Source organism: Panicum virgatum, chromosome 5N (genome assembly GCF_016808335.1).
Source record: "Panicum virgatum strain AP13 chromosome 5N, P.virgatum_v5, whole genome shotgun sequence".
Classification (NCBI taxonomy): domain Eukaryota; kingdom Viridiplantae; phylum Streptophyta; class Magnoliopsida; order Poales; family Poaceae; genus Panicum; species Panicum virgatum.
Genome location: NC_053149.1, coordinates 21,100,735 through 21,172,823, shown reverse-complemented (window position 1 = coordinate 21,172,823; position 72,089 = coordinate 21,100,735). Strand labels below are relative to the sequence as shown.

Genomic DNA, 72,089 nt, shown 5'->3' with positions numbered 1-72,089 from the left:
CGTAGCCAAGAGGAAAAAGTAGAGAAGAGGCAAGAGTGAGTACACAACTTGTACTCAACAAGTATAACACAAACTATGAGGCTCTAGGCTGGCTGACTCAACTGCATTAGCTTTTAAGCGTTGGCAAAATTTTATTGAAGCTATTTACTACGAGTTGATGAATTACCATTAACCCAGTTACATAGTAATTAGTCAAGTTTAATCATGTATCTACTGAGAAACCAAACCAAAACCAAGCCACCGAGGTAACCCCGAGAAGCACCTCCCTCGTCGGAAGGAGATAACTTCACTAATCAAAAGGAGGATCTGGGCCGCTCATAACCGTGAGCACGGCTAGTATACCAGTTTTACACTCTGCAGAGGTTGCACATCTTTACCCACAAGTCGTGAGCTACGCCAGTTGTTCATCACACTTCCTTAGGTGAGATGGCCAGCGACTCACTACGAGGCCTTTAAAAAGAATCTCGTTGGTAAGGCGTAACCGCGAGAGTTAGGTCGGCGACGATGGGGCCCACCTCCGGGGGTACAAGCACAGGAGCGCAATCCAAGCACAGACCAAGCCGGAGGAGCAGGGACCATTGAAGCTTACTACTCTTGCCCCGCAGGTAAGTTACTCCAAACCAAAAAGATCTAATTATTACGCCAAGTCTATCCCATTCTAGCCTTGTGGTAGCGCTGTTGTCCCAGGTTGTCGCTCTATGAACCGGTCCTTATGGAGAGTGGCCAACCAAGCACTAAGCACCGTGCTAGCCCCCTAAACCATGTTTCTAACAAAAGCCAATTTTAACGAGACGTGAGCCACTCAAGCCACACAGAGTGCCACTCTCAGAATTAAATTCAAGTAAACCATTAATCAATTTAATTAAAAAGGACCAAAAATGTGTTATAGCGCAGCAACCTAGCACAACTAACCAAAATGCAACCCAAAGGCATATATAAAGGATATAAAGTGGCTAGGAAATCCTTAAAGGCATACAATATTAAAATGCAGTATGAAAATGTATTTAAAAGTGATGGGTTGTTCATGTTACACTTGCCTTCCTCGTACTGCTCCTGCTGCTGCTCAAAGTGATCGGAAGACGGCTGCTCCTGGTACTGGTACTGAGGCTCCTCAGATGGATCAACGTCTACTCACGAACACATGGCCAAAACAATGCACGAAAAAATAAGCATACAAGCAAACACTAACAAAAAGCTAAGAAACAGTACATCAATACATAAAAACAGCGCACTAAACTACTCTGATATTGTTCTACGCGTTACAACGATCGCGTGGATATAAAGAACGCTAAAATCGGAGCTAAAACGCATAAACTAGGCCAAAAACAAGTTCTAGGGGCTTATTTGTAAGGAAAACAGGGTTCCAGGGCTTTTCTGCTAAAACCGAGGACTAAAACGTAATTAAAGGATAAACCTAGGGTCTAACGCGTAAAAACAGCAGCTATGGACGGCGGGTCCTATTCCTAGAAAAACCAGGGGGTTTCGTGTAAAATTCTGGGCTTGACTGCAATTATTTCTAAACAGAAGTGGATCGCGGGTTGAATACCAGGTAACGCAGGGTCTCTTTTGCAAAAGTGCCGGCCGAAGGGGTATGTTTAGATCTGATCCGCCGGATCTGGATCTGAGGGCTAGGATCTAACGGGCCTGAGTTCTAATCTCGAGCGCCCGTTCCTGATCGGACGGCGCAGGGCAGTTGGTGCGTGGGGCGGCGGCGGGACGCGCCGGCGGCGTGCTCCCGCGGCGGGGGATCGCCGGCGTGTGACGTTTCTGGGGTTCCCGAGCTCAGATCGGCCTGGGATTTGGTCGTGGATGTTTCCCGTGGCATGCGTAAGGCACTGGAGGCCGCAGGGAGGTGGGTCAGGGATTGGGTGAGGCCTGCGGCGGAGCAGGGCCGCCCTGGCGGCCGGAGGCTCGCCGGCGTCGCGTATTTTCGCGATTCCGAGATGGGTTTTGGGCGCTACTGGGTCAGGGCGCCTGCGTGAGACACGGCAAGGCCACCGGGGTCCCTGCACGGGGCTACGGGGCAGCGGAACAGGGCGCGCCACGGCAAGGCGGCTCGGCGGCGCTCCGGTGAGAGTGTTCGCGAGGGACAGAGGGGAGCTACGGCCTAGGCTTGCCTAGAGCTAGCGCAAAAAGGGAGAGGGGAACAGGGCGGAGCTCACCAGAGGTTTGGAATGGCCGGCGGCGCGGCACAGCGAGGTCGACGGCGAGCTCGGGCGGCGGAGCAGAGCGGGGGCGGCTAGGGTTGGGTAGGGTTTCCAGGGGGGTGCGGCTTGGGCGTTTAAAGAGGCCGGGCGGAGATTGCGGCGGGGCGCAGCGGGATAAGGATCCCGGCGTCCTCGCCGGTGATCTCGGGGGCGCTGTTTCGCGGTGGGGAGGAAGGAAAGGGAGAAAGGGAGCCGCTGACGGGTGGGGTCCAGGCGTCGGTGAGAGGGGGCAACGGGCGTGCGGGCCGGGCGTGAGAGGAGGTCTGACGAGCGGGGCCCGGCTGCAGGCGGTGAGAGCGGGCGAGCGCTGGGCTTGCGTGGGCGCCGGGCGCTGGCAGGCCGAGGGGGTGTGGGCCGCGCGTGGGAGCAGGGAGGAGTGGGGCGGCGAGCTGGGCCGTGTGGTGCGGGTGGAAGCGGGCCCAAGCGGGGAAGAGGCTGGATCGGCCCGAGGGGGAAACAAACTGGGCCTGGGTTTGCTTTGGGCCGGGATCTGGGGTTGGCTGGGTTGGGTTCCTTTTCCATTTCTATTTTTTTTTCTATTCCTAATTCAAACAAATACGACTAATTGAATTCAAACAAATTGGAATTCAAAACCTAACCACACAACAAAAGAAAAGATGCTCCAGCATGAATGCAACATCAAAATTTAAACTTATGATAAATTTTAATTACTTAAGGAACAAAAATTAGATTAAATGCCAACTAAACACAATAAACCTTAGGAAAATAAATAAAGCCATTTAAATTTATTTATAAATGCTGAAATTTAAATTAGGGTGTTACAGACCCTACCCCCTTAAAGAAATCTCGTCCCCGAGATTTAGCTGGGCTGGTTAGCAAAGAGATCTGGATATGTCTCCTTTAGCTCATCCTCTCGCTCCCAAGTAGCCTCAGCTTCACTGTGGTGGCTCCACTGAACTCTGCACATCTTGATGCGCTTGTTCCGAGTAACCCTTTCTGATGTTTCCAGAATCTTCACCGGATGCTCAGTATAAGTCAGATCCTCCTGCACATCGACTCCATCCAGGGGTGCCTGCTCCTCGGGTACTCGCAAACACCTCTTCAGCTGAGATATATGGAAGACATCATGGACTCCTGAGAGGCTGAGAGGTAACTCCAGGCGATAGGCAACTTCGCCTTTCCGCTCTAGCACCTTGAATGGCCCCACATAACGAGGTGCTAACTTCCCTTTGACATTGAATCTGCGGATTCCTCGCATCGGAGACACCTTCAGATACACATAATCACCGACACTGAAAGTCAGGTCTCTCCGTTTGCCATCAGCATAGCTCTTCTGTCTGCTCTGTGCAATCCTCAAATTTTCTCGCACAGCCTGAACCATCTGCTCTGCATCATCTATGATCTCAGGGCCAAAGAGCTGCCTCTCACCAATCTGATCCCAATAGAGAGGAGTCCTGCACTTTCTGCCATACAATGCCTCAAATGGGGACTTCTTTAGACTGGCCTGATAGCTGTTGTTATATGAGAAGCAAATGACAGGCACTTATCCCAACTAGTACCATACTGAATAGCACAAGCTCTCAGCATATCCTCCAACACTTGGTTGGTTCTCTCTGTCTGCCCGTCTGTCTGAGGGTGATAAGCCGTACTGAAACGCAGCTTCGTATCCAACGAATCATGGAGCTGCTCCCAGAACCGAGAAGTGAACTGAGACCCTCTGTCAGATATGATCTTCTTGGGCACACCATGCAAGCAGACAATCCGAGAGATGTACAACTCTGCAAGTCTAGCACCGGAGTAAGTAGTGTTCACTGGAATGAAGTGAGCAACTTTCGTCAGACGATCCACTACTACCCATATGGAGTTGTACCCTTTCTGAGTACGAGGCAAACCAACAATGAAGTCCATCGTGATTTCCTCCCATTTCCACTCTGGAATCTTCAAAGGCTGTAACAGACCTGCCGGCCTCTGATGCTCAGCCTTGACACGCTGACAAGTGTCACAAATAGCCACGTACTCAGCCACTGAACGCTTCATACCATACCACTAGAAACGTTCCTTCAGATCATAATACATCTTCGTGCTGCCCGGATGAATAGAGTAAGCTGTATCATGGGCCTCACTCAGAATCAACTTCCGGAGATCATGCACATCAGGCACGCAGATCCGGTTCTTGTACCACAAAGTACCCTGATCATCCTCTCTGAAATGAGGAGCCTTGCCCTTCTTGAGCAACTCACGGATCTCCTGCAGCTTCTCATCATCTTTCTGATGCTGCCTGATCTCTGACTCTAGAGTCGGTACTGCCTCGAATGCTGCACTGGAAGTATGATGCAAGAAGCCCAGACTCAACTGCTCGAACTCCTCGCATAACTCTGGAGACATCTGGAAAGCCACAGCCATGTTGACATAACTTCTTCTGCTCAGAGCATCTGCTACAACATTGGCCTTGCCCGGATGATAGTGAATCTCCAGATCATAGTCCTTGACCAACTCTAACCATCTTCTCTGCCGCATGTTCAGCTCATTCTGCGTGAAAATATACTTGAGGCTCTTGTGATCAGTGTAGATATCACACCGCTGCCCATACAAGTAATGCCTCCAAATCTTCAGAGCATGCACAACTGCGGCTAACTCAAGATCATGAGTAGGATAGTTCAGCTCATGCCGACGTAACTGCCGTGAAGCATAAGCAATCACTCTGCCCTCCTGCATCAGAACACACCCAAGACCATCCTTCGAAGCATCACAATATACCGTGAACCTCTTCGTCTGGTCTGGCAGAGTCAGGACTGGCGCCGTAGTCAACCTCTTCTTCAGCTCATCAAAGGCCATCTGACGCTCATCAGTCCATACAAAAGCCACATTCTTCTCTAGCAAAGAAGTCAAAGGCTTCGCGATCTTGGAGAAATTCTCGATGAACCTCCGATAATATCCGGCTAAGCCCAAGAAAGATCTGACTTCCTTCACTGTCTGCGGTGTCTCCCACTCGAGCACATCCTTCACCTTGCTTGGATCAACAGCAATGCCTCCCTGAGAGATAACATGACCGAGGAATGGAACCTCGTCAATCCAGAACTCGCACTTGCTGAACTTGGCATACAACTGATGCTCTCTCAGTCTCTGCAACACGAGTCTCAGATGCTCCTCATGCTCTTCTTCTGTCTTGGAGAAGATCAGAATATCATCAATGAAAATCACCACGAAGACATCCAGATAATCCATGAAGACCATGTTCATCAGATGCATGAAGAAAGCCGGGGCATTAGTCAAGCCGAAGGACATGACTGTATACTCATATAGCCCGTACTTGCAGGTGAATGCCGTCTTCGGAATATCCCCAGGACGGATCCTCAGCTGAAAATAGCCCGAACGAAGATCAATCTTCGAGAATATACGAGCACCTCGAAGCAGATCGAAGAGATCCTCAATACGGGGCAGCGGATGCTTGTTCTTGATAGTGACTGCATTCAGCTCCCGATAATCGACACACATCCTCTTCGAGCCATCCTTCTTATCTACCAGCAATAATGGAAAAGCCCAAGGAGAGAAGCTGCGACGGATATAGCCCTTGGCTAGCAACTCATCAATAGTCTTCTTAACTTCTTCATGCTCTATAGGTGCCATACGGTAGGGCCGCTTTGCAATAGGAGCTGTGCCAGGCAAGAGATCAATACAAAACTCAATGGCGCGTTCAGGCGGCATACCTGGCAGATCATCCGGAAAGACATCCGGGAATTCAGACACCACGCGAATACCGTCCGTGGGTCTAGCCTCCATCTGATGAAGAAATCCAGAAGGCTCTACTGCACTGATAACAACCTCTTGGCCACTGGAAGCTGATAGCAAGACTGTCCTCTGAGCACAATCTATCCGAACTCCCCACTTGGCCAGAGTCTCCATTCCCAGAATGACATCAATGCCCTTGGTGTCTAGCACCATCAGATCAGTACAGAACTCTACTCCCCTCAAAGAAACACTGACTCTCGGGCAGTAAGTGTGAGACCTCAACTGTCCTCCCGGTGAAGATACTAACAGGCACCTTTTTAATGTGCTAGTATGAATACCATGATGCTCGACAAAAGACTGAGTAATGAAGGAATGCGTAGCACCAGTATCAAAAAGCACTGTAGCTGGATAGGAATTAACCATGAACGTACCAATAACCACGTTGGGAGCCTCGGCCGCTGACTCGGCCGTCACGTGGTTCACCCTGCCCTGTGCTGGCGCCCTGGGCTGAGCTGGGCGCCCCTGCTGTCCCGCCTGCGCCTTCCGGGGGCAAGCGTTGGCGTAGTGCCCCGGCTGGCCGCAGTGAAAACAGGTGCGAGGAGGTCCCTGAGCCTGCTGTCCGGTAGGAGCTGCCGGACGTGGAGCCTGCGGTGCCGGTGGAGCTGGTAGAGCAGTACGAGCCGGAGGTGCCGGTAACCTCTGGCCCTGACCTGCCTGCTGCTGTCGAGGCGGGTACTGCTGCGGTGGCCTCTGCTGGTACTGCTGAGGAGGCCGGTACTGCTGCTGGTACTGCTGGGGCTGCTGGAGTCGAGGACGAGTGTTGCTGCCGGAAGCAACGGGGACAACCTTCCTCTTCTTGTCCTCCATCTCCAGGTGCTTGCGCTCAGTGTTGAGCGCACTGTCAACCAGATGGTTGAAGTCGTCGAAGCGGAGGTTGAGCAGCGCGTACTGGAGGTAGTCCTCAAGACCCTCCATGAAGTGCTCCTGCTTCTTGCGGTCATCCGCAACCTCGGCAGGGGCGTAGCGTGCCAGCTGAAGAAAGCGATCACGATACTCCGTGACCGACATAGTCCCCTGAATTCACAAAGACAGATAGATATCGGAAGATTAACTCAAGATTCATAAGGATAGAACAAGGGGGCATTAGCTCAAAAGAAAACGCTGAATGATTATACTTAAGATTACCTGCTTCAGTGCAAGGAACTCCTTCTGCTTCGTCTTCATAACGCCCGCGGGGACGTTGTGGCTACGGAAACGCTCCCTGAACTGGAGCCAGGTAAGAGACTCGCGGTCATGAACTGGGTGGGACTCCCACCAGTCCAAAGCTGCCCCTCGCAGCTGTCCTGCTGCGTACAAGACGCGCTCACGATCATCGCACTGGGCGATGTCCAGCTGACGCTCCACTGCACGGAGCCAGTCGTCGGCCTGAAGAGGGTCGGACGTGTGAGAGAACGTCGGCGGGTGACCCCTCAGGAACTCAGCACGCCTGTCGCGAGGCTGCGGCGGTGGAGGAGGCGGAGGCTGAGTGTGAGCGTGCTGAAGAGCCTGAACAGTGTTGTTCAGGGTAGCCATCATCTGCATCTGGAGCTGGAAGTACTGCTCCGGAGTCAAAGGCGGCGGCATCGGGATCCCAGTACCCTGGTTGTTCTGACCCTGCTGCTGGCCAGAACCGGAACCGGTGCTCCTGGTGTTCACCATCTGATTTGAACAAAAGATTTCACGAGTAAAGATATTGCAAGAATAAACTCAGATGGATATGATAATTCTTTGCGGAAAAAGACTCAGCCATGATAAAGTAGACAGGATAGAGTTGACTGTTTTACCCCCAACGATCTAACTCATTTTATTAATTAGTTAACTTTACATCAGGGTGATTTTCTTTAAACAAATTTAAACTACTAAGCTATGCAATCATTCAAAAATCCAAATCAACCATGTAGCATAATAACAAGCAGACACTTTTCACAACCTAGCCGAGTTTAGCAAAAAGACTCGACTAACACCACGCGTCGCAGAGCGGGCTATCGTATTATTATAAAAGGGTCACCTAGCCTATACTCATGGTGGTCAGATGACTGATTCAGGCCAAATCTACGAGAACTATGCGTCAGAGAGAGAAATCAAGGCAAGAAGGATAAAAGTCATAGAAGTCAAGGGGTATAATAGTAAAATAGTTTCAGCAGGCAAGGATTGGTGAGAAGAAGTCCTAAAACTCGACCAGTTCTATCTAGGCTTCGTCCTACAGTCGATATGGCTCTGATACCACTCTGTAACACCCGGTTTATAAAAGAACATAAACCGAGCAATCATATACGTGCCAGGATCAAGTCACACGTATATACAACAGAATGAACAGTATATCATAGCACATATCACGTAAAAAGATATAATAAAGCGAATACGAATGTTATTTATTACAATAATGACAAAAATGTCTGATACAGCGGAAGCGAAGTACAAAATACGAATAAAGCTCTCCGAAGCTGAAGCAGGGCGCCACAGGGACGTCGACTGGGAGACGAAGCACCTAGAAGTCCTCGTAGTCCTGGTAGCGCTGGACGAACTCCCTCGAGTCGGCAGGAACTGAGCAGCAGTAGCGTAGCCAAGAGGAAAAAGTAGAGAAGAGGCAAGAGTGAGTACACAACTTGTACTCAACAAGTATAACACAAACTATGAGGCTCTAGGCTGGCTGACTCAACTGCATTAGCTTTTAAGCGTTGGCAAAATTTTATTGAAGCTATTTACTACGAGTTGATGAATTACCATTAACCCAGTTACATAGTAATTAGTCAAGTTTAATCATGTATCTACTGAGAAACCAAACCAAAACCAAGCCACCAAGGTAACCCCGAGAAGCACCTCCCTCGTCGGAAGGAGATAACTTCACTAATCAAAAGGAGGATCTGGGCCGCTCATAACCGTGAGCACGGCTAGTATACCAGTTTTACACTCTGCAGAGGTTGCACATCTTTACCCACAAGTCGTGAGCTACGCCAGTTGTTCATCACACTTCCTTAGGTGAGATGGCCAGCGACTCACTACGAGGCCTTTAAAAAGAATCTCGTTGGTAAGGCGTAACCGCGAGAGTTAGGTCGGCGACGATGGGGCCCACCTCCGGGGGTACAAGCACAGGAGCGCAATCCAAGCACAGACCAAGCCGGAGGAGCAGGGACCATTGAAGCTTACTACTCTTGCCCCGCAGGTAAGTTACTCCAAACCAAAAAGATCTAATTATTACGCCAAGTCTATCCCATTCTAGCCTTGTGGTAGCGCTGTTGTCCCAGGTTGTCGCTCTATGAACCGGTCCTTATGGAGAGTGGCCAACCAAGCACTAAGCACCATGCTGGCCCCCTAAACCATGTTTCTAACAAAAGCCAATTTTAACGAGACGTGAGCCACTCAAGCCACACAGAGTGCCACTCTCAGAATTAAATTCAAGTAAACCATTAATCAATTTAATTAAAAAGGACCAAAAATGTGTTATAGCGCAACAACCTAGCACAACTAACCAAAATGCAACCCAAAGGCATATATAAAGGATATAAAGTGGCTAGGAAATCCTTAAAGGCATACAATATTAAAATGCAGTATGAAAATGTATTTAAAAGTGATGGGTTGTTCATGTTACACTTGCCTTCCTCATACTGCTCCTGCTGCTGCTCAAAGTGATCGGAAGACGGCTGCTCCTGGTACTGGTACTGAGGCTCCTCAGATGGATCAACGTCTACTCACGAACACATGGCCAAAACAATGCACGAAAAAATAAGCATACAAGCAAACACTAACAAAAAGCTAAGAAACAGTACATCAATACATAAAAACAGCGCACTAAACTACTCTGATATTGTTCTACGCGTTACAACGATCGCGTGGATATAAAGAACGCTAAAATCGGAGCTAAAACGCATAAACTAGGCCAAAAACAAGTTCTAGGGGCTTATTTGTAAGGAAAACAGGGTTCCAGGGCTTTTCTGCTAAAACCGAGGACTAAAACGTAATTAAAGGATAAACCTAGGGTCTAACGCGTAAAAACAGCAGCTATGGACGGCGGGTCCTATTCCTAGAAAAACCAGGGGGTTTCGTGTAAAATTCTGGGCTTGACTGCAATTATTTCTAAACAGAAGTGGATCGCGGGTTGAATACCAGGTAACGCAGGGTCTCTTTTGCAAAAGTGCCGGCCGAAGGGGTATGTTTAGATCTGATCCGCCGGATCTGGATCTGAGGGCTAGGATCTAACGGGCCTGAGTTCTAATCTCGAGCGCCCGTTCCTGATCGGACGGCGCAGGGCAGTTGGTGCGTGGGGCGGCGGCGGGACGCGCCGGCGGCGTGCTCCCGCGGCGGGGGATCGCCGGCGTGTGACGTTTCTGGGGTTCCCGAGCTCAGATCGGCCTGGGATTTGGTCGTGGATGTTTCCCGTGGCATGCGTAAGGCACTGGAGGCCGCAGGGAGGTGGGTCAGGGATTGGGTGAGGCCTGCGGCGGAGCAGGGCCGCCCTGGCGGCCGGAGGCTCGCCGGCGTCGCGTATTTTCGCGATTCCGAGATGGGTTTTGGGCGCTACTGGGTCAGGGCGCCCGCGTGAGACACGGCAAGGCCACCGGGGTCCCTGCACGGGGCTACGGGGCAGCGGAACAGGGCGCGCCACGGCAAGGCGGCTCGGCGGCGCTCCGGTGAGAGTGTTCGCGAGGGACAGAGGGGAGCTACGGCCTAGGCTTGCCTAGAGCTAGCGCAAAAAGGGAGAGGGGAACAGGGCGGAGCTCACCAGAGGTTTGGAATGGCCGGCGGCGCGGCACAGCGAGGTCGACGGCGAGCTCGGGCGGCGGAGCAGAGCGGGGGCGGCTAGGGTTGGGTAGGGTTTCCAGGGGGGTGCGGCTTGGGCGTTTAAAGAGGCCGGGCGGAGATTGCGGCGGGGCGCAGCGGGATAAGGATCCCGGCGTCCTCGCCGGTGATCTCGGGGGCGCTGTTTCGCGGCGGGGAGGAAGGAAAGGGAGAAAGGGAGCCGCTGACGGGTGGGGTCCAGGCGTCGGTGAGAGGGGGCAACGGGCGTGCGGGCCGGGCGTGAGAGGAGGTCTGACGAGCGGGGCCCGGCTGCAGGCGGTGAGAGCGGGCGAGCGCTGGGCTTGCGTGGGCGCCGGGCGCTGGCAGGCCGAGGGGGTGTGGGCCGCGCGAGGGAGTAGGGAGGAGTGGGGCGGCGAGCTGGGCCGTGTGGTGCGGGTGGAAGCGGGCCCAAGCGGGGAAGAGGCTGGATCGGCCCGAGGGGGAAACAAACTGGGCCTGGGTTTGCTTTGGGCCGGGATCTGGGGTTGGCTGGGTTGGGTTCCTTTTCCATTTCTATTTTTTTTTCTATTCCTAATTCAAACAAATACGACTAATTGAATTCAAACAAATTGGAATTCAAAACCTAACCACACAACAAAAGAAAAGATGCTCCAGCATGAATGCAACATCAAAATTTAAACTTATGATAAATTTTAATTACTTAAGGAACAAAAATTAGATTAAATGCCAACTAAACACAATAAACCTTAGGAAAATAAATAAAGCCATTTAAATTTATTTATAAATGCTGAAATTTAAATTAGGGTGTTACAGAATCTTCCTACCACACCATACTGGGAAGACCTGTGCTGGCTAAGTTCATGGCAGTACCACACTATGTGTACCTACTCGTCAAGATGCCAGGCAACACAGGAGTACTCTCCCTGCGAGGAGACTGTAACACCCTAATTTAAATTTCAGCATTTAATAATAAATTTAATTGGCTTTATTTAATTTTCTAAGTTTTATTATGTTTAGTCTGGCATTTAATCTAATTTTTGTTCCACAAGTAATTTAAATTTGTCTAAGTTTAAAATTTTGTTGTTGCATTCATGCTGGTGCATTTTTCTTTTTTTGTTTGATTGCTAGGGTTGAATTCAAATTTGAATTTGAATTCAATTAGTTTGAGTGATGTTTGAAAAAGAAAAGAAGAGAAAACCCAGAAAAATAGAAAACCCAAAGTAGCCCAACCCAGCTTGAGGCCCAGCCCGCAGCACCCCTCCCTTTCCCCACGCTCAGCCCAACCCGGCTTCCCTCTCCCTCTCTCCACGGCCCACCCACTCTCCCCTGCGGCCCACTCTCTCCTCTCTCCCAGGCTTGCTCCCACCCGCACAGTGCAGCGGCCCAGCACGCCAGACTCCCCCGCAAACCGCGCGCCCGTCGCCCGCATTCCCCCTGACGGCCCGGTCCCGCAGCCCAGCGAGCGCCCCGCTCCCCATCTCGATCCACGCTCAGCGCCAGCACCGCGCACGGCCCGCTCACCCGCACCCCGCCGCTCTGCGACTGACACCCCGGGCCCAGCTGTCGGTTTCGTCTCCCCCGCGCCGCACACTCGCAACTGAACGCCGTGATCCCCGCGCCGAGATGCTCGCCGGCCTTCCTTATCGGGCGCGCACGCCGAGATCCCGGCGCCCCCCCTCTTTAAACCACCTGGCAGCCCCCCTGGAAACCTACCTCACCACAACATCAAGCCCCAAAACCCTAGCTAGCCGCGCCATGCCTCTGCTCCACCATCGAGCTCCCTGCGCCGTCGCCATGCCACTCCGGCGCACCCCAACCCCACCGGAGCTGCACAGAAGCACCGTCTCGACGCTTGGAATCTTTCCGCGGCTACCATCTTCGACCACGGCACCTGCAGCGGCCGGAATCATGCCGGACATTGCCGCGGGTGAGTCGGTTCGCCGTCCCAAATTCCTCGCCTCCGGTGACCCCGAGCATCCCTGATCCCCGTGGAACCTCCGCAGGACCTCTGTGAGTTGATCCGTGGAGCCCTGAAGCCCGGAGGAGCTCTGCAACGGCCGGACCCCGACGCCGGTGACTCTGCACTGCAACCCCGACCGTCCCGCATCCTCGGTGAGCCACACCCGGTTCGCTCTACCTTTTACGTTAGATGCCTTAGCCCGTAGCGCACCGCGGCACGCACACGCCCTCGCCGGCGATCCCCCGCCGCGCAGGGCCGCCACCGTCCCGGCACGCGCTGCTGCGGACCACCCCGAGGCCCGCAAAGACCCCAGGAGGACTACGCATGGCGTGTAGTCCATCCTAGACCCAGAGCCGGGTCGGATTGACCCCTGGGACGCCGGGATGGCTTTCTCCGGTGATCCCCCGCCGCGGAGCAGAGCTCCGGCGACGGCGCCGCCGCATCCCGTGCTTCCAACTGCCCTGCACCGCCCCGATCCTTGTTGGACGGCCAGGATTAGATCGTCGTGATGGTTAGATCTGAGCCGCGGGATCGTGATCCAATGGATCAGATCCGCGCGTACCCCTTCGCGCTGCCACTTTTGTTAAAGAGCCCCTAAGTTTTCTCTGAATAAACCCGCAGTCCAGGTGCATTCAAAACTATTTCCAGTTAGGCCCAGAACTTTGCATGGACCCCCCTGAACTTCTTAGAAATCGAACCCGCCGTCCAGCCCTTGCCTTTAGGCCCCTGGATCTTGTTTTAGGCCTAGTTTTCGCGTTCTAGCTCCGTTTTAGGCGTTCTTTATGTCCACGCTATCGTTGTAACGCGTAGAATAGTTCTAGCTTAGTTTTGTTCACTGTTTTTATGTATTGTTGTACTGTTTCTTAGTGTTTGCCTTTATTTGCATGTATGTGTATGTGCTGGACTTGTTTTGGCGTTGCGATCGTGAGTAGACGTTGAGCTACCGGAGAAGCCCCAGTACCAGTACCCGGAGCAGCCACCATCTTCTGAGCAGTTTGAGCAGCAGGAAGAATTTGAGGAAGGCAAGTATAACATGAACAACACCTATCACTTTAAATACATTTTCATACTGCATTTTAATATTGTATGTCTATAAGGACTTTCCTAGCCACTTTATATCCTTTATATATATCCTTTGGGTTGCATTTTGGTTAGTTGTGCTAGGTGCCGCGCTATAACACACTTGGTCATTTTTAATTAATTTGATTAATGGTATATGCAACTTAATTCTGAGAGTGGCCCGTTTGAGTGGCTCACGTCTCGTTAAAATATGTTTTGTTAGAAACATGGTTTAGGGGGCCAGCACGGTGCTTACTGCTGGGTTGGCCACTCTCCATAAGGACCGGTTCATAGAGCGACAACCTGGGACAACAGCGCTACCACAAGACTGGAATGGGACGGTCTTGGCTTACTAATTAGGTCATTTTGGTTCGGGAGTAACTTACCGACGGGGCAACAGGGGGGTCGAGCTTCAATGGTCACTACGCTACGAGGCTGGTCTGTGTTATCTTGTACCCCCTCGAGGTGGGCACCATCGTTGCATTGCCTGAATCCTTAGCGGTTACACCTTACCAATGTGGTCCTTTGTAACGGCCTCGTAGTGAGTTTGCTAGTCATCTCACCTAAGGAAGTGTGATGAACAACTAGCGTAGCTCACGACTTGTGGGTAAAGATGTGCAACCTCTGCATAGTGTAAAACTGGTATACTAGCCGTGCTCACGGTCATGAGCGGCTCAGATCCTCCTTTTGATCAGTGGGGTTATCTTCCTTTGGTTAGGAGGGTTTCCCCAGGTGGCTTGGTTTGGTTTGGTTCGCAGTAGCATCATAATTTAATTTTGATTAATTACTATGTAACTCGGTTTGTGGTAAATCATCAACTTGTAGTAATTAGTTTTAATAAAATTTTGCCAAGACTTAAAAGCTAATGCAGTTGAGTCAGCCAACCTTAGAGCCTCATAGTTTGTGTTATACTTGTTGAGTACAAGTTGTGTACTCACACTTTCCTTCTCTACTCTTTTTCCTCTTGTCCTTTTTGGGGATACTCTACTGCTGCTCAGTTCCTGCCGACGCGAGGTAGTTCACCCGGAGCTACCAGGAGTACGAGGACTTCTAGGCGTTCGTCTCCCAGTCGACGTCCCTGTGGCGCCCTGCTTCCGAGAGTTTCTCGTATATGTTTTTACGCTTCTGATGTATCAGACATTTTGTCATTAATGTAATAAATAACATTCGTACTCGCTTTATTATATCTTTTTACGAGATATGTGCTGTGATATATTGTTCATTCTGTTGTATATACGTGTGACTTGATCCTGGCACGTATATGATTACTCGGTTTATTTCTTTTTATAAACCGGGTGTTACAGAGTGGTATCAGAGCTATATCGACTGTAGGACGAAAGTCTAGATAAAACTGGCCGCGTTTTAGGTCTTCTTCTCTCTAGCCTTGTCTGCTGAAACTATTTTGCTATTATACCCCTTGAATTCTATGATTTTTTACTCGTCTTGCCTTGATTTCTCTCTATAGAATAGTTTTCGTAGATTCTGGCCTGAAGTAAGTCGACTGACCATCATAAGTGTAAGCTAAATGACCCCTTTATAATAGCACGATAGAACATTCTGCGACGTGTTGTGTTGGTCGAGTTGTGTGTTAAACTCGACTAAAGTATGAACTTTTGAATGCTTGTTATTATGCTACATGTTTGATTTGGATCTTTGGTTGATTGCATAGCTTAGTAGTTAAAATTTGTCTAATGAAAATCTGTTTTAAGTTAAAGATTAATTAATTAATAAAACGAGTTAGAACGTTGTGGGTAAAACCGTCCACTCCATCCTGTCTACTTTATCATGCCTAAGTCTTCCTTGCCGAAAGATATCATATCCGTCTAAAATTATTTCTGCAATATCTTTGCTCATACATCTTTTGTTCAAATCAGATGGTGAACACCAGGAGCACCGGTTCCGGTTCTGGCCAGCAGCAGGGGCAGAACAACCAGGGTACCGGGATGCCGATGCCCCCACCCTTGACTCCGGAGCAGTTCTTCCAGCTCCAGATGCAGATGATGGCTACCCTGAACAACACTGTTCAGGCACTTCAGCAGGCTCACACGCAACCTCCACCTCCTCCACCGATATAGACCCGTGACAGGCGTGCTGAGTTCCTGAGGGGTCACCCGCCGGTGTTCTCTCACACGTCTGACCCACTTCAGGCAGACGACTGGCTCCGTGCAGTGGAGCGCCAGCTGGACATCGCCCAATGCGATGATAGGGAGCGAGTCTTGTATGCAGCAGGACAGCTGCGAGGGGCAGCATTGGACTGGTGGGAGTCCCACCCATTTCAGGACCGCGAGGCTTTCACCTGGATCCAGTTCCGAGAGCGGTTCCGCAGCCACAACGTCCCCGCGGGCGTTATGAAGACAAAGAAGAAGGAGTTCCTTGCGCTTAAGTAGGTAAAACTCAGATATGTCATTCAGCATTTCCTTTTGAACTAGTATTCCCCCTTGTTCTATCTTTCTGAAGCATGAGTTAATCATTCGATGTACATTGGTCTTTTTCACTTCAGGGGACTATAACGGTCACGGAGTATCGTGATCGTTTCTTTCAGCTCGCTCGTTACGCCCCTGCCGAGGTCGCGGATGACCGCGAGAAGCAGGAGCATTTCATGGAGGGACTAGAAGACTACATCCAGTACGTGCTGCTCAACCTCCGCTTCGATGACTTCAACCATCTGGTTGACAGTGCGCTCAACACGGAGCGCAAGCACTGTGAGATGGAGGACAAGAAGAAGAAGATTGTTCCCGTTGCTTCCGGCAGGAACACCCGTCCTCGCCTCCAACCGCCCCAGCAGTACCAACAGCAGCAATACCGGCCACCTCAGCAATACTAGCAGCGGCCGCAGCAGTACCCGCCTCGACAGCAGTAGTAGGCGGGGCAGGGCCCGATGTTACCAGCACCTCCGGCTCGTGCCGCTCCACCAGCTCCGCCAGCACCTCAGGCTCCACGGTAGGCAGCTCCTCCTGTCAGACAGCAGGCTCCAGCACCTCCTCGCGTGTGCTATCACTGCGGCCAGCTGGGGCACTACACCAACTCTTGCCCCCGGAAGGCGTAGGCAGGACAGCAGGGGCGCCCAGCTTAGCCCAGGACGCCAGCATAGGGCAGAGTGAACCACGTGACGGCCGAGTCAGCGGCCGAGGCTCCTAACGTGGTTATTGGTACGTTCATGGTCAACTCCTATCCAGCTACAGTGCTTTTCGATACTGGTGCTACTCATTCATTCATCACCAAGTCATATGTTGAGGAGCATAGTTTCTTTACCACTGCATTAAGGAAGTGTCTGCTAGTCTCTTCACCGGGAGGGGAGTTGAGATCCCATATCGTTTGCCCCCGAGTCAGTATAGTCATCAGGGGGGCAACGTTCAGTGCTGATCTAAGGGTGCTAGACACCAAGGGTATTGATGTGATTCTGGGAATGGATACTCTTGCCAAGTGGGGAGTCAGAATTGATTGTGCTCAGCGGGCAATTCACTTGTCAGCATCTGATGGCCAAGAGGTGACAGTCAGTGCTTCAGAGCCCTCGGGGTTTCTTCATCAGATGGAGGCTAGACCCACGGACGGTATTCGCGTGGTGTCTGAATTCCCGGATGTCTTCCCGGATGATTTGCCAGGTATGCCGCCTGAACGCGACATTGAGTTTTCTATTGATCTCTTGCCTGGCACAGCTCCTATTGCAAAGCGGCCCTACTGCATGGCACCTATAGAGCATGAGGAAGTCAAGAAGACTATTGATGAGTTGCTAGCCAAGGGCTATATCCGTCGCAGCTTCTCTCCTTGGGCTTTTCCATTGTTGCTAGTAGATAAGAAGGATGGCTCGAAGAGAATGTGTGTCGATTATCGGGAGCTGAACGCAGTTACCATTAAGAACAAGCATCCACTGCCCCGTATTGAGGATCTCTTTGATCTGCTTCGAGGTGCTCGTGTATTCTCGAAGATTGATCTGCGTTCGGGTTATTTTCAGCTGAGGATCCGTCCTAAGGATATTCCGAAGACGGCATTCACCTGCAAGTACGGGCTGCATGAGTACACGGTCATGTCCTTCGGCTTGACTAATGCCCCGGCTTTCTTCATGCATCTTATGAACATGGTTTTCATGGATTATCTGGATGTCTTCGTGGTGATCTTCATTGATGATATTCTGATCTTCTCTAAGACAGAGGCAGAGCATGAAGAGCATCTGAGGCTCGTGTTGCAGAGATTGAGGGAGCATCAGCTGTATGCTAAGTTCAGCAAGTGCGAGTTCTGGATTGACGAGGTTCCATTCCTCGGTCATATCATCTCCAAGGGAGGCATTGCAGTTGATCCGAGCAAGGTGAAGGATGTGCTCGAGTGGGAGACACCGCAGACGGTGAAGGAAGTCCGGTCATTCTTGGGCTTAGCAGGATATTATCTGAGGTTCATTGAGAATTTCTCCAAGATCGCGAAGCCCTTGACTTCCTTGCTAGAGAAGAATGAGGCATTCATATGGACAGATGAGCGTCAGATGGCCTTTGATGAGTTGAAGAAGAGGCTTACTACGGCGCCAGTCCTTACTCTGCCAGACCAGAGCAAGAGGTTCACGGTGTACTGTGATGCTTCGAAGGATGGTCTTGGTTGTGTTCTGATGCAGGAGGGCAGAGTGATTGCTTATGCTTCATGGCAGTTACGTCGGCATGAGCTGAACTATCCCACTCATGATCTTGAGTTAGCCGCAGTTGTGCATGCTCTGAAGATTTGGAGGCATTACTTGTATGGGCAGCAGTGTGATATCTACACTGATCACAAGAGCCTCAAGTATATTTTCATGCAGAATGAGCTGAACATGCGGCAGAGGAGATGGTTAGAGCTGGTCAAGGATTATGACCTGGAAATTCACTATCATCCGGGTAAGGCCAATGTTGTGGCAGATGCTTTGAGCAGAAGAAGCTATGTCAACATGGCCATTGCTTTCCAGATGCCTCAGGAGTTATGTGAGGAGTTTGAGCAATTGAGTCTGGGTTTCTTGCATCATACTTTGAGTGCGACATTCGAGGCAGTGCCCACTCTAGAGGCAGAGATCCGGCAGCATCAGAAGGAAGATGAGAAGCTGTAGGAGATCCGCGAGTTGCTCAAGAAAGGCAAGGCTCCTCATTTCAGAGAGGATGATTAGGGTACCTTGTGGTACAAGAACCGGATCTGTGTGCCAGATGTGAAGGATCTCAGGAAGTTGATTTTGAGTGAGGCTCATGATACAGCTTACTCTATTCATCAGGGCAGTACCAAGATGTACTATGATCTTAAGGAACGATTCTGGTGGTATGGGATGAAGCGTTCAGTGGCAGAGTACGTGGCTATTTGTGACACCTGTCAGCGTGTCAAGGTTGAGCATCAGAGGCTAGCAGGTCTGCTACAGCCATTGAAGGTTCCAGAGTGGAAATGGGAAGAGATCACTATGGACTTCATTGTTGGGTTGCCTCGTACTCAGAAAGGGTACAACTCCATATGGGTAGTAGTGGATCGTCTGACGAAGGTTGCTCACTTCATTCCAGTGAACACTACTTTCTCTGGTGCCAGACTTGCAGAGTTGTACATCTCCCGGATTGTCTGTTTGCATGGTGTGCCCAAGAAGATCATATCTGATAGAGGATCACAGTTCACTTCACGGTTCTGGGAGCAGCTCCATGATTTGTTGGATACGAAGCTGCATTTCAGTGCCGCCTATCATCCTCAGACAGATGGGCAGACAGAGAGAACCAACCAAATGTTGGAGGATATGCTGAGAGCTTGTGCTATTCAGTATGGTACTAGTTGGGATAAGTGCCTGTCGTATGCTGAGTTCTCCTACAACAACAGCAACCAGGCCAGTTTGAAGAAGTCCCCCTTTGAGGCGTTGTATGGCAGAAAGTGCAGGACTCCTCTCTATTGTGATCAGATTGGTGAGAAGCAGCTCTTTGGGCCTGACATTATAGAAGATGCAGAGCAGATGGTGCAGGCTATGCGGGAGAATCTGAGGATTGCACAGAGTAGGCAAAAGAGCTATGCAGATGGCAAACAGAGGGACCTGACCCTCAGTGTTGATGATTATGTATATCTGAAGGTCTCACTGATGAGAGGAATCCGCAGGTTTAATGTGAAGGGGAAGCTAGCACCTCGGTACGTTGGTCCATTCAAGATGCTAGAGAGGAAAGGCGAAGTTGCATATCGTCTGGAGTTACCTCCCAGTCTCTCTGGAGTTCATGATGTCTTCCACATTTCACAGTTGAAGAAGTGTCTGCGAGTACCTGAGGAGCAGGCACCACTGGATGGGTTAGATGTGCAGGAAGATCTGACCTATATTGAGCATCCGGTGAAGATTCTGGAGACATCAGAGAGGGTTACACGGAACAAACGCATCAAGATGTGCAGAGTTCAGTGGAGTCATCACAGTGAAGCTGAGGCTACAAGGGAGCGAGAAGATGAGCTGAGGAAGACATATCCAGATCTCTTTGCTAGCTAGTCCAGCTGAATCTCGGGGACGAGATTCCTATAAGGGGGTAGGGTCTGTAACACCCTAATTTAAATTTCAGCATTTAATAATAAATTTAATTGGCTTTATTTAATTTTCTAAGGTTTATTATGTTTAGTCTGGCATTTAATCTAATTTTCGTTCCACAAGTAATTAAAATTTGTCTAAGTTTAAAATTTTGTTGTTGCACTCATGCTGGTGCATTTTTCTTTTTTTGTTTGATTGCTAGGGTTGAATTCAAATTTGAATTTGAATTCAATTAGTTTGAGTGATGTTTGAAAAAGAAAAGAAGAGAAAACCCAGAAAAATAGAAAACCCAAAGCAGCCCAACCTAGCTTGAGGCCCAGCCCGCAGCACCCTTCCCTTTCCCCGCGCTCAGCACAACCCGGCTTCTCTCTCCCTCTCTCCACGGCCCACCCACTCTCCCATGCGGCCCACTCTCTCCTCTCTCCCGGGCTTGCTCCCACCCATGCAGTGCAGTGGCCCAGCGCGCCAGACTCTCCTGCAAACCACGTGCCCGTCGCCCGCGTTCCCCCTGATGGCCCGGTCCCGCAGCCCAGCGAGCGCCCCGCTCCCCATCTCGCTCCACGCTCAGCGCCAGCACCGCGCACGGCCCGCTCACCCGCACCCCGCCGCTCTACGACGGACACCCTGGGCCCAGCTATCGGTTTCGTCTCCCCCGCGCCGCGCACTCGCAACCGAACGCCGCGATCCCCGCCCGAGATGCTCGCCGGCCTTCCTTATCGGGCGCGCACGCCAAGATCCCGGCGCCCCCCCTCTTTAAACCACCCCGCAGCCCCCCTAGAAACCTACCTCACCACCACATCAAGCCCCAAAATCCTAGCTAGCCGCGCCACACCTCTGCTCCACCACCGAGCTCCCTGCGCCGCCGCCACGCCACTCCGGCGCACCCCAACCCCACCAGAGCCGCGCAGAAGCACCGTCTCGACGCCTGGAATCTTTCCGCGGCTACCATCTTCGACCACGGCACCTGCAGCGGCCGGAATCGTGCCGGACATCACCGCGGGTGAGTCGGTTCGCCGTCCCAAATTCCTCACCTCCGGTGACCCCGAGTCTCCCTGATCCCCCGTGGAACCTCCGCAGGACCTCTGTGAGTTGATCCGTGGAGCCCTGAAGCCCGGAGGAGCTCTGCAACGGCCGGACCATGAGCGTCACGCCGAGCCCGCTGCCGGACCCCGACGCCGGTGACTCTGCGCTGCGACCCCGACCGTCCCGCGTCCTCGGTGAGCCACACCCGGTCCGCTCTACCTTTTACGTTAGATGCCTTAGCCCGTAGCGCATCACGGCACGCACACGCGCTCGCCGGCGATCCCCCACCGCGCAGGGCCACCACCGTCGCGGCACGCGCCGCTGCGGACCACCCCGAGGCCCTTAAAGACCCTAGGAGGACTACGCATGGCGCGTAGTCCATCCTAGATCTAGAGCCGGGTCGGATTGACCCCTGGGACGCCGGGATGGCTTTCTCCGGCAATCCCCCGCCGCGGAGCAGAGCTCCGGCGACGGCGCCGCCGCGTCCCGTGCGCTCAACTGCCCTGCACCGCCCGATCCTTGTTGGACGCCCTGGATTAGATCGTCGTGAAGGTTAGATCTGCGCCGCGGGATCGTGATCCAATGGATCAGATCCGCGCGTACCCCTTCGCGCTGCCACTTTTGTTAAAGAGCCCCTAAGTTTTCTCTGAATAAACCCGCAGTCCAGGCGCATTCAAAACTATTTCCAGTTAGGCCCAGAACTTTGCATGGACCCCCCTGAACTTCTTAGAAATCGAACCCGCCGTCCAGCCCTTGCCTTTTTGCGAGTTAGACCCAAGATCTGCCCGTTAATTATGTTTAGGTCCTCGGTTTTTGCAGAAAACCCCCAGAAACTCTGTTTTTCTTACAGTTAAGCCCCTGGATCTTGTTTTAGGCCTAGTTTTCGCGTTCTAGCTCCATTTTAGGCGTTCTTTATGTCCACGCGATTGTTGTAATGCGTAGAATAGTTCTAGCCTAGTTTTGTTTGATGTTTTTATGTATTGTTGTACTGTTTCTTAGTGTTTGCCTTTATTTGCATGTATGTGTATGTGCTGGACTTATTTTGGCGTTGCGATCGTGAGTAGATGTTGATCTACCGGAGGAGCCCCAGTACCAGTACCTGGAGCAGCCACCATCTTCTGAGCAGTTTGAGCAGCAGGAATAGTTTGAGGAAGGCAAGTATAACATGAACAACACCTATCACTTTAAATACATTTTCATACTGCATTTTAATATTGTATGCCTATAAGGACTTTCCTAGCCACTTTATATCCTTTATATATATCCTTTGGGTTGCATTTTGGTTAGTTGTGCTAGGTGCCGCGCTATAACACACTTGGTCCTTTTTAATTAATTTGATTAATGGTATATGCAACTTAATTCTGAGAGTGGCCCGTTTGAGTGGCTCACGTCTCGTTAAAATATGTTTTGTTAGAAACATGGTTTAGGGGGCCAGCACGGTGCTTACTGCTGGGTTGGCCACTCTCCATAAGGATCGGTTCATAGAGCGACAACCTGGGACAACAGCGCTACCACAAGATTGGAATGGGACGGTCTTGGCTTACTAATTAGGTCATTTTGGTTCGGGAGTAACTTACCGACGGGGCAACAGGGGGGTCGAGCTTCAATGGTCCCTACGCTACGACTAGCGTAGCTCACGACTTGTGGGTAAAGATGTGCTACCTCTGCAGAGTGTAAAACTGGTATACTAGCCGTGCTCACGGTCATGAGTGGCCCAGATCCTCCTTTTGATCAGTGGGGTTATCTTCCTTTGGTTACGAGGGTTTCCCCGGGTGGCTTGGTTTGGTTTGGTTCTCAGTATCATCATAATTTAATTTTTATTAATTACTATGTAACTGGGTTTGTGGTAAATCATCAACTTGTAGTAATTAGTTTTAATAAAATTTTGCCAAGACTTAAAAGCTAATGCAGTTGAGTCAGCCAACCTTAGAGCCTCATAGTTTGTGTTATACTTGTTGAGTACAAGTTGTGTACTCACACTTCCCTTCTCTACTCTTTTTCCTCTTGTCCTTTTTGGGGATACTCTACTGCTGCTCAGTTCCTGCCGACGCGAGGGAGTTCACCCGGAGCTACCAGGAGTACGAGGACTTCTAGGCGTTCGTCTCCCAGTCGACGTCCCTGTGGCGCCCTGCTTCCGAGAGTTTCTCATATATGTTTTTACGCTTCCGCTGTATCAGACATTTTGTCATTAATGTAATAAATAACATTCGTACTCGCTTTATTATATCTTTTTACGTGATATGTGCTGTGATATATTGTTCATTCTGTTGTATATACGTGTGACTTGATCCTGGCACGTATATGATTGCTCGGTTTATGTCCTTTTATAAACCGGGTGTTACAGAGACCTCCTCAAGTCCTTCGAGTGCGACAAGGAAGCAATAGACCATGCTGCCGCAATCTGAGTTTCTAGCTCCGTCAGCGAAATACTTGCTGCAGCTAAGGAACTCTCACTCAACAAGGATTCAACGCCATCCAAGAAATCAAGCCAGTCATCGGTTAAACCAACTGGCAACATAGTCACCAAGACCATACAACAACAAGAGGGAGATGACTCCAAAACTGCTACCATCAGAGCTGGCTTGGGCGACAAATAGGAACTTGAGCTCATCAACTTCCTTAGGGCCAACTGAGACGTATTCGCGTGGAAACCAGTGGATATGCCAGGAGTGCCCAAGGAGTTGATCGAGCATGCCCTGAAAGTTGACCCCACAGCTACACCAAAGAAGCAGCGACTATGTCGTTTCTCCCTGGACAAGCGAGAAGCCATCAAGAAGGAGGTGACGAAGCTACTCGCAACAGGGTTCATCAAAGAAGTCTACCATCCAGAATGGTTGGCCAACCCTGTACTCGTCCAGAAGAAAAATAACAATGAGTGGAGGATGTGCGTCGACTACATCGATCTAAACAAACATTGCCCAAAGGATCCTTTCGGGCTACATCGCATTGATCAAGTAATCAACTCCACGGTAGGATGTGTCCTGTTGTCCTTCCTCGACTGCTATTCAGGCTATCATCAGATCGCCCTGAAAGAAAAAGACCAAATCAAGACGGCTTTCATCACCCCTTACGGAGCATACGCCTACAAGACCAAATCAAGACTGGTGCCACTTATCAGCGTGCGATACAGCTGTGCTTCATTGACCAGCTACATCGCAATGTTGAAGCTTATGTTGATGATGTTGTTGTCAAAACCAAGACACGAGATCAATTCATCAAAGACCTAGAAGAAACCTTCAATAGCCTCCGAAAATTCCAGTGGATACTCAACCCAACCAAGTGTTTCTTTGGCGTGCCCTTTGGAAAACTACTCGGATTCATCGTCAGCAACCGAGGAATCGAGGCTAATCCAGAGAATATAAACGCCATCATGGCCATGGATGCTCCAGCTCCTATCTGGATGCTCCAGCTCCTATCAAGGACGTCCAGAAGCTCACAGGCTGCATGGCAGCCTTGAACCGGTTCTTGTCCAAGCTTGGTGAACAAGGACTGCCCTTCTTCAAGCTCCTCAAACGACAAGACAAATTCAAGTGGACTACAGAAGCCACGGAAGCACTCGAGAACCTCAAGCATCATCTCCAGTCACCGCTGATTCTTACAGATCCACTACCAGGCGAGGAACTGTTGACACTCACTAACGACCATTTCTAGGCGTCAACTTGATCAGAAAATCATGAGAGTTTGCATTTCTTACACGTACTTATATTCAATAAAGTCCCTAAACAACACTTTACATTCTAGAATATGTAAGTTGTGTTTTTGAGCTAATATGCAGGATGCAAGCACACTTTGGCCCAGCAGAAAATCACAGAAAATATTAGAGTACCGATTCAGGCTCAAATGGACCAAGTGTAGCACAAGAACCGAAGCAAAACAAGTCAAGACAGGCCAACCCCAACATGGATCAGACAAGGAGGCCCAGACAAGCCCAACCCCCAGCAGTTGGGGGCGGTTGGCGGCCAGGACAGGCCGGCCGACCTATAGGTCGGCCGACCAGGCCCATGGACCCCACCACCTCAACTTTGCCACATGGCGCCTCCCTGTTGCTCCTTTAGGTCGGGTTGGGGTGCTGCGGCCGGTGGCTCCCTCCTATAAATACAAGGGGGGGGTGGTAGAGAATAGGACACACACCTGACTTCACTCACCTCTCAAGTTCCTTCTTGCATAGCCTTTAGGCTTAGTGGAGTTTAGGAGAAGTCTAGAAGTCATCGAGTCGCCGGAGTTGCTCGAGAGTCTGGTATGGGTTCATCTCTAGCTCTCTCTTGTAATATTCAGTCATTTGTATATTCTGAGTTATCGAGTATATGCTTCTTGTCATGGTTGCATTATTATTCAATGATCTCATTGCATAATTGCCCTGTGCTGGAGATAGTTAGTCTTTTGTTCCTAGAACTCTATCAACTGTTCCAGTATTCGTATGATTGCTCTAGTGTGATGTCTGTCCATCCGGAGTGTGGGGGCTCCGCGCGGGACACTAGTGTATCCCTTACTAGTGTAGACATGGTGTCTAGATTAGCTAAGAGTTGCAGGATATCAACTATGTCCACGGTTTGTAGAGGTAGCTGGCAGGTGGTGACAGCCCTGTCCGAGCCTTTTAGTAATCCTCCACGTTCGGTATGGGGGGGGGGTAGGAGGTACATAAAGTCGCCAGGGTGTACGGGCTCCTCCCGTTACTTCGATAACGATCTCCCTGTTGTGTAGTTTAATCTCTGACAAGCTAACTAATGAGAAAGTGTAGACATAGCTAGCCTAGCACAGCTGACTCGAGCTCTGACTTTTACCTTGCTCCCGGCCTAAAGCAATCTTTATCTTTTAATTATCCAAGATGGTAGTTTGTGTATGTGTCACACTACCTCATACCATGTTATTATCTTACCCCTGTTTATGCATGAGAATATCCAATCTAGATAGAGTTCACGAACTAATCTATATACTCTCCCACTCATCGCCTTCCCTATGGAAATATAAATGACACCCTGGTATACTCCCGGGTAAAATGCTACAGCGGTGTTCAGTGCGCTTGCGGATTTATTCGTGGTTCATGAAATACTGCCACCCAAACTTGGCGTCTGCGGGCGTCATCGCCAGGTGACATTGGTAGGCGCCAACAGGAACTACTCCTCTACATCACTGCGACTACTCACGTAGTCAGTACGGCGATAGTAGTCGAACGCCCGGAGGACGGTCACGCTTACGGCGTCCAGAGACTAGTCTACTTCATCAGCGAAGTACTCTCAGAATCAAAAGTTAGATATCCATCAATCCAAAAACTTCTGTACGGAATTCTAATCACCTACAGGAAGCTTCGTATTTCGACGAGTACAAGATCTTAGTAATAACTGACTTTCTATTGGGGGTATACTCCACAATCGGGATGCCACTGGACGAATCTCAAAGTGGGCAGTTGAACTGGAGGCCTTGGAAATCAATTTTAAGCAAAGAACAACAATCAAGTCACAAACACTAGTCGACTTCCTAGTTGAATGGCGGGAAAATCAAGTCCCAGCACCTCACAATGTCCCTGAGCATTAGGTAATGTACTTTGATGGCTCACTCAAGCTCGACGGAGGCGGCGCGGGAGTTTTGTTCATCTCCCCCAAGGGAGAACAATTAAAGTATGTGTTCCAAATCTTGTTCAAAGTCTCCAACAATGAAGCTAAATACGAGGCACTGCTACACGGCCTTCGACTAGCAGTATCTCTCGGCATCAAGCGACTACTTGTCTACTGTGACTCTCTACTCGTCGTCCAACAAGTAAATTAAGAATGGGACATCAACAAGGTTACAGTGGATGCATACCTTGAAGAAATTAGGAAGCTCGAAAACAAGTTCTCAGGATTGGAAATCCACCACGTGGATCGTTACAACAATGTGGGAGCCGACATCCTCTCCAAACTTGGTTCTACTCGAGCAGCTGTTCCACTGGGAGTCTTTGTTCAGGAACTACATCATCCATCATTCTAGGTGCAAAGCCAACAAGTTACTGATGCGGAGGCCTCGGCCACATTCAGAGAAGTACTGATGATTGAAGAAGATTGGCAGATTCAGTTCATTGACTTCATCAAGGAGTTCAAGCTTCCACCACATGTCGATCCCAAGAGCGCTATAGCTGCCCGCATCATCAGTCATAGCAAGGGTTTTGTCCTCGTCGGCGACAACCTCTACAAGCGTTCTGCATCTAGCATCCTAATGAAATGTGTTACCCTTGAAGAAGGCAAAGACATCCTCAGGGAGATACATGAAGGAGTCTGTGGCAATCATGCCGCATCACGGACACTAGTCGGCAAGGCTTACAGATCAGGGTTCTTCTAGCTAATAGCTATTTCAGACGCAGAAGATCTTGTCAGACGATGACCCGGCTGCCAATTCTTTGGCAAGAAGACTCATGTCCCAGCACATAATTTAATAACAATCCCTCCTACCATGTTATTATCTTACCCCTGTTTATGCATGAGAATATCCAATCTAGATTGAGCTCACGAACTAATCTATATACTCTCCCACTCATCGCCTTCCCTGCGGAAATATAAATGACACCCCGGTATACTCTTGGGTAAAATGCTACAGCAGTATTCCGTGCGCTTGCGGATTTATTCGTGGTTCATGAAATACTGCCACCCAAACTTGGCGTTTGCGGGCGTCATCGCCAGGTGACGTTGGTAGGTGCCAACAAACATTTTTGGCGTTGTTGCCGGGGAAGGCACAGAGTGGAATATATAGACAAAGTTGTGAACAAAATCGAGATTGGTATTCGCATGCTAAACAGGCTAACTTGGCTTTGTTTTCTTGTCTTTGTTGATCTGAAAATAGGGTAGTGTATGACCGGTTTCGACTTGCCACAAAACTTTCATTCCGATCCAGAGTCACTTTTTAGGAGGACGCGAGCTCGTCTCGTATCACCTCGGAGATCACTCTCGACAGTTGATCCAGTCATCGCATCATCGTCAGCTCCTAGAGGTATGGCCCAGAAAACACTTCGTGATTACTCTGCTCCGTCTGCTAGCCAGGTCCCAACCGGACCCGAGGTTAACACCGGAGGAGAAAATTTTGAGATCAAGATGGGTCTCATTACGATGGTGCAGGCCAGCCCATTCTGTGGCAATGCCAATGAGGATGCCAGCGCTCATCTCCAGCAGTTCCTGGAACTCTGCAGTACTTTTGTTATCAAGGGTGTGTCACAAGATGCAATCCGGCTCCGTCTGTTTCCGTTCTCTCTATTTGGGAGAGCAAAGCAATGGTTTTATAGTAACAAGGCTGTTGTGGTTACTTGGGACAAATGTGCCAAGGTGTTCCTCTCGAAGTTCTTCCCAACGGGCAAATCCAATGCTCTTCGTGGTTGGATTTCGAACTTCCAGCAGGCATCAAATGAGTCAATTCCGGAAGCTTGGGAGAGGCTTCAGGAGTACATTCTGGCGTGTCTGCACCGTGAAATGGACAATTGGTTCATTCTACAGAACTTCTACAACGGGTTGACACAGTCATCCCGTGATCATGTGGATGCCGCTGCGGGTGGAGCTTTCTTCTCGCTGACCACTGAAAGAGCTACATCATTGATCAAGAAGATGGTTTACAACCATGGTTGGAGTGATGATCGCCTCCAACCGCGCCAGCGAGGTATGCACTCCGTCAAGGAGACTGACATGATCGCTATGAAGATTGATCTCCTCCTCAAGAAATTTGATGATTATTCCCAAGATAAGGCTCAGATGCAAACACTTCAAGCCTTGGAAGCTCGCATGACGTGCGAGGTCTGCGGGAATGTTGGACATTCAGGCGACAATTGCCCAGAAACCCAAGAAGAAGCTCTATTTCTCAATGGCAGCAATGGGTTTCGTCCACAAGGAGGTTAGGGGTGGAATCAACCACTCCCATATTACCAAGGAGGTAATGGGAATTCGAATTCTTTCGGTCCTAACTAGCCTACCTTAAGAGATCTTGTCTATGGCCAAGCGAAGATCAATGAGTCCCTTCAGAAGAAGTTGGCCGCTATGGACAAATCTATGGAGACTATCCATGCTAAGATGGATAGATTCTCCACAACTATGAAGAACCAGCTGAGTTTCAACAAGGCGCTAGAAACTCAATTGGCTCAATTAGCTGCTGCTACACATGCTGCTGAACTAGGGAAGATCCCGGGGCAACCTGAGTCTACTCTAGAAAGCGTGAATGTCGTTAATGCTATGAGGAAAGAGCCCCTTAGCAGGACACCCCTCAGCTACGCAGAGAAGCTCACACATCCAAGAAGAGGTGCGTGGGGCGAGTTAGCAGCCACAATATGAGAAGATCTCGGAACCCCAGTGATCAGCTGCTCAATCTTTGATTATGAATTTTATCACGCCCTTTGTGACCTTGGAGCCAGCGTCAACATCATGCCCAAGGTGACTTTCGAGAAGTTAGGCTATCCATCAATTTTCCCCACCACTATGTGTGTTTAGCTGGCAGACTCCACGATAAGATATCTAGAAGGAGTTATGGAAAGGTTAATGATAAAGGTCAAGAATACCTACATATTGGTGGACTTCGTAGTCCTTGATATGGAAGGAGATCTTGGAATTCCACTCATATTTGGGCGACCATTCCTCAAGGATACAAATACCAGAATTGATGTGGGGAGAGGGAGAATCAGTCTCTGAATCATGGGAAAGACCATGAAATTTAAGTTCCAAAATAAGAGAAAGGTATTTCTGATTCATGAGGATAGTGAGAAACAAGGGCTATGGGTAGAGCCCGGTTGGGATGATCAAGACTATCGCCCTTCTTCCAAGCCAGCTTGGGAGGATTGGGAAATTCATATTCCACCAACCGAACCAGTGGAAGATGATCAGAAGATCCTTTCTTTCATCACCGATACAGTATGGGAAGATCTGAAGATCGTCTATCTAGCATTCGAGGATCCTGTTCCTGCGCCGCCTATGCCACCAAAAAAGACTAAGAAGGTGTGGCGCAAGAAGAACAAGACGTCATCGACTGCTACTACTTCTCCAGGTATGGACGAAACGACATCAACCTAATCAGGTATGGAGGAAGGTCCTGCTTTTCGACCCTAACCAAGAGCTAGCTTGGGGGAGGTCCCCTCCCTTAAGTCAACTGTATCCCTTTTATTTACTTTCAATAAAATTTGATAAAAACTTCTAAAAACAAAATAAAAATTTACTGCTTTATTTCCCTTTTTTCCATGATGCGCGGTAAGAATGTTTAACTCCCCTTGATAAGTTGAAAGGATGAGTTTTGATTTGCTTTATCATGTCTGTTGTGCCTAGTCTTGAAAATAAGAGTTCTCTTGAGTTTATATTCGTTGGTTATGCAAGTATCTTGCCAATAAACCTGAAAGTTCTGTGGGTTGCATACGCTTGATCTGAGTCTAAGTTGTTGTGAGTTTAGATATGGTAAATAAGGTTCTGCAAGCTTGTTCTAGTAATGCTTGAAGTCTGGAGTTGTTTTCAAAAATAAAATTTAAAAAGGCAAGTTCCCCAGCGATATGCAATGTCCTACCAGAGCCATATGTCATACTCCATGAAAAACCCTTATACATATGCTGCTTGATGTTCTGTTGAGTTTTGTCAAATTGGGTGACCCTAATGGGATACTCTTCATGCTTTCTCGATCATAAGCATGTACACGTTCCATCCATTTGCTACATTCCTACACTGGGAATTAGTACTACCATCCATTCCACATTAATAAATGCTCCATGTTTCGGTGATCTCTCTTGTAGAACATCTCTGAAATAAAGTCAGATTATGGTTGTCCCAAAAAAAAAAGATGGCATGCCAAGAAGCATGACCCAAAAAAAAGAAAGAAAAAGGGGGCAACCATGTCTCAAAAAAAAGAGACAGGGATGATTCGAGAGAGAAAAGACATCACCTTAAGGAGTAAGCCATATTCATCCATCCATCCATCCACTCATACACTTGCACCTTTTGATCGAGATTGCATGACTTGTTTCTTCTTGGATCCTCTCTTTGACTTTACAATAAATAGAGTACAAGTGTGCCTTGTTTTTATCCTACCTTGAGCTTCACAAAGGCTTATAGTAGTAGGGAAGATCAAAGGCAAACACTGCCCTGGTAAGGAAATACAAGATGAGTGCCTCGAGATAGTTATCCTGGGAGCTTTGCCATGTTTTCAAAAATCTTTCAAAAAGGTATCTCCAGATGGATTGCAGATCTAGAAACAAGTAAGTATTACTTTATGCACCGTTCTAACTCTCAACAGCCCAAGACAAGGAGACAGCTGAAAAGCCCCATGAGGGAGTAAGGTAATTGAGCAAAGGTATGCTAACCAACTTATTTGAGCTTAAAGACGAATCTCTTTGCTTCAGACTATGACATGACAGGTAAGGTACAAGTCAAAGTGATTTTATGATCAACAACCTGATTTGTCCTACTTTGCTCGGGACGAGCAAAGGACAGCTTGGGGGATCTTGTTGACGCTCACTAACGACCATTTCCAGGCGTCAATTTGATCAGAAAATCATGAGAGTTTGCATTTCTTACACATACTTATATTCAATAAAGTCCCTAAACAACACTTTACCTTCTAGAATATGCAAGTTGTGTTTTTGAGCTAATATGCAGGTTGCAAGCACACTTTTTCCAAGCAGAAAATCACAGAAAATATCAGAGTACCGATTCAGGCTCAAATGGACCAAGTGTAGCCCAAGAACCGAAGCAAAACAAGTCAAGACAGGCCAACCCCAATGTGGATCAGACAAAGAGGCCCAGACAAGCCCAACCCCCAGTAGTTGGGGGCGGTTGGCGGCCAGGGAAGGCCGACCGACCTATAGGTCGGCCGACCAGGCCCATGGGCCCCAGCACATCAACTTTGCCATGTGGTGCCTCCCTGTTGCTCCTTTAGGTCGGTTTGGGGTGCTGCGGCCGGTGGCTCCCTCCTATAAATACAAGGGGGGGGGGGTAAAGTGGAGTTTAGGAGAAGTCTAGAAGTCATCGAGTCGCCAGAGTTGCTCGAGAGTCTGGTATGGGTTCATCTCAAGCTCTCTCTTGTAATATTCGGTCGTTTGTAATAGAATTAGACTATGGTTGTCGATATCTGCTTGAAGTATATTCTGAGTGATCGAGTATATGCTTCTTGTCATGGTTGCATTCTTATTCAATGATCTCATTGCATAATTGCCCTGTGCTGGAAATAGTTAGTCTTTTGTTCCTAGAACTCTATCAACTGTTCCAGTATTCATATGATTGCTCTAGTGTGATGTCTGTCCATCCGGAGGGTGGGGGCTCCGTGCGGGACACTAGTGTATCCCTTACTAATGTAGACATGGTGTCTAGATTAGCTAAGAGTTGCTGGATATCAACTATACCCACGGTTTGTAGAGGTTGCCGGCAGGTGGTGACAGCCCTGTCCGAGCCTTTTAGTAATCCTCCACGTTCGGTATGGGGGGGGGTAGGAGGTACATAAAGTCGCCGGGGTGTACGGGCTCCTCCCGTTACTTCGATAGCGATCTCCCTGTTGTGTAGTTTAATCTCTGACAAGCTAACTAATGAGAAAGTGTAGATATAGCTAGCCTAGCACAGCTGACTCGAGTTCTGACTTTTACCTTGCTCCCGGCCTAATGCAATCTTTATCTTTTATTTATCCAAGAGGGTAGTTTGTGTGTGTGTCACACTACCTCCTACCATGTTATTATCTTACCCCTATTTATGCATGAGAATATCCAATCTAGATAGAGCTCACGAACTAATCTATATACTCTCCCACTCATCGCCTTCCCTGCGGAAATATAAATGACACCCCGGTATACTCCCGGGTAAAATGCTACAGTGGTGTTCAGTGCGCTTGCGGATTTATTCGTGGTTCATGAAATACTGCCACCCAAACTTGGCGTCTGCGGGCGTCATCGCCAGGTGACATTGGTAGGCGCCAACAGGAACTACTCCTCTACATCACTGCGACTACTCACGTAGTCAGTACGGCGATAGTAGTCGAACGCCCGGAGGACGGCCACACTTACGGCGTCTAGAGACCAGTCTACTTCATCAGCGAAGTACTCTCAGAATCAAAAGTTAGATATCCATCAATCCAAAAACTTCTGTACGAAATTCTAATCACCTACAGGAAGCTTGGTATTTCGACGAGTACAAGATCTTAGTAATAACTGACTCCTATTGGGGGATATACTCCACAATCGGGATGCCACTGGACGAATCTCAAAGTGGGCAGTTGAACTGGAAGCCTTGGAAATCAATTTTAAGCCAAGAACAGCAATCAAGTCACAAACACTAGTCGACTTCCTAGTTGAATGGCGGGAAAATCAAGTCCCAGCACCTCACAATGTCCCTGAGCATTAGGTAATGTGGGAGTCGACGTCCTCTCCAAACTTGGTTCTACTCGAGCAGCTGTTCCACTGGGAGTCTTTGTTCAGGAACTACATCATCCATCAGTCTAGGTGTAAAGCCAACAAGTTACTGATGCAGAGGCCTCGGTCACTGTCAGAGAAGTACTGATGATTGAAGAAGACTGACGGATTCAGTTCATTGACTTCATCAAGGAGTTCAAGCTTCCACCACATGTCGATCCCATGAGCGCTGAAGCTGCCCGCATCATCAGGCATAGCAAGGGTTTCGTCCTCGTCGGCAACAACCTCTACAAGCGTTCTGCATCTAGCATCCTCATGAAATGTGTTACCCTTGAAGAAGACAAAGACATCCTCAGGGAGATACATGAAGGAGTCTGTGGCAATCATGCCGCATCACGGACACTAGTCGGCAAGGCTTACAGATCAGGGTTCTTCTGGCCAGTAGCTGTTTCAGACGCAGAAGATCTTGTTAGACGATGACCCGGCTGCCAATTCTTTGGCAAGAAGACTCATGTCCCAGCACATAATTTAATAACAATCCCTCCTTCATGGCCATTCGCCTATTGGAGTCTGGACATGATCGGACCATTAACCGTAGGTCCAGGAGGATTTAATCATGTGCTTGTAGCAGTCGACAAGTTTACTAAGTGGATCGAGTACAAGCCCATTGTCAAGATCTCGTCAGACAGAGCAGTGGATTTCATATCGGACATCATCCACCGGTTTGGATTTTCTCATACTATCATCACAGATCTTGGCTCTAACTTCACATCACAGTCTTTCTGGGATTTCTGTGACAATTCTTACATAGAGGTCAAATATGCTTCAGTAGCTCACCCTAGAGCAAATGGTCAAGTAGAGCGTATCAATGGCTTAGTACCCGACAGCTTGAAGAAAAGACTCTACGATGCTAACACCAAGAAAGGTGGCTAGTGGATTCAAGAATTACCTCATGTGGTCTGGGGGTTGCGAACACAACCTAGCAAAGCAACAGGACAAACTCCTTTCTTCCTCACCTATGGGTCAGAGGCTATACTACCCGCAGATATCATGTGGAAATCTCCAAGAGTAGAAGCCTACCAAGAAGGAGAGGTAGATGAAGCTCGACAACTTGAGTTAGATTCAGTCGAAGAAGTCAGAATCAATGCTTTGACCCAATCGGCTAGATACCTTCAAGTACTCAGGCGCTATCACGATCGCAATGTCCAGCAAAGATCTTTCAATGTTGGAGACCTAGTTTTATGAAGGATTCAAGATGAGACATGATTGCACAAGTTAAATTCCAGATGGGAGGGACCTTTCATCGTATCTAAGGTCACAAGACCCGGATCATACAGAATTACGGATGCAGATGGCAATGAGGTACCCAATTCTTGGAATATTGAACACTTACGCAGATTTTATCCTTGATCCAAGTAACATGGTGCTGTTAGTTGATCTCTTTAATAATGCAAGGATTTTCATCAGCTTTTCGACTACATTAAATGTAGTTTTCAATCTAGCAGTATCATCTCCGACTACTCTCCAAAAGGTTCTTCCAACCAGGATAATCTCCACAGATTCATACCGACCTGGATAACCTATTCAGGATAGCTTACACAGTTTTCCATCGGGATAACTATACAAGTCACATCCTTGTCCTCGATATAAGGGCACAACCTACTCGCTAGCTCGAGAAGGTATATGGATACCTTTACTAGTTTGTCCATCTTGGGTAACTCGACGGAGTTCATCCTAGCAGGTCAACTATAAGGAACTCCGACCTTGTGCTAAAGGTAAAACTACTCGCTTGCTCGAGTACGTTATGGATACTATTAAAATTTGTTCTTCCGGGGTAACCCGGTGGGGTTCATCCTAACTGGTCAATCTTAGTAGTTACTCCAGTCTACAAGTTAGACACCCTATTCGTCAGCTCAAATAGGTATTGGATATTTCTAAGATGGTTTCGTCTTGGATAACTCGACGGGGTTCATCCTAACAGATCTATCTTAAAAATTACTCCAGTCCGTGGTCAGGACGCCCTAGTCGCTTGATCGAGTAGTTTCTGGATATCTTTACAGTTTTTCTATCAGGGTAATTCGATGGGATTTATCTTAATTGACCAACTATAAAGATTACTCCATGCTAACATTCTACTCGACTGATCGACTAGTTTGTACTTATCCTACAGTATCAGATCATACTTCTGAAGACACACCAACTGGATAAAAGCAATATATATACAACAACAAGATCTTACAGAAGATGACAGGAACTGTTACAGGCAGATCATTCTGCCAAGTTCTTCAAAATCTCCTTTGCAATTACTTCCGACTCTTTACAATAGCCTTGGAATTTCACATCAGAACAATCAGGAGCTATTCCTTTAGCTATGGGAGCTAAATTATACTGAGGCAAGTAAGACTTGACAACTCCAATCATATGAGTCAAGTAATTCTTGGAGGTGGCCGTCATGATGTCGAAGAGCTTCTTGGGAGCCTCCTCTAGACGCTTTGCCAAAGATTTACTACTCGACGACCGCTCTTCAGAATCTACCATATCCACAATAACATGAGCTGCTGCTACTAGTCGATTATGGTCGCTTGGAGAGCCTGATGGAAGGATATGTTAATGATTAATCAAGGCATTGATGAAGCAATATCAAGAAGGATCAAAATACTCACAAGCTTGAGCAATCTGTAATTGTTCTTGAAGCTTGGCTTTCTCTTCCTCAAGGCTCTTAATCTGCTACGTAATGTCACAAAGTTCTAAATGATGCTTTCGGTTCGCTTCATACAGCTTGTTCCATGCAGCAAGGGATTCATCTAGTCATTTGGCAATTAGAGCATTCTGCTGCTCCAAAGTTTTCCGATTATCCATAGTGTTATACAAGGCATGAGACTTCAAGAAAGACCGATTGGCAATATCCTGTCATATACTAGGCAAGATTGGTCAGATATCACCAACTACTCGACTTAGGCAAGCAGCAGAAGAAGAAGATTTTACCTTTGTATATTTAAAGTACCATTGCATGTAATCTGCGAGCTTCTTCATGTTGTCTACAAACAACAACAGATCATCAAAGAGCTCCTTACCCAATTCCTCCTGGGTAGATTGTGGCATGGACTAGAAGGGTACTACTCGAATAGCAGGTTCTCTCGATCCTTCAGATCTAGCACTGTTAATTCCAGCAGCACTTGAAGTACCTTCAGTCGCCGCAGGAGTAATTTTGGGTGCCTCAGGATTTGGCTCACTCAATGTTCCCGGCATGTCTGAACTTGGCAAGTTGTCAGTTGAGTTCTCGATCAACCCAATTACTGGTGACTCGGGGGCTGATCGAGTAGTTGTTTCTGAACCACTCTGCATCCAGTTACGGAAATCCTGGATCTGATCTTTTTCATGCGCTGGGAGATATTGGATCCTAGCCAAGCAAAATTTGAAATAAGAAAGCTGAGGCAAACAGGATCTAATCAAAGAATGTCAGATTCTTACTGGCTACTATTGGGATGGTGAATGTTTCTCTGTAACAAAACTCCAGGAGCTGCCTTCCGTTTCTTGCTATCATCAGAAGGAGCAGCATCTTCTGAGGTTGGAGGCATGCAGTACCATGTTTTATAATTCTTCTTCAAAAGAAAGCAAGGATTTGTTAGAAGATCAAACCCTTGTCCACAAAGTACTCGACAGTGTGACACAAAACTTACCCAGGTATTCTCGGGGGGATTAACTGTCGAGAAGAGTGCTGGTAGTTTCAGGGACTTGTCGAAGTTATCGAGTACTTTACAACATCTTCTAACCACTTCAGAATGAGCCATTGCTTCTGGAGAAAGCCTAGTGGGATCTTTTGTACCTTCATATCAGAAGGCAGGATGTTTCCGACGTTGAAGAAGTTGGATCCGACGACTCACAAAGGAGAAGACCACATGATCTCCAGTAACTCCTTTGTTTTTGAAATTGGCAATGGCACGAAGAATGCACTCGACTTGTTTGCCACCAGGTCCTGCACTTGACCAGTTTGCTTGGACTTGGGGGGCACCAGCAACTCTTTCCGGTAGTGGGGATTCAAAGTTCCCGACGTGAAACTAGAACCTTTTCCACTCGGCTCCTTTACCTGCTAGATCATAAGCCAAGTACTCGTCTTGGGTCTCAGGACGAAGCACTAGTTCACATCCACCGACGACGGCGGGTTTGGTGGCATTCGGAATGGGTACAAGGGTGAAGAAATGTTCGAACAAACGAAAATAGGGAAGGATTCCAAGGAATGCTTCACAGAAATGAGTAAAAATTGAAAGGTACAAGATGGATTGCAGAGTCAGATGATGCAATTGGATTCCCCAAAATTGTAGAAGAGCATGGAAGAATTTAGAAACAGGTACCACAAGACCACGTCCCACGAAATCACGGAACATGACGGTTTTAAGTGTACCTTCAAAAGGATAATCCTCTTCTTCGCCTGCACGCCATTGGATTACACGTTGAGTCTGGAGAAGACCCATATTTTCCAGTTCTTGTACAGCCGATTCAGACATTTTGCTTCTGCGCCAGCCCGTGTAAAGATTGGCAACTGCTTCATCTTCAACCTGGGACTTGTCTTTCTTGGGAGCCATTTCAAAAGTCATGAATTTTGGCTCGGGGGCTATGAAAGGGGCTAATGGATGTCACAGGCAGTTGGGAAGTGTAAAATTTGAATTTGACGGTGGCCAGGAATCAAGAGGATAAAAACCCTAGGAGTTACCGAACGGGTTTATATGGTCTCTGATGGCAATTTTGTGAATACTTGGAAGATCAACGGACTTTTCCTTCTCAGGAAAGTTTCATCATAAATTTTGTCACGAGTTATTGATTCTTAAATCTAAATAGAGAGATTTAAATTCAAGACTCGGGGGCTGCGGGATATGTGCATTAGAGATTTATTTTTCAATTTTTTTGAAAATAATAAATGAAAAGACTGAAGTGACCCTCAGCTTGATTCTGCGATTCAACCTAAGGCTCGGGGGCTACTCCATATGGAGCGCGAGTACTTCGTGCACTATATACTTCGCGCACTATATATGAGCACCTCACAGCCTCGGAGCAATCGGAAGTACTTGGAGAACTACTCGACGTTTCCGAAGAAAGGCCCAGAAGCAACCAAAAGGATGTTTTAACTACTTGAAGTACTCGAAGACGCCCAGCCAAGTACTCGACATCTGCAGGACTCGGCTACGAAGAGCTCGGGGGCTTGTCAGACCCGGGGCAATGGGACTGCTTATAGGCATAGAATATTCTAGAGTAAGGGATAGCTCATGGATGTAACTACCCGAATAGGTATAGAACTAGCTCCAGTACAAAGGAAACTACCTGATCTTATTGTAGTAGGACTCCAACTGTATTTGGCTAGGACTTTCCATGTAACCCTGTCCCCCCAGATATATAAGGGCGGGCAGGGACCCCCTCAAAAGACATTAACACCTAAGGCAATACAAACCACCACACAGGACGTAGGTTATTACTCAACTCGCGGCCCGAACCTGTCTAAATCTTTGTGTTCCTTGCACCATCGAGTTCCAGAGCAGCCGTTCCCTACCTACAAACCTTACTACTAAGGGTATCCCTGAGCAGGCTTGGCGGTAAACACCGACACTATGTCCGCGGCAAGCAGTGGCAGCACCTCTTCTACCTGGAGGTGGCGGATTTCTCGGCCGATGCCGAGCATGATGGCGACAACATCAGCCCCCTGCTGACCGAGGAAGTGGAGCCGGTGGTCTCCCTCCATGCCATCGCCGACATCTGTACGGAAGATGCCATGCAGGTCCCCGTCTACATTCACGGACACCGCCTATCAGCCCTCCTCGACAGTGGCTCAACTCACAACTTCATCCATGCTGAGTTGATGAGCCGCATAAGACTGTCAACATCAGGCGCCAACCTCCGCATGAGAGTGGCCAACGGTAACTGCGTCCCTTGCACGACGGTGGCCTGCAACATGGTCATGCCATTGGCCAAGAGGACTTCACCGTCACCTGCTTCGGCATCGACTTCGGCGGTTTTGACCTCGTGCTCTGCCTCGACTACTTGAGAACCCTGGTTCCGATCCTGTGGGACGTCGAGGACCTCTGCATGGTGTTGTGGTGGCATGGGCACCACATCTTTTGGAAGGGGATTGGGTCCCCTCGCGATGACATCTCTCAGCCGAGCCTCCGAGCCATCGCTAGCGACCCAAAGGGACCCCTCGTCGACGCCCTCCTACCGCAGTGCACATCTTCGCTGAACCACGTGGGTTGCCACCCTCCTGCCCCTACGATCGTAGGATCCACCTCGTGCCAGACATTGCAATCCGGCCGTATCGCTACCCGCAGTTGCAGAAGAATGAGCTTGAGCGCCTATGCGTGGCGATGCTAGCATAGGGCATCATCCGCCCTAGCACATCCCCGTTCTCAGGAACAGTTTTGCTGGTCAAGAAGGTAGACAACACCTTGTGCTTCTACATCAACTTTCGCACACTGAATGACAAGACATGCAAAGAAAAATTCCTGATACGGTGGTCAACGAACTCCTCGACAAGCTGGGCGATGTCAAGTTGTTCACCAAGCTGGACTTGTGCTCAGGCTACCACCAAGTGCGCATGCACTTGGCCGATGTGGAGAAGACGATGTTACGTACCCACGACGGCCACTTTGAGTTCCTCGTCATGCCGTTCGGCCTCACCAACGCGCCAGCTATGTTCCAGGCCCTAATAAAGGACGTTTTGCAACAATTCCTCCATCGGTTTGAGCTCGTTTTCTTCGATGATATTCTAATTTACAACCCCTCATGGTCCAAGCACCTGCAACACATTCGCCTCATCCTCGACGCCCTCCGCACCCATGACCTCCACTTGAATTTCTCCAAGAGCTCCTTTGGCTCCAAGTCTGTCACATACCTCGACCATGTCATCTCCGCAGAGGGCGTCGCAATGGACAGCGACAAGTTGGAGGCAGTTGCATCCTGGTTTGAGCCCCACTCGGCTTGGGGTGTTCATGGGTTCCTCGGCCTCACCGGATATTATCGGAGATTCAACCAGGATTTCGGTTCTATAGCCGCCCCCCTGACACGATGCGCTTGCTGTGCAAGGAGGCTTTCGCCTGGACTCTAGAGGCGGTGGAGGCCTTCACAATGCTCCACTGGACCGGTTCTCCAGATGCTAGACTTTGAGTGCCAGTTTGTGGTGGAGTGCGATGGGTTCGGCACTGGCTTCAGCGTGGTCCTTCACGTTCTTCAGCCGCACATTCGTCATTCGTCATAACAAGCTAGTGGCATACGAGTGGGAGCTCATCGGCTTGGTCCTGACTGTTTGGCATTGGCGGCCGTACCTCTAGGGCTGCTGCTTCCGGGTCCACACCGACCACTACAGCTAGAAATTACTCCTCGACCAGCGGCTGTCCACCAATCCGCAACATCAATGGCTCAGCAAGCTGTTCGAGTTCGACTTCAACGTTGAATACCACCCTAGTCGCCTCACCTTTGTGGTAGATGCCCTATCTCACCGTGATAGCGAGGCTTGCACCGGTGACAAGGCGGCCCTTCACGCACTCTTGAGTCCATCTTTCGACATCTTGGATGAGATCTGGGCAGCTACGACATCTGATGCGGGTGCTCTCTATGATCCACTCAGCCGTCCACGAAAGCGTCCAGAAAACTCTCCAATGCCTCTGCACCAACTTCTCATCCCTCGTGACAAGAAGCTGGTGCAGGAGTATATTCGTGACTGCGCCACTTGCCAGCGCAACAAGACACCCACCAATTAGCCGGTGGGGCTGTTGCAGCCCCTCAATGTGCATTCACAGGTGTGGGCCGACATCTCGATGGACTTCATTGAGGGACTTCCCAAGGTTTGTGAAAAGTCGGTCATCCTGATGGTGGTGGACCGCTTCTCCAATTACGCTCGCTTCATCGCCCTAAGTCACCGGTACTCCACGGCATTGGTCGCCCGTGCTTTCTTCAACGCCATCGTCTAGCTGCATGGCTTCCCCACATCCATCATCAGCGACCGCGACCCGGTCTTCACCAGTCACATGTGGCGTGATATTTTCAAGTTGGCTGGCATCCAGCTTTGCTTCAGCACGGTGTTCCACCCCTCAGACTGATGGCCAATCGGAGGTCATCAACAAGGTGATCGCCATGTACCTACGCTGTGCGACGGGAGATCGCCCGCGCGCCTAGGTCGACTGGCTTGCTTGGGCGGAGTACTGCTACAACACTTCCTTCCACACGACGCACCGCACAATGCCCTTTGAGGTGGTATATGGCCGACCTCCTATGCCCTTTCTTCCGCACATCGCCGGGGCTGCCCCAACTGAGGCGGCCGATGACCTGCTTCGCGACCACGACTCCTTCCTGGGCGATGTTAGTGAGCATCTCCACCAGGCTCGCCAACATGCAAACACTACTAGGACAAGCACCACGACAAGTTGGAGTTTGCAGTGGGCGACTGGGTCTGGCTTCGCCTTCTTCATCAACCAACGCACTCCCTGGAGCACTGACCCAAAGGCAAGTGGCCTATCATTTGCAGCTGCCGGAGGGTGCGCGCACCTTCATGATGTCTTCCATGTAGGGCTGCTCAAGCCCTTCCATGGTGACCCTCCAACGACTACGCCACCCTTTCCACTAGTCCATGATGGTCGCCTGGTCCCGACGTCTAGCCGGGTGCGGTGAGCGCACCTCCGATAAATCGCCTGGGACGTTTTGGTGGAGTGGCAAGGCCTTCCGGCCGACGATGCTACTCGGGAGCCACAACAGTTCTTCATCAAGCGCTACCCCGACTTCCAGCTCAAGGACGAGCTATTGCCGAGGAGGGAAGAGATGTTAGGGCCCAAGCACAGGAGCTGGCGTACTCCTGGCCGGTGATCATGTACTACCACCAGCGCCGTGGCCCAAGTGGCTAGGATTTTGTTATTATTTTCCAAAGTGCATTTGCATTGTAAGACAAGGGTATAAATATCCCTAGATCTGTTTGGAATAGGATTAAGCAGGCAATTATCTTGATTGCCGGCCTCAAGGGGCCATCCCAAACCCTACCCGTCTCTGCGCTCTCGCCGTTGCCACCGCCCTTCACAGCCACGACGCCCATCCGTCGCCGCCACCATGCTCTCACCTTCCGTCCTCTTGTCCGTACAATCTACGCAGTGGAGGTAGGATCAAGCAATTACCCTTTTTTCTACTTTATATGAATTTTTTCTGATAAAGTTTTTCCACAAATTCATGAACACGATGAAATTCAACATTGATTTACTACAATAACTGAATGGTCAAGATGGATGGAAACTTGACGCTTTGGCCAAAATTACATCAAACTTTTAAAATTTTGACCAACAATAGTTTTAAAAATATTTAGTTTCCGAACATGAAAATTGTATGCCTGATTTGTCTTATAGAATAGTGGTGAAAACTCGAAACTAAATTGAATACCATAACAAGTCAATGTTGTCAAGTACAAAGTATTTATGACCAAAGGTAGTATAGTCTATGTACATTGATAGTTGATAGTTTCATTTGTGAGCACTTCAATTTTTCCTACAAAAATATACACGCACACATTCATAGTTCTTTAATAGATGAACGTCGATATATCTTAGGCATTGCCAGCATGACATTCCTCCTAACATTGAACAAATACTATTATTAGTAACAGGAGACTCCTATTGGAGCCTCCATGTTAATCCTCGTAGGACACGGTACAAGAAATCAAAATATCTGATCATTAATATTGTGCACTCAATCTTTATTGACAACAATAATCATTGTGAATCTCATTTTTTTCAAAATAAACCACCTCTGCCATATAAAAATGCAACATAATGTAGCATTGAATTTACACTAAATTAACCATTTGAGTCAATATGAAAAATAACATAAAGTAATACAACTTGAAGTAATCATTAGGTTTGAAATTAACTATTTGGGTCAACATGAAAATAACATAAAGTAGCTATATTAAAGTTACCCAAACTTGTCATTATTAAAGTATTTTGAAGTAACACCTAAGAGCATCTCCAAGAGCTCTTGTATCCTTTATGAGTTAGTTAAACAAAGAGAAACCCCACCAAAAATTAGATCCAACAGAGTCTCTATTTTCGTCGGATCGCTATCCTACTCGGTATTCCATCCTCCAAATAAGCCGAGCCCCTCCCACGCTCCCCAGGACCTCACGCCGCTATGATCTCCTCACCCGGGCCTCTCCCGTCAGCGCCTCCTCCATGCACCAGCATCTCCTCCCTCTGTCGGGCCTCCCCCGTCGCCGCCTCCTCCCTCCGCCCACACCACCACCTCCACCCACTCTACCTCCCCACCCGCACAGTCGCTGCCCTCATCGCTTCTAGTCATGCCGCTACCTCCGCCTGACCTCGCTGTCCGCCGCCGCATGCTGTCAACCACCTCCGGTCGCCCATCCGGCGAGCCTAGGTGAGAATGGGTTCCCCTCACGTCGAGGATGCTCACCGGCCTAGCTCTTCTTCCTCGCAGGAACCTCGCCACCGGTGAGGAATCTGCCGGTCAAGCTACCGGCTGGTCGATTTTGACCCTGGCACTGGGAGGAAGAGGAGGAAGAGGAGTTGCTGCTCGCGGTTGGATTTAGAGAAGCTGTTGGATTTCATCACTTTTTTGCTAGGCATTTCGTTTTACATAATAGCTAAATCAGGATCTTAGCTATTCATTTTTAGAGAGTCTTTTGGAGATGCTCTATCTCTACCCTTATTAATATATGAAAGACTTTAAATAACAAATTAAAGAAAGCTGAACCAATATGAGACCGATCAAATGAAAGCGGTTCCATATGCTTCAGCTGTCGGAAGCCTACAGTATGCTCAAGTGTGTACACGCACTGACTTGGCATTTGTTATCGGGATACTTGACAGATATCAAAGTAATCCAGGACAGGCACACTAGATCATGGTAAAGAAAGCTTTGCGTTATGTGCAAGGCACAAAGGGCCTCATGCTAACACACAGAAAATCCGATTCTCTAGGCATAGAAGGGTACTCAGATGCGGATTTTGCGGGGGACATCGATGACCAAAAGTCCACGTCCGATTATGTGTTCACGCTCGTAGGGGGAGCTATATGGTGAAAAAGCTCCAAACAAAGTGTCACTGCATAATCAACTATGTACGTGGAATTCGTAGCATGTTATGAGGCCTCGGGGCAAGTTGAATGGTTAAAGAAATTTATACCTGGTTTAAGAGTGGTATACAGCATTAAAAGACCACTCAAAATGTACTACGACAATGAACCAGCAGTGTTTTATGCTCACAACAAGTCAAGTGGTGCTGCCAAACACATTGACATAAAGTTTTATATTGTGAAAGAAAAAATCCAGTATCACTCCATTTCTCTTGAGCATATAAGCACAAAGAAAATGCTTGCGGATCTGCTCACAAAAGGCTTACCACACAGCGTGTTTGGTGAACGCATAGCCGGCATGGGTTTAAGGGAAAGCCTATGATTCCTGGATAATAAAAGGGCCCAAAGGTTAAAGAATTATTTCAGAACAGTGAAGTGTATGGTAGCTGTTGAATCTATCGGCAACTGGCCGTGACGATGAAGCATGCTCTATGCGCTAATCTGTGATGGAACGAGTAAAGTTAAAAGTGTTAAAGATAAAGTGTAAAGTTGAAAGGAAAAGTCGAGATCAAGGGGGACCACTATCTAGAGGCTTGCTTTAATCCGTAAATGGATTTCTTCAAGCGACATCCCATACGCTCTTTTCCTTCCATGACAAAATCTTTCGGTTGTGCCATGTAAACACTTTCATACAGATCCCCGTTAAGGAATGCCGTCTCTATATCCATCTGATGTAACTCTAAGTCATAATGTGCCACCAATGCTATTATAATTCGGAAGGAATCTTTACACGAAACCGGAGAAAAGGTTTCGTTATAATCTATCCCTTCCCTTTACGTAAAACCCTTTGCCACGAGTCGTGCTTTAAACCTTTCTACATTCCCTTTGGAGTCACGTTTAATATTGTAGACCCATTTACAACCTACTATTTTGACCCATTTAGGAATATCCTCTAAATCCCAAACACCATTGGAATTCATTGATTTCATCTCATCATCCATAGCTTCCAGCCATTTAGATGAGTGAACACTTCTCATGGCTTCTTCATATGAAGTGGGATCAATTTATGGAGCTACCATGCTCCCCCTTACCATTTCTTCCTCTAGGAAAACAACGTGTCTCGTTTATACAAACTTTGTGTGTCTGTCTGGGCAGTAGAAACAAAAACCTTTTGACTTTTCTTGATAGCCAATGAAATGACAGCTTACTGTCTTGGGTTAAATACTTTAGCTTCAGCCGTGCTCCCCCACACACGCAGGTTGTTTAGTGAGGGTACTCTTCCTGTCCACAGCTCGTACGGTGTTTTGCGCACCGACTTACTTGGCACTCTGTTGAGAATATGGATGGCGGTTTTTTAGCGCCTCCATCCACAAACTCAATGGCAAGGTGGAGTAACTCATCATACTGCGCACCATATCCATCAGAGTACGGTTACGCCTTTCAGCTACTCCATTCTACTAAGGCTCGCCCGGTGTGGAATACTGGGCGACTATTCCATTTTGCTGTAGAAACCTCACAAAAGGTCCAGGAACTTGTCCATACGGGGTATCCTGACCGTAGTACTCCCCCTCCCCCCAATCGGATCTTACTATTTTAATTCTTTTATCATGCTGATTTTCAACTTCAACTTTGAATATCTTAATTGGATAAATGTATCCAAAACGGGAGTAATCATCTGTAAATGTTATGAACGAGTCACAACCATCCACACTTCGCACAGGAAAAGGACCACAAATGTCTGTGTGGATTATCTCTAAATATCCTGCGCTTCGTTTGGCACCCTTTTTAATTTGCTTTACAAACTTTCCTTTAATGCCTTCTATGCATTGTTCAAGATCGGAGAACTCTAGTGGAGGACGAATTTCATTCTTTACTAATCTTTCAATTCTCCCTCTCGAAATATGTCCTAAACGACAGTGCCATAATTTCGACGATTCAACTTGAGTTCTCTTTCTTTTCTTTGTTTATTTCTCTGACAAGGACTCATTCACATTCACATCACACACAGAATGTACTTTATCACACATAGATAATAAATAAAGCTCATTGTGAAGGAAAGCATCACCAATACAATTATTATCAAACCATAGTTCACATTTGCCATTTTCAAAATGGCAACCATAACCATCTTTGTCTAGACGTGAAACACTAATCAAGTTTCTTTGAAGTGAAGGAACAAATAAAACATCTCTTAACACAAGCATAAAGCCATTAACTAGCTCGAGAGAGACATCGCCAACAGCTTCAACTTCTGCTTGTACTCTGTTTGCAACTTTAACGTGTCTTTCGCTTCTTAGCATAGTCCTTGTCGAACGAAACCCCTGTAAAGAATTTGCAACATGCACAGTTGCACCAGAGTCAATCCACCAAGTAGATTTAGAAAATTGTATATACATGGATTCATTTACAAATAAAATTACATTCTCACCATTCTTTGCCATTATCATCTTTAAGTAGCTGGGACAATCTGCCTTACGATGCCCCTTCTCACGGCAGTGGAAACACTCATCTTCCACTGGAGGGCGCTGTTGCTGATACTTATGTGGCATGGGAGCTTTGTCTTTGGACTGTGAGGAAGAGCCAGTTTGGAAAGGCCTTTTCTTTTTATTGTGCACAAAATTAAGTGAACCACCATTCTGTCACTTCAATCTATCTTCTTCTTGCACAGACATTGCTATTGCCTTTTCCATGTTCCACTTTTCTGGTTGCGAGTTGTAGTTTACAATAAATGTTGCAAACTCTTTTAGCAGAGAAGCGAACACCAAGTGAACAAGAAACTCTTCCTTGAGATCCAAGTCCATTGGTTTGAGCTTGGAGTTCAAGGCGCTCATCCCCATTATATGATCCCTTATAGTACCGGCACCACCATAGTACTTTTTTGTTACCAACTGCTCTATGATCTATGTGGCATATGTCTTCGAAGAACCAGTGAACTGCAGCAGAATCACACTCTCCAATTGAGCCCAAAATGCTAGGCTCAATTGTGTTCTTTATTATTGCCACACATTTCATGTTTGCATTGGTCCACTTTGTTTTTGCCAGATCATATGGGAGCATAGTCCCTTTTCTTTTTCTGCCACTCAGCATCAGTGTCAGTTGTCCCTCTCACTAGAGCCGGTGGCTCAATGGGCTTTGGAGTGGTGATCATCTCATCCACCTCTCCACAGACAAAAGCAAGATCAATCTTCTTGATCCATTAGCCATAGTTGTCTCCTTTGAGGGTCGGGATGTGGTTGATGAAGCCCATCAAGTTCATCCCTGCTGAAAATTTCAAAGATAGTGAGAACGTAATAATAACAATTGCATATAATAATTCCAACGTTGGTCAAAATTAACACATACAACTGTTTATGCAATTAAATCTATATCACCATTGGGCAGAAATAGAAATAAAGCAAATCCATATAAAAATTATAATATTGCTATTAACAACGTTGGTCAGAAAATAACAATATCATAATTAACTTTTCAAGTAAACTCTTTAAACATGCTCTTAAATATAATTGTCCCGTTGATTCGAATTAAATTGGAGAGCAATAACTTTAAACTTTGTAGCGGAAACATGTAAAATATATTTATTCAGAAGCAATATGACGGTAAAACTTTACTGTTCTTTAAAACAAATTATCCCGTTGGTTCAAATTTGAATAGAGATAAAAACTGTATAAAACTTAGTGAATAAAGCCTCTGAAATAAATAAAACTTAGCCTTTTCTCTACTATCCGCGTGCAGCCCAAAAACATTGCGGCTTGCTCGCGACCCAATCCATTGCCCTCGCTATTGGGCCGAACAGACCGCCACGGCAACCCAGTAGGCGCGCGGCCTGCCAGCGCGCGCCGCGCCCCCTCGCCCAGGCCACAACCTGGTTCTGGGCCGAAAATTCGGCCCGTGCGCGAGCCCCTCCTGGGCCAAACCTGGTCCGAGTGGCGGCGACCACTCCTGACCGTCGAATTCAATTCGACGGCTGTGCGCCGTTTTCGGAGGAACAAAAACCGGCAGCCGGCCGGTTCCCCCATACCCTAGCGCCATTTCTCACCTCCCTTTCTCTCTCACCACCGAGCGGTGGCCGCATGGACTGGCCGGAGGTGGAAACGCAGGCGCCGCCACCGCCGCCCCCTTCGCCGGCGCGCGCGCTCGCCCGTGCGGGAGCGCGCAGCCGTCGAGCGGGCTGGCAGTGGTGCCCTTTCCGGAGCACCCGCGCGTGTGGAGTCCTTTTCTGTGCCGCGTGCCGACGAGCAGCGGCGCGGGTCCATCCCTTGCGTTGGCGTGCCGGCACAGCGGGTGCCTTTGACGTGCAGCGGTGGCCGACGTTGGTGCTGGCGACGAGAGCCCAGGTAAGGCTCACCGTCTCTGTTCTTTGACTAGGGTTAGTGTTTGCCATTCTTCGATTCGATTCGAACCGAGTTCTATCTTTCTTTGACCGATTTGAATCCAAATCGATGCTTTCTGCGACTTTTCCGATTCGAGATCGGTGTTCTTGCTCTCTGTTTCTTTCAATTCGAAACGAATCCATCCTTTCCCAACTCGATCTACACTAGTGTAGGCGACTGATACCATGGTTATACTCTAGGATCAACACAGTGCATAGATCGAGAGGATTTCTTTCATCTTTTCTTTCATCTGAGTACAAGAGAGTCCTAGATCAACAGAGAGTACACAGGGAGGGAGAGAAATAGACCACCACCACCACCAGTGGAGCTAGACCCAGCCATCTCAGGTTCGGTGATGTAGATCCGTTCTAGGGCAGCGACGAGCGGTGCAGTGGCGTCGCAGGCGTGTCGGCGTAGTCGAGGACGGTGGCGGTGACGGCGACAGCGATGGCGGTGGTGCTTCCCGCTGCTCCAGCGCCCCCTACTAGATCGGCTATCTAGGGTTTCTGTGGGTGAGGGTGTAGGCGGCACAATCAACCTCGTACTGAGTGCCTCGGCCCCTCACCTCTATTTATTGTGGCGTTGTGCAACGGGGGCCCACCAGGCAGAGGAAGGCTGGGCGCCCCCGATCAGGGCGTGGGGGGAGACCGAGTCGGACTCTGCCGTTGGGCTGAGTCCGGCCCAAGATCAATCCTAACATAAACATGTGCAGAGAGCTCAAGAACCAACCAGGACTTTATGTAGGCTGGCTGGCAAAGGACAAAGAAGTGAACAAACCATTTGTCCTTATCTCATGCTTTAAAGGTGGCTTTGCCTCATCACTGCAAAAACATACATGTTATATATTATTAAGCACTGGCTACCTTGCAGAAAAAACGAAGTAAACTCGTAGTGTACCAGACAAACTGGCAGTTTCTGGCACCGTGCTAGACAGTTGGTTCTTCAGGCGATGGCCTTGTGCATGCAACGATAAACGATTCATGCTATGCTAGTGTGAGAAAGAAAAAGAAAAAAATCTGCGAATAGGTCAAAAGCAAAGCGATTTGTTTTGGCCTTTCTGAGCACCTTGCCAAATCTGCGTGCTGTATCTCAGGCATGTCTTGATGACACTACATTCAATGACTTCCTTTCTTTGCATTGCAAGACGGAAAGATTACTCCGGGCCGGCTTTCTTCCTCGTTTCATTTGGATTCACACATTCGTTCACGTGTTTGCCATTTCACCCTCAGCCGTTTCTTGCTAAAATTGCCCTGGATGGATCTGTTCATTTTGAAATCCTTTCGATCCCCATCTCCTGTGTTCTCCAGTAATCCATCGACCATCGTCACAGTAGACAATGCAACCATTTCTTGCGTGATCATCCATAGTTGTCGTGTCAGAGCTGTCCTCCATGCCTCAGCCTCTGCCGGAATGGAGCTCGATGCCGAAGGAGCTCCTCGAGTCCATCGGGAAGCGTCTCGCGTCCGGCCACGACGCGGCGTCCTTCCGGTCCGCGTGCTCGCCGTGGCGCGCCGCCGTGCCGTTCGCGACCTTCGGGCCGCTCCTGCTGCTCCCGTTCGACCCCAACTCGGACACCGTCAGCTTGTACTGCGTCTCGGAGAAGAAGGCCTTCTCCCTGACGCTCCCCGACGTGCGCGGTAAGGTGCCGTGCGGCTCGTCCTGCGGATGGCTGGCATTGATGGACGAGGTGGCGTCCGTGACGCTGCTGAATCCCATCACCGGCGCCCGCGTCGACCTCCCGCCAGCGGACGAACACGTCGCGGCGGCGAGCTCATGGGAACGCGTGTCTAAGGTCCACGGCCGGTGGTTCCTCCGTCCGGCAACATCACCGGGAACGCGCTTGCAGCCAACGCCATCAAGCTGCAAGAGATGAGGGGCGTGTTCTTCCATGAGATCGTGCTCTCCGTGGCGCCTGACGCCGGCCGCGAGTGCGTGGCCATGGCCGTGCTCGCGTCCTCCACGGAGGTCGCGTTCTGCCGGGCCGGGGTGGACAGCGCGTGGACGCTGCTCGACACCAAGCTGGAATGCTCGGTGGCCTCCATCGTCCACTGCCAAGACAAGTTCCTGGCTATCGACGTCACTGGGGAAATCTCAATCTTCAGCAGCAACGCCACCGTCACCGATGCAACTCCAATCGCAACGCCGCTGCCATCGCTGTCACCACCTGCTGGGCTCTGCCACCGGCGTCTGCTAGAGTCCTTGGTGCTTGATGTTGATCCTCATAAATCTGATCGGTGGATTGAAAATCAGCAGAGGCAGCTCCAGCCAGAGAAGAGGGCATCAATTGGTGCTCAAATTGATTTCACTTTTGGTGATTGTACCAGTTATCTTCATGACGGTTAGGAGTTTCAGATTCATGTTAGTATAGATGTTGAAACTTCGCCATTCTTCTTTTAAGAACTAATCTTCTACTCCCGCCCATGTTGTGTTGACCCTAATCCAAACTGCGCTAGTTCTCTTGCTTGTAATATATCAAATGCTGTGTTTTCCTGATGCTATCATTTTAACCATCTGTGCCACTATCATTACGTACTTTGTGAGTGATGACTGCACATTTTGATTTGGTATCTTATGTTTTATTGCACACCTTGATGATGATGATGATGATGCGTGCGGACAATTTTGAAGCTATATTGTTGTATGTACTTACTGGATACTGCTCTTGTTTTTTTAATCATCATGTATCATGATCTGGAAACAAGATGCTCATTCATCCGTTTGCTAGTCAGAGCACTGAAGCAGTAGTAGTCGTAGAATGCAGATCCAAACCTGATCTTCGGAGTGTACAGAATTTCAGTCTGCATGTTTACAGCCCAATCAGACATTTCAAGTTATAACGAAGCTAGCATGAAACTGCTGATACTATCACTATTTATGTTTGCTTGAAAGTGGTGATTTTCACAAATTCTCTTCAAATACCATGAAAATCAGTAGCTCTAATTGTGATTTTTTGAACTTAACAGTTTTGTTAATAGATTTAACCATGCTGCTTGTACGCAACGTAATTAGATATTTTAAAAGTTGTTGTTGGTCGAATCTAGATTGGGTCATTGTTGCCAAATAAATGGGGACGCAAGGGTACATTACAGCTACAGATATAAACAAAGAAGGCATTGTGAGAAAACTAATGGTGGTATTGCTCCTAGGCTGCTTTTTTTCTTGGTGCAGTAGCCACTCCTGTATTTTTTGTTTTCAAACAATAGTGGATGGCACTGTTACAATTGAGCAACTCAAGTGTATTGCCATACCCAAAGGGCTGATAAGGTCATGTACAATGTGCAAAGAGCACCCTATACTAGTGACTAAATACATTAGGTGCATCAGCAAGAGGTTCACCATCCGTGGTGCGTAAGTGAACACCCAGCTCCTTGGGTGTATCAACAGTATGGTGATCTGTGAGAGCGGCACAGGAGAGAAGATCCTGGACATACTTCTCCTAGGAGAGGTAGATGCTGTCAGGCGTGGAAGAGACCTCAAGACCAAGAAAGTAATGAAGAGGACCAAGATCAGACATCAAGAACTTATCACTGAGGCGCATCTTCACAAAGTCAATGAACTGAGAGTCGTCATCGGTGATGATCATGTCATCAACATAGAGAAGAAGAAGTGTGCGACCACGAGCATCAGTGATAACAGAGGAGAAGTGCTCAAACTAGGCCCGAGGAGCCTGCTTGAGGCCATATAGAGATCGACGCAGTCGGCAAACCATGCCAGCAGGGATAGAATACCCCGGAGGTGGCTACATTTAGACCTCCTCATGCAACTCTCCATTAAGAAAAGCATTCTTAACATCAAGCTGGGAGATGGTCCACTGCAGCACAGAAGCAATAGCAAGGAGAGTCCGAACAATGGTCATGTGAGCAACAGGAGCAAAAATCGAGTCTTGATCTTATAGACCCACTTGCAAGTGATAGGAGTGGCGTGAGGCAGTAAGGGGACAAGATCCCAAGTACCAGTGTGCTCCAAGGAAACAATCTCCTCAGACATGGCGTGCTGCCAATCAGGGTGGGCAGCAGTCTCACGGTAAGTGGTCGGCTCAACAAGTGAAGCAACAGTGAAGCCATAGCACTCTGGAGGGTGTAGAGCACCACGATCACAAAGAGCATATCGAGGTGACAAATTGGAAGGAGAGCCAAGAAGCAAGGGAGAGGAGTCTGGTGAGGGTGGAGTTCTCGAACGATGAGTGTAAACATGAGTAATCGTCCGAGGCCGCAACACCATAGGAGAATGTCCAAGGACGGACGGAGGAAAGTCAGCTGGAGGTGAAAGTGGGGAAACTGGTGGAGGAACAGAAGGTGGTGAGGACTCATGTGGAGGTGGAAGTGGGGAAGCTGGAGGAGGAGTGGAAGGCGTTGAAGACTCAAGTGTAGGTGGAAGTAGGGAAGCTGGAGGACGAGCGGGAGGTGGTGAGACAGGTGGTGACGTGGAATGAGACAGCGGAAGAGACATGTCAGGAGGAGTCAGGAAGGAGATAATCTCCATAGCAGTGGAAGAAGGGATAGAGGAAGGGCGAGGATAAAAAGTACGAGATTCATCAAAAGTGACATCCCGAAAGATCCTCATCTGACAGGCAACAGGGTCGTAGTAACGTCAACCCTTGTGCTCCGTACTGTACCCAAGGAAAACATACACAACTGACTGAGCAGTCAGCTTTGTGCGCTTACGAGGAGGAAGAAGAACAAAACAGGCACACCCGAAGCACCAGAGGTGACTGCAATGAGGAGGGTGACCAAAGAGACGCTCGTAGGGAGTGCAACCCTGTCGAACATAGGAGGGCTGTCTATTAATGAGAAAGACAGCCGTAGAGACACCCTCAGCCTAGAAGTGATGTGGAAGTTCAGACGAAAGCAGGAGAGAACGGGAGGTCTCAAGAATATGATGATGCTTATGCTCAACAACACCATTCTGAGCATGAGCACCAGGGTAGGAGAACTGAGGAAGAGTGCCATGTGTAGCAAGAAAACGACGATGCGCATTAGAAATGTACTCGCTAGCAGAATCAACACGGAAAGCACGAATGGGCGAATCAAATTGAGTGCGAATCATAGTGGAGAACTGCTGATAGATGCACGAGAGGACATAAGATAGATCCAGGTAAATCGTGAATAATCATCAATAAATATGACATAGTAATTATGGCCTCCTTTTGAAGCGGAGAGAGCAGGCCCCCATACATCAGAGTGAATGAGATCAAAAGGACACTGTGACACAGAATCACTAGAGGGATATGGGAGTTGCAGCTGTTTGCCAAGCTTGCAACCTGTACAATGAAGAGCAGTGTCACCAGAAATAGGACCTAAAACACCACTACCAACAAGAGTGGAAATACTGGAACCGGAGAGATGTCCAAGATGGTGATGCCACTGAGCAGAAGTAGGAGTGGTGGAGGCAACAGACACAAGTAGTGGAGCTGGGTGATGGAGGAGTGACAATGTTCGAAGGAAGATGTAGCTAATCAAGCTCCCATAGACGCTGAGAGTCATAGCGTCTAGGTCCAGTCCCCACCAAGAGCCCCATGCAGAGATCCTGAACACCACAAGAGTCAGACTCAAGAATAATATGACAACCATGATCAATGATCTGACCGGCAGACATCAACAGCATGGTGAGCTGAGCGATATGAGAAACAGTAGGAACATGAAAAGAAGATGTTGAGAGAACACCCAGGCCAACAACTAGAAGAGAGGTGGCATCAGTTGTCTAAACAATAAGAGGTGGATCAACACGAGACATAGAGGATAACTAACTGGAATCTGGATTCATGTGGAAAGATGCGTCCGAGTCAAGAAACCACTTAGATGAGATACCTGAGGGAGGAGGTGGTGGTGAAGGACCAGAAGCCTGAGCAGTAGTGCTAGAGGGTGAGGGAGGAACCACAGTGAGGTGATGTAGTAGCGTGAGGAGCTCTTGCTCCACAGCAGAAACGGAGCGAGTAGCACTCGAGATACTAGACCCACCATGGCGAGCCAGCTTGTCGCGTTGCTTCTTGTGACAAACAACCTCAGGGTGACGACCCTTGACACAGTAGCCACAGAGGTCACCGGAGTCAGGTGTAGTACTCGTCATCGAGGGTAGTGGGGGCGGTGACGGGCGAGGGTCACTTTGCACAAGGGGAGCACGGGCAGCCAGAACAGAGGGCTGCGATGCCCCACTCAGGCCCCCCGCCCGAAGCCGAGACTCCTCAGCGCGTAGCTCCGGCATCGCCTCATCGAGAGGCAGGCAAGGTCGACGATTCCGGAGCTAGGACCTGACAACCTCAAACTTAGGACGGAGGCGGGAGAGAAACTCATGAAGGTGGAGAGTCTCCCGCTGACTCCGGTGACAATCGCAGCACCGGCAAGTGCCACTAGCACAAAACTACGCACCTAAGATGTCTAGACGATGCTAGACAGCAGACATCTGATGGTGAAACTCCTCCACAGTGGAGTCGTGTTGGCGAGGCAACTGAGCCTCCTCGACCATCGCAAGGTACAACGCCTCATTACAGATCTTGTAACTGTGCCGGAGGTGAGCCCACATCAGGTGGGAAGTGGAGAGACCACGAAGGGACATGGAAATGTCAACCTCCATGCTCGCAAACAGGATGCCTTGGCACATGTCTCCTCACATAGCTAGGCCGCCTGGCTATCACTGTTTGACTTGTACACCTCTAGCTCAACCTCATCGGTAGCATTGGGTGCATAGGTCGGCAGAGTGGGAGCAGGCGGGGTGGGTGGGCAAGGCCACTCACCTGTGAGATAGCCCCATAACTGCTGGCCACCCATGTGGATCTCCATGTGGAATGAAAATTTGCCCCAATTGTTGCCATTGAAGATAACGGGGCACGGAGGAATGAGTACGGCACCCAGCCGGCCAAGAGAAGCCATGGTATAGTAAAAGCCAGGCTCCCACAATCTCTTCTCTCTTCTCTATTTTTTTACAAACTAGAGAGACAGAGAGGGGAGGGAAGAAGACAGGCAGCAGCTCTGCCTCTAGCCTCCGAGCGGATGCGCTCATGCTGCGGGGGAGGTGAGCTGAGGCTGTGGGGGAGGGGCGCCTGCAGCTCGGGCCCGCAGGAGTGAGGTTGGCCAGGGACGCTGTGCAGGGCGGCGAGGCCGTGGGGGGCGACGCGCGGGACCTCCACCGGTGCGCAGAGCAGGGCCGCGGGAGGTGGCGCACGGAGCAGGGTCGCTGATGCGTAGGGCCGCAGGAGCACGGCCGCACAGAGCAGGCACGGGCGAGGCCGTGCAGGGGGAAAAGGGGGAGGAGGGGAAGAAGAGGTGGAGCTACTCACTGGACGATAGTGAGACCTCACCGGCGACTCGCCGGTGATTCGCCGGAGTATGCGTGATTGGAGGATTGGAAACCAAGGCTCTGTTACCATGTTACAATTGAGCAACTCAAGTGTACTGCCATGCCCAAGGGTTGATAAGGTCGTGTACAATGTGCAAAGAGCACCCTATACTAGTGACTAAATACATTAGGTGCATATACATCTAACAGGCACTATGTTTTTGTTATAGCAAATCCGATGAGTATAGTGTTCTCAAAATGAGAGAGAGAGAGAGAGAGAAACGACGCGGAGAACATAAAAAATGTAAGAGAGGTCTTTCATTTAAGAAATAAAACTTCAGAAGGTACAGCGAATTAAACAGAACAATCAGCACTACACCATAATTGCGCTTGCTGTTGGTTAGATCAAAGGAACTTTGTTGGGGTTAATCCCACTTTTTAAGGGTTCATGCTGTCCTATTGTTTGAAACAATTCAATGTGGCCAAAATGCCCAACCAGAAGGAAGAAAAATACAGGAATAGGTTAATAAGTTTGGGTCAGTTGAAGAATGACCATGTCGTCCTAAAGATTACTGAACATTGTATTTGAATCGTGCAAAAAGAGGTATGTTAAAGTTCATGTTACTGACAAAACTTCGGCTGTAACTTTTCTAGGATAAACTACCATATGATAGTGTAATTGTATCAAATACAGAGGAAATAGATATTATTGAAATTTTGTGACATCACACATGGACCCCCACATGTGGTCATCTTTCATGGCAATTTGTGGGCGCTTAACATGTTCAAACAGATTTATAATCCAGATACCAATAGGGTACCAAATCCTCAACTCAAACACCACCAAGTTACGTAATGACAGTTTCACTTTCAGTTTTTTTTCACTCCATAACAGTACACCCCCCAGTTTCTTTTAAGCTTTGACTGCAATTCAGCCCACATCATCATCATTTGGTTTGTGGGCTGGTTTACTTTATTGAGGCGTACTGAAAGTTTGGCGCAACGAGCCGTCAGTAGGCACACGTAGTACTAGTTGATGACTAGTCAACACTAGTCGTACTGAAAGTTTGGGCGCAACGCGCCGTCAGTAGGCAAACGTAGTACTAGTTGATGTCTAGTAAACACTGGCCGTACCGAAAGGTTGGGAGCAACGCGCCGTCAGTAGAGACATATAGTACTAGTCGATGACTAGTAAACACCGGCCATACTGAAAGTTTGGCCCAACGCGCTATCAGTAGGCACACGTAGTACTAGTCGATGACTAGTAAACACTAGCCGTACTGAAAGTTTGGGCGCAACACGCCGTCAGTAGGAACACGTAGAACTAGTCGATGACTAGTAAACACAGGCCGTACTGAAAGTTTGGGCGCAACGCACCATCAGTAGGCACACGTAGTACAAGTCGATGACTAGTAAACACTGGGTGTACTGAAAATTTAGGCGCAATGCACCGTCAGTAGGCACACGTAGTACTAGTTGATGACTAGTAAACACTGGCCGTACTGAAAGTTTGGGCGCACCGCGCCATCAGTAGGCACACGTAGTACTGGTTGATGACTAGTAAACACTAGCCGTACTGAAAGTTTGGGCGCAACGTGCCGTCAGTAGGCACACCTAGTACTAGTGGATGACTAGTAAACACTGACCGTACTGAAAATTTGGGCGTAACACGCCGTTAGTAGGAACACGTAGTACTAGTCGATGATGAGTAAACACAGGCCGTACTGAAACTTTGGGCGCAACGCACCGTAAGTAGGTACACGTAGTACTAGTCGATGACTAGTAAACACTGGCCGGACTGAAAATTTAGGCGCAATGCTCCGTCAATAGGCACACATAGTACTAGTCGATGACTAGTAAGCACTGGCCGTACTGAAAGTTTGGGCGCAACGCGCCGTCAGTAGGGACACGTATTACTTGTCGATGACTAGTAAACACCCGCCGTACTGAAAATTTAGGCGCAATGCTCCGTCAGTAGGCACACATAGTACTAGTCGATGACTAGTAAACACTGGCCGTACTGAAAGTTTGGGCGCAACGCGCCATCAGTAGGGACACGTATTACTTATCGATGACTAGTAAACACCCGCCGTACTGAAAGTTTGGGCGCAACGCACCGTCAGTAGGCACACCTAGTACTAGTGGATGACTAGTAAACACTGACCGTACTGAAAGTTTGGGCGTAACACGCCGTTAGTAGGCACACGTAGTACTAGTCGATGATGAGTAAACACAGGCCGTACTGAAACTTTGGGCGCAACGCACCGTAAGTAGGTACACGTAGTACTAGTCGATGACTAGTAAACACTGGCCGGACTGAAAATTTAGGTGCAATGCTCCGTCAGTAGGCACACATAGTACTAGTTGATGACTAGTAAACACTGGCCGTACTGAAAGTTTAGGCGCAACACGCCGTCAGTAGGGACACGTATTACTTGTCGATGACTAGTAAACACCCGTCGTACTGAAAATTTAGGCGCAATGCTCCGTCAGGAGGCACACATAGTACTACTCGATGACTAGTAAACACTGGCCGTATTGAAAGTTTCGGCGCAACGCGCCGTCAGTAGGGACACATATTACTTGTCGATGACTAGTAAACACCCGCCGTACTGAAAGTTTGGGCGCAACGCACCGTCAGTAGGCACACCTAGTACTAGTGGATGACTAGTAAACACTGACCGTACTGAAAGTTTGGGCGTAACACGCCGTTAGTAGGCACACGTAGTACTAGTCGATGATGAGTAAACACAGGCCGTACTGAAACTTTGGGCGCAACGCACCGTAAGTGTGACACCTCTAGTGTCAGTTTAACCAAAGCTAGGCAATTAACATAACTTCACACACAAATGAGCTAAGAAAACTTAAATAAGAACCCTATATCTAGTTCTTGCAAACCTGTGTGTAAATGTATGTGTGCATGTGTTTGAGTGCAATGTGTTTGAAACACAATAATTGGTACCCTTTTAAACTTGACTTGACATGTGTGGTAAATAAGGCAAAAATAAAAAAATAAATATACTTCTCATAATGAGCTATAAACTTGCTGTGCAAATCAAATCCAAACTGGAAAGCCCTCAAATGCAAAGATCAATAAAACCATTATTTGATTTATGAAGAGCTACTAGTTTAAACAAAATAAAAATTCGAACAAAAGGTTAAACATTCCTTTGGCTCATGATAACAAAGATTGTTTCGATGACGGCACTCAGTAAATACGTTGTTTCGATGACGTATGCTTAACGTTGTCCATACGGCGGTAATTGTATGGATGCCGATTCTATAGTGATCGGTAATGAATGGGAACGCTTTCGTGAGTGCTGGCACGAAATGTTCATTTTATATACTGTCAATCTTCTGCAGGTATGCTAACTCGAAATCGAATCCTAGGCTAGATATCTATATCGAGTAGCTATATAGCGAGAGACGTATTATGTATGCCACCGAAGCTAACCACGTAAGACCAAGGTTACTTGGCAATTCTTTTTCTTGGTGAGGACGGATAAGTTCTGCATTCATCCCTAAACCTTTAGCAAAGAAATGTTAAAAGAAATCCCAATCAAAAAGGTTACAAATCCATCATTAAGGATCATCTAGGTAATCTGTAAAAATCTGGAATTCTGGATTCCTCGAATTTTGAAAATATGAAGATTAACTCAAAATGAGTTTGGTCTGTAAGGTGAAATGTAGCTACGCAAAATTCCAAACTTCTGTAAAAATATGAGAATTTTTGAAGCTTCCCACCTTAGTGTTTTTAAATTTATAATAACCTTCTGCAAATCTGTCCACTCGGAGCAGTCTACCTAAACTGAATTTTTCGACCACCTTAAGATGCTTATCTGAAAAATAGTAAAACATAAAAGTTGTATATAACTTTATTAAGAACTCACTGTAAAATTTTGATTTATCTTTGTCAAGTGGTTTGGGAGATATGGTCAATTTACTCACTCTCTGGACAATCTGTTTTCTGGTTTCACATCACTTCCAAACATTGAGCATATAACCTTGTTAGGATCTGAACTGACCTTAGTGTTGACTAGATGAAATGTTCCTCACTACCTTGGGCATCTTCTGTAAAAGTTTGAGAATTTTATGCCAAGTAGATTGTCCCTGGTGAAAAAAAAACTATCACCCGGCCTGCTGAAAACAGCCAGAACAGAGAAGCAAAGACCGAATATTTCAACCATCTTAACCATTGTTTTAGCCTTGGGGTTGAATACCAAAGTTGCTCCAAACAACCTAAGCTACATGTCTAAAAAAAATTTCAACTTCATTAGATGTATATAGTAGGAGTTATGGCCTTAATACAGAGACTCTGTTCAGAAAACCAGAGGTGTAGTAATGGACAATTTCAACCATCTTACTCTTAGAATTAGCCTCTGAGTTGACTACCAAAGATGTAGCACGTGAAATTATCTAGTTGCTTTCAAAATTTTAGAAAGTTTCGATGAACCAAAAAAAAGTTACAAATTTCTTTGTAACGACTAACGCTGCACAAACTGGTTACACAGCATTTGTTGTGTTCTATTATGTTGCACACTTGTTCATTGCATCTTGGAAGCTATACGAATCCTATCACTGATGCTTGAACTCATATATTTCAGATGGTGAGAGCAACCCATAGTACTCTAGATAATTTCGGTGCCAGTGGTAGCGGATCGCAGCCACCACCACCCGGCCTTGAGGAATTACTTGCCACCCAAAATGAGTTGCTTCGACAACTTGTTCAGGGACAGCAAGCGATTTCTCATTTTCTACAGCAACAACACTTTCAACTAGATGGGCACAAGGTCCACCAATCTCCAGTTGCAGACTATCAAGAGCTCCATGAAGACACACAAGAAATAAAGGATGTTCACTCGGACTCCCTAATGCCACCATCACAACTTCCGATGAAACTTAAGGATGACCAAGTAAAGTGTCTGACCCCCAAGCATGGCTCAAGCAATATAGACTTGACTGGATGGGAAATTACATGCACAAATTTCGTTCCCCGTGGTAAAAGGCAAACCCGCAATGCTATTGTTGCCAACACAGTCCTAAGAGCAAGAACTCGCTCGCCTGTCCGTGAAACCATGGACCCAGCTAGGTGCACTATACCCGAGAATGGTTCAGTAGATATGCCAGTGAAGACATCCTTACGATGCAAACAGCACAGTGGTCCGAGTGAGACGAACCGTTGTTTCATCTGTAGAAGTCCTACCCACTTCGCTCGAAGATGTCCTCAAGCCACACAGCAAAATCAGGACCAAGGTTCTAGCCAAACAAATAAAAGCATGCGCAAAAGATTGCGGGATGAGCGCAAGAAACAGGCTGATCAGGTCGAATAAGGAAGGATCAATTTCACCACTCTTGAAGAAATTCATGATGGTACCCGTCATACCTTCCCTATTTCCAACTCACCTGGCTCTCTAGTTAGCATATCAAGGATGAGTAATGTGTTGATTTGATTTCTAAATTCAGGTCAACCTAAATATAAAGAACTTGCATAACTTTCTTGGTCAGTACACTGCATTGCAACATGTGCAACGCATGCCCAGGCACATACTCAGCACACTTGTGTGTACCACATTATGTGCATAAACCATGTGTACCATCACACCATGAACCGCACATCCACTAGCTTACCTCAGGACAAATGCACCAATCCGTGGGCATATTTCTTAGGAGTATGGGTCGCTGTATCCGTATATTACATCGACACAAACTTATCTCCCATGGGTGCTTTAACTCATTTAACCACATATCTGCATTGCCACATTGCAATCTCCATCCTAGAAGGCAATCAAATGTAAGCGGACCGGTAGGTATAGAAGGAAAAACCCAAATCTTAGACCTGGCCAACTACCTCAAAATAAGTTGAGCCTGTGGAACCAAATGTAGTAAAACAAATCTCCTTACTGCTGTAAAATTTTGAAAATTTTTGGAGAATTGTAACCCTCAAAATTCAGTCTTTTGGTAAACCCTTATGATCCTATCAACTTGTAGCAGTCTCGCCACATGAATTTTTCGACCCACTTAAACGCTTTTCCTGAGAAAACGTTAAACATGAAAGTTTCTGATAACTAAGTCTAGAAGCTACTGAAAATTTTTGAGAATTTTATTTCAAGTGGTTTGGTACTTACAGTCAAAATACTAGCCCTCTGTTCAGTCTGAAATCTGGGTCAACCTTCCTGCAAACACTTAAGGATTGGACTATCTTAAGCTCTGTTTTCTGAGTTGGAGTTGACTAGAGGAAATGATCACAATTATCTTAGGCACCCCCAGTAAAAATTTGAGAATTTTTCAACCTTGGATTCCTCAGTAATGATCAATTCTATCAACTACCCAAAATCTGTCCTGAGAAAATCGTCAAGCACAAGCTCTTCTAAAGAATGGAGAAGCCTAAATGTTTTATTTCGATAAGGATACAATTTTATGGTTCGAATCTCCACAGTGGATCAAATGAATCATGATATTTAAAAACCAAATTCTTGATGGGTCACCTCTCTCCAAAGTTTTCCAATCACTTGGGTATTAACGAAGTGTATCAATACCCTAGCCAAATTTCTCGCTAATTATATCTCATAATGCTATACCGAGACCACTTATAAATACCCGTTACACTCTCACTTCTGCTAATACTGGATTTCATGATTGGTTTGCCAAGCACCTCTCCAAGGCCTGATTCCATATGGATCATTATCGACAATCGAAACCTTTTCTTCAATTACACACTATTCATACTACCAAGAAGTGAGCCGGTATTCATCTTGATCACATTATTCTATACCTATCACCAAAGGCAACTATTTCCAATAATAGTGCTCAACTCCTAGCACGCTTTTTGGGAAATCCCTTACAATCTTCTCCTGTCACCAAACCAATCCGAAGTTCAGCTTATCATCCTGGAACCGACGTCAAACTGAAAAGTGGACCGAATCTTAAAAGTCATGCTAAGATCTTACATCATGACAACCATGAAGACAAATGCCCGTTTTTAGCAGAGTTCTCACCCAGCTATCAAGCAAGCTTGAAAATGGCACTATTTAAAGCATCGTATGATCAAAGGTGTCGAACTCCTTTGAGTTGGTCACAAACCAAAGACCATAACATTTTGGACCAGACTTGATCATTAGGCAGAATAACAACCAAAGATAATACCAGAAAATCTTAGGGCTGAACACTCTAGCCAAATGAGTTATTTGGATAAAAAGAAGAAAATCTTTGCAACTCGAAGTCGGTAATAATGTCTACCTTCTGGTTTCACCAACCAAAGGCACGCACACTGTCCACACTTAGTTTATTCACCTGAATCTCGGGGCGAGATTCTTTTTAAGGGGGGTAGGCTGTGACACCTCTAGTGTCAGTTTAACCAAAGCTAGGCAATTAACATAACTTCACACACAAATGAGCTAAGAAAACTTAAATAAGAACTCTATATCTAGTTCTTGCAAACCTGTGTGTAAATGTATGTGTGCATGTGTTTGAGTGCAATGTGTTTGAAACACAATAATTGGTACCCTTTTAAACTTGACTTGACATGTGTGGTAAATAAGGCAAAAATAAAAAAATAAATATACTTCTCATAATGAGCTATAAACTTGCTGTGCAAATCAAATCCAAACTGGAAAGCCCTCAAATGCAAAGATCAATAAAACCATTATTTGATTTATGAAGAGCTACTAGTTTAAACAAAATAAAAATTCGAACAAAAGGTTAAACATTCCTTTGGCTCATGATAACAAAGATTTATAAAAAAAACACTAATGCATCCTTGTATAGGAGTATGTGTGGATAGAAAACTTGTTACTTTAATATTCTCAAAACTTTCAAGCTAAACTTGTCATAACAATGTAGTTAAAAGACACATTCATATTTTTGTGACACATAGTTTAAATTAAAAGACGTTTTGGCAAATTCAAGATTTAAACAAATCAAATAAATAGGAGTTCTATTTCTAGTGTTAAGGAAGTTAAAATAACTTCAAACCAATGCAATGAAGCCTATGAAAATAAATAGACATATTCACCATGTCATGTTCAACAAAAACCTAGTTGAAGCCTAGGAGTAAAAGTGACAAAATTCACATGAAATGATGAGTACCTTAAATGGCAGTTTTTGAAATAATTAACTAACTCTCAAACCATTGCTCGAATGAAAAAGTGCATAACACGAAAGTTGTAGATCTCAAAAAACTGAGCAAAAGTGGTATTCAACACTTTTTCATTTGAGGCTAAGATGAGGGAGAAAAATTGAAATTACAGAACTGGGTTTTGGAACTTTGGTCTAATTACGAAACTGCCACTGCCAGCACACCTCCCTCTCTCTCACGCCGTCCGTACTCCGGCGACGGCAAACCGCCCCGGGAACGGCCGTATGGGCCTGTGCGCCCCTGGTTTTGCTCGGAACCGCGTCGCCCTGGCTCGTCCTCCGCTTGCCACGCTCCCATGGTGACCTGGACGGCCGCCACGACGCCCGCCATGCGCCACGCCGCCCAAACGACGTCGCCGCTCGCCGTCGCCTACCTCCGCCCCTGCCCGGCCGAATCAACCTCCCCCGGATGGTGCACTGCACTCCCAGGAGCTCCCTCCCTCTCCTTCACCGCCTATAAAACGACCCCGAGCCCCCTCGCGCGCCCAGACCCCATCCACCACGGCCATTGGCGCCGACGAGCTCGAGCTCGCTGTGGAGCCGCCTCCACCGCCCCGCATTGCCTCCCCCGACCCCATCCTCGCGCTCCTCGTTGACTGGTGGTGCTCAAGGACCCAAAAACCGCCACCCTGAGCCACCAGAACCCCCTCGCCGGCGGCCACCGAACACGAGCTCCGCCCCTCTCCGTGGAACCGTCTCCTCCGTCCACCTCCCGGCGAGCCAAGACCACCATTAGGTGCGGCGTGAACCCCTCTCCCTTTTCCCCCACTTTCCCCTCGCCGCCGGTGACTCTCCTCGCCGGGAAATGCCGCGCCCGTACCCCCCCTGTTCTGAACTTCCGCCAGGGACTTCCCCTGAGAAGAAACAGAAACCCAGGGGCCTAAGTGAAAAACTTACATGAACACTAGAATCAAAAGCTGCAAACTTGTAAATTCCATATAAAATCGTATAAAAATCAGAAAAATATAAACTAGACTGTTCTGGAATCCTTAGAACATGAACTACAACTTTTGTTACATTCACATGTTCATATTGTGCTTTTATTTTAATCTGAGAAAAAGAATAAGAAAATCACCTTATGCATGTTCATGAAGTTCTACTCAGCAAATGACCTTGATTTTTGGATATGTTATCAATAATGGAATATTAAGATCACAGTAAAAAGATGACACCCAACCAAAACAGCTATCATATTGGAACAATCAAGATTCTCTAATCTGTTATTGACATTCTCGAATTAATACTGGAAAATATGCACATGAACTTGCTCTGGAATTTTTACTTCATGCATATGAAACTGAATCTCTGTGAATACCTAAATTTCAGATTTATTTGAGGTCATTTGCTATATACCATGATTTATGCTTGTTTAATCAACTTAATTCTTCATATATAGTTCTTATGCTCAGAAAAATCTATATTTATTTATGAAGTCTCTTTTTAGCTCTGTGTTCCTGTCTAAAAATTTTGATTTGCATTTACTGAGTTTTTCTTTGGTGAATAATCATGCTTAGTATCTTAGTGCTAGATTTACTATTTGTGTTCTGAGTAATCTACACCATAACTAATCTTGATCTTTGGACATGATCTTGTTTAGAGTATGTTATATCTGTAATAAAAATTTCATATGCAGTACTAGTTAAATGCACCTTGAGAAATTTATGCTAAATCATGTTAAGTTAAATGCATAACTAAATTATCTTGTGGTTATAAAGCTCGATAATTTTTCTGGAGTATGTTTAGCTCATGAATAGGCTCTGGTAAAAATTTGAGAATCATATCCCTAGCACAACTCTCTGGAGAATTAATCTTAGTTAATGGCTTGTTGTTTTTGTTCTTTTTATTACCTCAGCTGTATAAGTGAATAAAATCTGGAAAAATTACAGTACTGAGTAGATGCTTGGTAGATGCTCCCATAAAATTTGTAGCACCAGAACCCATGTCAAACTTGCTGTGCCAAAAGGTGAAGCAACTAGAGTAATCTACTTACATGCTTTGTATGGTTAATTACTTTATGGTTAGATGCTGAAAACTATACCATAGATGCTAAAGTACCTGATCTGAGTTACTTTAGTTTTTCATCACTAGCTCATGAGTAAATGGGTTGCTATGAAATAGTGAAAGTCTGCTATGTTCTAATGATAAGAATGAAAATCAAAACACACAGCTCTTTTATGAAGTAAAGTGAAATTAAGAACTACTCTATAAACGATTGCCCAGAAAATAAAGTTAACTAAGACCACCACAACAAACACGTGCTATTCTGGACTACAACTTTATAGTGAAGGAAAGAAATATGTTTATATCATGTTGTAACAATATCATTTCTGCATGCATATAGAAACGGTAAATCTACTCGACGGTGATTACGAATTGGTGTCCGCGAATACTACCACTCCGGAGAGTGTTTCTCTTATTTATACTGACTTGAATCAAGACCCAAATCAATGTTCGGAAGAGCCTAAGGCTACTTTTGAACAGTGCCCAAGAAGGCAAGCCCCGGTGCATAATTCCATTATTTTACACATTATCTTCATCTCACTATTTGTATATGTTGTAATAATTTTTATTGCGCATTTATGTTTTCTAGGAGTTGATCGAAAACCTTAGGTGCATGATCCCTAGGTACCTATGTTTGTTATCCGGATCTTTTTCTCGACTAGTTGCCCCGCTAACTAGGTACGGTAAAAGTCGAGAGGTTTCCTGCCTTTCGCGAGATTATAGGAGTTGACTTACTTTAATTCCTGCTGAAATATAAGGACAACGGGCGGGGTTGTGTAGTTGTGATACCCCGCTGGTGTAGGCAAAATGGCTAAGGTCGCGGTGTGTGGCTCATTTCGTTAAGCGTTTGAAAGTACTAGCCACATGCCGAGAAATATGGTAATCGGTAAGCTGAAGTACCTGATTGGACCAGCGAGTGGAACGATCTCGCACCCTCTTGGTAGAAATAGGTTTTATTTTTTGTCCGGACGTACGGGTGCAGAGACGTCGGGCTCTGTAGTCGGGGAGGGTGTTCCGGATCCACGGACTGGAAAGAAAGGGGAAATGTTGTGTGGGTGACTTGGTTCCCATACGTGTGGTCTAGGTTCCCCTGGCCAGGTTGAAATCCGATTCAGAATCGTCCGCCTCTCACGGCATGAGACTGCTTAATGTTTTCGGTCACATAGAGTAACAAGTGGAACATGATGATGATAATACTGCTGGTTGATTAAATGGTTGCTCTACCATGTTTGAGTAGAGTTAGATGCAAACTTAGAATGGTTAATCCAACTGGAAGATGGCTAAATAAAATCTAAAAATAAGGATCAACATTTAGTGGCGTTTTTGGCAAAACAAACTCCACCAACCAAAAAACCTTGCATGTCTAGTTATCGGACTATGTTATATCCGGTGACGGGTCAGTCTTGCTGAGTATTAGTATACTCAGCCTTGCTTGTGGCACTGTTTTTCAGGTACTAACTTCGAAGATCTGTTTGCAAGTCTTGCTTGGCCGTGTACCTTGCCTCCGGGCTGGTCTTTTGAGTGGGATGGTCCTTCAGCTGGTGCTGACCACCCTCCCGCTGAGTGACGCTTTCGTACGGGCTTTATCGATGCGTCACGTTATTTCGCTAGATACCTTTTAATGCTTCCGCTGAACTATGACACTTGAATAAATTGTGTAGTTTGGAGCTCTGTAGTACTTTACTATTCTAAACCTGGTTTGTAATAAATTTCCTTTCCGCTGCAATCACTCTGAGATGTATGAAATGTTCTGTGTTGTAATCTCTGGGCTCACCCTCGTGTGAGTGTTGTCTGCTGATCCTGGAATAGCGTGGCTTTTATCGAGGCTTCACTCGAGGAACTACCGGTGAGTGCCAAATTGGGTCAGAGTTGCTTAGCAACAAAGATCAGTGCACCCGGGCCGAGTAGTTTTGGGTGGTTCCGCCACAGTAAGTAGGTACACGTAGTACTAGTCGATGACTAGTAAACACTGGCCGGACTGAAAATTTAGGCGCAATGCTCCGTCAGTAGGCACACATATTACTAGTCGATGACTAGTAAACACTGGACGTACTGAAAGTTTGGGCGCAACGCGCCGTCAGTAGGGACACGTATTACTTGTCGATGACTAGTAAACACCCGCCGTACTGAAAGTTTGGGCGCAACGCACCGTAAGTAGGCACACGTAGTACAAGTCGATGACTAGTAAACACCGGCCGTACTGAAAGTTTGGGTGCGACGCACCATCAGTAGGCACACGTAGTACAGGTCGATGACTAGTAAACACTGGGCGTACTGAAAATTTAGGCGCAACGCACCGTTAGTAGGCACACGTAGTACTAGTCGATGTCAAGTAAACACTGGCCGTACTGAAAGTTTGGGCGCAACACGCCGTCAGTAGGCACACATAGTACTAGTTGATGACTAGTAAACACTAGCCGTACTGAAAATTTGGGCGCAAGACGCCATCAGTAGGCATGCGTAGTACTAGTTGATGACTAGTAAACACTGACCGTACTGAAAGTTTGGGCGCAACACGCTGTCAGTAGGCACACGTAGTACAAGTTGATGACTAGTAAACACTGGCCGTACTGAATGTTTGGGGGCAACGCACCGTCTGTAGGCACAAGTAGTACTAGTCCATGAGTAGTAAACACTGGTCGTATGAAAATTTAGGCACAAGGCACCGTCAGTAGGCACACGTAGTACTAGTAGATGACTAGTAAACACTGACCGTACTGAAAGTTTGGGTGCAACGCGCCGTTAGTAGGCACACATAGTACTAGTCGATGACTAGTAAACACTGGCCGTACTGAAAGTTTGGGCGCAACGCGCCGTCAGTAGGCACACATAGTACTAATTGATGACTAGTAAACACTCGCCGTACTGAAAGTTTGGGCGCAACGCGCTGTCAGTAGGCACACGTAGTACTAGTTGATAACTAGTAAACACTGACCGTACTGAAAGTTTGGGCGCAACACGCTGTCAGTAGGCACACGTAGTACTAGTTGATGACTAGTAAACACTGGCCGTACTGAATGTTTGGGCGCAACACACCGTCAGTAGGCACAAGTAGTACTAGTCCATGAGTAGTAAACACTGATCATACTAAAAATTTAGGCACAAGGCACCGTCAGTAGGCACACGTAGTACTAGTTGATGACTAGTAAACACTGACCGTACTGAAAGCTTGGGCGCAACGCGCCGTTAGTAGGCACACATAGTACTAGTCGATGACTAGTAAACACTGGCCGTACTGAAAGTTTGGGCGCAATGCGCCGTCAGTAGGCAGACGTAGTACTAATTGATGACTAGTAAACACTAATCGTACTGAAAGTTTGGGCGCAACGTGCCATCAGTAGGCACATGTAGCACCAGTCGATGACTAGTAAACACTGAACGCACTGAAAGTTTGGGCGCAACGCGCCATCAGTAGGCACACGTAGTACTAGTCGATGACTAGTAATTACTGGCCGTATGGAAAGTTTGGTCGCAACGTGCCGTTAGTAGGCACACGAAGTACTAGTCGATGACTAGTAAACACAGGGCGTGCTGAAAGTTTGGGTGCAACGCACCGTCAGTAGGAACACATAATACTAGTTGATGACTACTAAAACACTAGCCGTACTGAAAGTTTGGGTGCAACGCGCCGTCAGTAGGCACACGTAGTACTAGTTGATGACTAGTAAACACTAGTCGTACTAAAAGTTTGGGCGCAACGCGCCGTCAGTAGACACACGTAGTACTAGTTGGTGACTAGTAAACACTGACCGTACTGATAGTTAGGGCGCAACGCGCCATCAGTAGGCACACGTAGTACTAGTCGATGACTAGTAATTACTGGCCGTATGGAAAGTTTGGTCGCAACGTGCCGTTAGTAGGCACACGAAGTACTAGTCGATGACTAGTAAACACAGGGCGTGCTGAAAGTTTGGGTGCAATGCACCGTCAGTAGGAACACATAATACTAGTTGATGATTACTAAAACACTAGCCGTACTGAAAGTTTGGGTGCAACGCGCCGTCAGTAGGCACACGTAGTACTAGTTGATGACTAGTAAACACTGACCGTACTGAAAGTTTGGGCGCAACGCACCGTCAGTAGGCACACGTAGTACAAGTTGATGACTTGTAAACACTGGTCATACTGAAAATTTATGCGCAACGCACCGTAAGTAGGCACATGTAGTACCAGTCGATGACAAGTAAACACTGATCGTACTGAAAGTTTGGGAGCAACGCGCCATCAGTAGGCACACGTAGTACCAGTCGATGACTAGTAAATTCTGACCGTACTGAAAGTTTGGGCGCAACACACCGTCAGTAGGCATACATAGTACTAGTCGATGACTAGTAAACACTGGCCGTACTGAAAGTTTGGGCGCACCGCACCATTAGTAGGCACACGTAGTACTAGTTGATGACTAGTAAACACTAGTCGTATTGAAAGTTTGGGCGCAACGCGCCGTCAGTAGGCATACGTAGTACTAGTTGATGACTTGTAAACACTGGCTGTACTGAAAGTTTGGGCGCAATGCGCCGTCAGTAGGCAGACGTAGTACTAGTTGATGACTAGTAAACATTGACCGTACTGAAAGATTGGGCACAACGCGCCGTCAGTAGGCACACGTAGTATTAGTCGATGACTAGTAAACACTGGCCGTACTGATCAGTAGGCACACGTAGTATTAGTCAATGACTAGTAAACACTGGCTATACTGAAAGTTTGGGCGCAACGCGCTGTCAGTAGGCACACGTAGTACTAGTTGATGACTAGGAAACATTGGCCATACTGAAAGTTTGGGCGCAACGTGCATTCAGTATGCACATGTAGTACTAGTTGATGACTAGTAAACACTGATCGTACTGAAATTTTGGCGCAACGCGCCATCAGTAGGAACACATAGTACCAGTCGATGACTAGTAAACACTAGCAGTACTGAAAGTTTGGGCACAATGCGCCGTCAGTAGGCACACATAGTATTAGTCGATGACTGGTAAACATTGGCCGTACTGAAAATTTAGGCACAACGGTCGTCAGTAGGCAACATAGTACTAGTCGATGACTAGTAAACACTGGCTGTACTGAAAGTTTGGGCGCAATTCACCGTCAGTAGGCACACACAGTACTAGTCGATGACTAGTAAACACTAGCCGTACTGAAAGTGTGGGCTCAACACGCCGTCAGTAGGCACACCTAGTACTAGTGGATAACTAGTAAATATTGATCGTACTGAAAGATTGGGTGCAACGCGCTGTCAGTCGGCACACGTAGTACTAGTCCATGACTAGTAAACACTGGCCGTACTGAAAGTTTGGGCACAATGCGCCGTCAGTAGGCACACGTAGTACTAGTCGATGACTAGTGAACACCGGCCGTACTGAAAGTTTGGCGCAACGAGCCGTCAGTAGGCAGACGTAGTACTAGTTGATGACTAGTCAACACTAGCCGTACTGAAAGTTTGGGCATAACGCGCCGTCAATAGGCACACCTAGTACTAGTGGATGACTAGTAAACACTGACCGTACTGAAAGTTTGGGCGCAACGCGCCATTAGTAGGCACACATAGTACTAGTCGATGACTAGTAAACACTGGCCGTACTGAAAGTTTGGGCGCAACGCGCCGTCAGTAGGGACACGTATTACTTGTCGATGACTAGTAAACACCCGCCGTACTGAAAGTTTGGGCGCAACGCACCGTAAGTAGGCACACGTAGTACAAGTCGATGACTAGTAAACACCGGCCGTACTGAAAGTTTGGGTGCGACGCA

General features: G+C 47.5%; 1 pseudogene; it reads left to right on the top strand.

Annotated features, from left to right (window-relative positions):
• The first annotated feature begins 50,323 nt into the window (after window positions 1-50,323).
• LOC120674663 lies at window positions 50,324-51,276 on the top strand (annotated as a pseudogene).
• The last annotated feature ends 20,813 nt before the right edge of the window (window positions 51,277-72,089 follow it).